The following is a 71,508-nucleotide window of genomic DNA, read 5'->3' on the forward strand; positions in this document are numbered from 1 at the left end:
TTTGAACTGCTGACCTTGCAGGTAGCAGCAGCCCAACGTGCCACCAGGACTCCTGGGGTTTCAGAAAGAACCCCTTGTTCACATTCATAATAGATGCGCAGGAAGAGGAAAATCTATGTCCTTCCTTGCCACAGTGTTGGTCTCAGGCCCCCAGTTCTCCAGCTTGTCCTAGATCCTATCATCTTCCCCAGCTCTCTGACCGAAGGTTACGCATGAAAAGGCTCCTTTAACTAGTGCTCCGTGGCTTCCTATAGAAAGGTTGATCTAGTAGCCAGACAGCCTTGTGTTCAGCCAGGCTCTCCCACTAAACATGCTGTGTGACCATCGATGAGCCGATCGCCCTCTCTGGGTTCACAATTCCCATCTCTAAACAAAGACCAGGAGCATGATGGTCCCCATGGTCCTCCCAGTCTGGGAAGCCAGATCGGTCCTGGAATATGCAAGGAGAGGACCCTGGAAGGGCAGCGAGGATGGCAGAGCCTGACATCTCCCCTCACATCAACAGGCTGCTTTGTCTCGGGTCACAAGGTTGTCACAGATGTGCCTCAGCCGTTGGGTCATGTACTCTCCAAATAGTCCAGAAAAGAGAGGAAACAAAAGGCAGGGCCCTGGGCTGGGGGGTCAGGGTGATCTCGAGAGCCTGTGGGTCAAGGAAGCTGCATGTTCTGAATCTCTTTGTCCCAGTGTCCCAAACTGGGCTGGAATAGTTTCCAGCCCCCTCCCACTCACCGACCCCTGGTTAAAAATAAAAAGATGGGATGTCCCCAGCCGTAAATCTATCATCTAATGCTATTTCTGTCCTTCTCCCTCGTCTGGGGTTCCTCCTACAACGTCCATCCTGTCCTTCAGGCCTAACTTCCCAGCCACCTTGGCACTCAGAGGTCCAGTAACTGCTCTTTGACAACAGTTCAGAAGCTTGACCACACCAAGGAGACAGTCAGCCCTGCAGGTGGATAACAGAGAGGCATGCTGGTATCTTCATCAACCTCTGTGCCTCCAGTCAGCATGGGTCAGCCCTGAGAGGCGAGTTTGCCCTCTACATTCAGTGGGCTTCCCAGACTAAGCCTGCTCTAAGCCTCCTGGAGTAGCCGTCCCTGAGAAAGCTAGGAGCCCTGGGTCTCCGGCAGTGGCTAAGCTATGAATGAAGAGGTCAGTGGTTTGAGCTCACCAGCCGCTCTAAAAGAGAAGGGCCTGGCCATTCGCTCCTGCAGCGATTTCAGCCTAACACAGCCGACAGGGGCAGTTGTCCTCCCCAGCACACAGGTCCCTCTGCCTTGCATTTCTGTCGGGCATCCCCTGCCTGCTGTCACAGGGATTAAAGAAAAAAACACACAACCTCGATAGCATTGAGCTGCTGCTAACTCAGCATCCCTATAGGATGGGTGAGAACTGCCCCTGAGGGTCTCCAAGATGGTCACTCTTTATGAGAATAGAAAGCCTCTTCTTTCTCCCCCAGAGCTGCTGATGGTTTCGATCTGCGGACCTTGCAGGGAGCCGCCCCATGGATAACCCCTATACCACGAGGGGCTCCTTGTAGGGTTTTTTTTTTAAGACTTTGGGGATGATTAAAAAAGGACCCCATAGGTAAAGCACTAGATTGGATACTCGGCTGCTAATCCTAAGGTTGTCAGTGGGAACCAATCTATCCACATCACAGAGGAAATTGCCGCGTGATACGTTTCCATGAAAATCAGTGAAGAACACCCTATGGAGCAGTTCTGCTCTATAACCAACATGGCTTCACCACAGACAGAAGCAATCTCCTGGCAACGAACGAACAAGTCATCTATACTCAGAAAGCCAAAATTGTCTTCCACTGCCAGCCTTTGATCTAGAGAGAAGTCCCCCAAGGCTGACCCAGATCTTCCCAGAGCTACTTTAAGGAGATTTTTGTGTCTAAACTCTTAAATCAGCTGTGAATCCAGGTCCAGGAACGATCTCAGAAGGTAACTTGGTCACTTGATGCAGCATAAGATCGGAAAACGGCACTCAAATAGCAAACCATAGAAAGGTCTCAGGTTCAATCCTCTGCTGCCCTCTGCAGGAAGCAGTGTCACACTGCGGGCAGTTTTGAGCCCCCTTTTGGAACTTGCCTTTGTAAACTGGAGAAAGCTTGTAGAATTAAGACACCAGGGACAAGGGACGGTGTCTGAAGGGCAGAGCACCCCATTGCGAATCATTCTTGAAGCATTCTCTCATTTCATTTCTGTGACCCTGGCCCTCTCACCAAAATCGCTTACACAGAGAGAACCCGAGTCCTTGCTCCGCCCTTGGGGCCGCACTATAGCAAAGGACAAGTCTCAGAGCATGTCCAAGGGCACTACAGAGAATCCCCGAGAGGGCCTGGGTGGATCTCACTGCACATACAATACATTTAGTGTCTAATGCACTTCAGTTTTAACCCCGCGGTAAAATAAATCATCAGTAGGTCTAGAATATTTCAAAGGGAGTTTTGTAAGAAAGGATAGAGAGAAAGGGCGGGGGAGGTCTGATGAGCATTTCTAGAAATGAACTCTGACCCAGAGGTGGGAAGATATCCGGTGTGAGTATGATGACTAATAACCACTCGTAGAGAGCCGACCAGGTGACAGTTTCATTTATTAGGGACGTCAAACACCAAGTTCAATCACATGGTTCCCCAGGATCTGCTCTCCTCCTCCTCCCCCCCCCCCCCAGAGCCTTGGACCGTCGGCAGAGGTGGAGTGTTTTATATGCGGAAGATACCGGACAACGTCGTCCACTCTCCGTCAGGCCTGAGAGTGAAGTGACCAGCTCTTAAACCACGACGGGGACTGCTTGCTGCTTCTGTTCTCATTCCCAACCCCTGACACTTGAGAGGATCGAAGCAAAGTTCCTCGTGCCCAGTTATCGGGTAATAGTAAAGGTGAAAAATCTTCAATAGCTGTAGTTATATAACTGGGTTGTTTCCGGTCACTTATTTATAGACTTTCAGAGCTAGAGAGGACCTGAGAGATTCTCCGGCCGACTCTTTCCATTTCCAGGACAAGGCGGCATAAAAAGGGGCAGCAGCCCCATGGCCACAGCCATGCTAGCAGCAGACTTGGGATGGGAACGGGGCTCTCTATGGGTTTCCTGGGGGTGGATCCTGATGTTGATGGCATCTGGGTGGAGATGCTTCTGTCTTCAAAGGAGGGTGTTTAAGCCTGATCTTTTCGTTTCTTTCAAAGACAGCAAGGAAAAGCGAGAAGAAGGTTAGCACACACCATAGGTATCTGATGATGGGGGAGGTCGGGGGTTTTCTTTATTAAACAATCGGACTTTGTGCCACTTTAACAAAATGGGGTCAGATTCACTTTGTATGTGTCTCATTCTGGGGAGCCGAAGATGGTGAGAGGCTTTAATCTCACCGCGCTGCCCCGTCGCGCAAGTGAGTATGGATCTGAGGTCACGAGAAGGCGTTCATTGGCTTGAAGGCAACGCTTCCTGCGGAGGCATACTTGGTCTGCGGGGAGCCTTGCTGAAGGACAGACACTGTCCGTGATTGAAGTTAGGCCGCCCAGAGAATTGGATCACAGCGATGGCCTTTGTAAGTTAACACGATAAATTTATAGCATTGGCATTTTCTCAATCAATTTTAAATACATGATTAAAGCAGACATGAAGGAACCTTAATCTCCTATCCGCCACCTGGGCCTAACTGTTCTGAATCTGTGCATCATGATGTTTCCAAATCATTTTTTGATCACAAGTTTCTGAGGTGTTTCGTGTTCTCCCAAACGCCATCCTGGGGGACCCTAGCGTGGTCAGCCAGCAACTTGGACCGAGTCGTGCTCTTCAGTCTGCGCCGCCAGCTCCAAGGAGGCCCCCACGGTGGCACACGGCTCTTCTGGGCCTTCCTCCTCACACTCTCAGGGACCACAGAGGGCAGTTTTCTGGGATACCGGTGACACACTAGGGAAGAAGCAAGAATGCTCACTGCCAGGGTCTTCCAAAAGCATAGGGCACAGTGCCCCCCATCCACCCATCTTGCACATGCACCACCTCCCGCCACTGCCAACACCATCCAACAACCACATTGCATTCTGCAGCACCCAGTCTTTGGCAACGTCCCCACAGCAGGACTCCTGCCATCCTAGTCTTCCCCTAGGCATTGAACGATGTCCACGTGGCCGGCACAATATTAGGCTTTGGAGATATTGCCATGAGCAGCGGCAACCCGGCTGCTTCTTACGTAGTTCCCACAGCACCAATAGTATTGTTGGTTCCCAGAATGCACTGCTTCCGTGGCTCCATCACCAGGATTCTAAGCCATGAGAGGGCTGCAACATGGGACCGAGGCTGGGGCTGGACGGGGCTGGGTCTCAGGTGTTCTGATGGAGCAGCTGACAAGAAGTTAACCTTGCACAGTGTGAGCTTACGGGGGTCCAGGCAGGACCTCTCCTCTCAGGAAAGGGGGTTTGGGTAACAGCCAGCATGGAGACTACGGTGGGAAGGTTCTGGGCTCTGGGAAGGTGGCTGCACTGTCCCCTCTGTCTGGAAGCTCAATGCATGGTCTCTGCGCCTCCTTCTCTCTGATTGCATCTCCAGGTCACCCTGAAGAGTGGCCTTGCTGGCCCCTCTGTCTGTCTTACACCCTGAGCTGAGGTCTGGATGGGGGGGAGGCAGTCCTGCTGGCTCAGGGGCTCCCATTCACTCCCCAACTCTGAAACACTTTGGATCCATGAGTACCTGCTTGACCTCTAAATCCAAAGACTAATCATATGGCAACAGCTATCACAGTATCGGGAACACCTCAGTCCAAGTAGTTGACAGAGGTTGCAGTTGAAAAGGCAGTTGGAAAGTTCAGGATACGCAGCCCTGGTGGGGCTGTGAGATACACATTGGTCTGCTAACTGCAAGGTTGCTGGTTCAAACCCACCCCTCACTGTGAGGAAGAATCATGAGGCTGTCTGACCCAGTAATGAGTCACAATCCTGGGGACCTCATATAGGGTCGCTATGGCTAGGTGTTGGATTGATGGGAGTGGGTATGCACAGCGCCTTCTTCAGCACACCTCAAAAACTGGGCTGGCTCTACTTCTACCATGGCTTTCTGTCACCAGGAATCATCCACGGAATTCCTCCATGCTCCGTGTTCCCATCTCCTACACAGACCAGGCCGCTGTCAGTCACAACGTAATGCCACCATCTGTTTTCCTAGACAGCTGCAAAATCCTCAAGGGCACCTCTGTGTTCTCAGGATCAGCATGCGACACGGTGTTCTCAGAAAAAATGTAGTTGACGTCATTCATTCATTCACTTCCTCCCCCCCTCGCCCCACCCCCTCCATCTCCAAAGCACTTGACACTGTGTCTTTAACAAAGAAGCATCTCACATCGGCTAACTGCTGAAATGGAAAAGTGTGGAATCTAGTGGCTAAAATGGAAGATTCGACTCCTCTGACCTTTTATCTATCACCCTCCTCTTGATGGAAAAGTCTGGAATCTGTGAGGTGTGGTTATCAACTACATGCTCCACCCACCCGGGGCCCCCAAGCTACGAGCTGCAGCTTTAGAGAACATTCTCATTCTTCTCCTGCAAGTCCACGTGAGCCTCTCACACTGCACGGGGGAGGGTGACCATTAATGCATCGCTGCCAGTGGAGGCGAACCCATCACCTCACCCTCTCCCTTCAGAGCCTACCCCTGAGTGCACAGGCCACCCTTTGCCCGGGCCTCCATAGCCACAGCGGGCCCCTGAGAGGTAGCATACCAGGGTGGTGAACTGGTCCACACAGGCATTGCGGATCTTCTCCGGGGTGGCAGGGCTGTCAAGCTGGAAGAGCTTCTTTGCGCTGTATTCTGCATGCTGAGCTCGAGCTGCGTGGACGGCGTCTTTGATGGCAAAGAAGATGGAGGCAGCCAGGAAGAGGGGTGGCTCACCAACCGCCTGGACAGACAGAGAGCAGGGCAGAGGCTCAGACAGGGTGGCCCCAGCCTCCATATCCCTGTAGCGGATGGAGCAGGAGGCAGGGGTGGGGAGGAGACCTGCACAGGGAAGGCTGGCGGGGCTATTAAAACCCTGCCCTGCGTGAATGCGCAACACACCGATGCAGGCAGGTAGGCAGGTGATGGTCGTCAAACTCCGCGGAACTGAGAACTCTTGTGTTAGGGTGAGGTGACACCTCGCCGCCTGTTTCTTTTAACGCTCGCTGTGACATCTTTTCGGATGACACCACGTGTCCATACCATGCGTCACTCAAAGTTAGATTGGACGGTTGCCAGGTATAGAGAAGAACATCACTCTGACGTGAGCTTTAATCTTTCTCTACCGTTTTCTTAGCCCTAGAAGAATACTCGGATTATCTGTGACTTTGATAAGGAGTCCTGGTCATGGGGTTGGGTAAGCGTTGGACTGCTAACCCCCAGGTCAGCAGTTCAAACCTACCAGGCACTCTATAGGAGAAAGAGGTGGCTCTTTGCTCCAGTAAAGATATACAACATCAGCAGACCCCTACGTGGTCCTGATCGGTTGGAATAAAACTGATGGCAGTGGGAAGGAAGTCGGGTAGCCACTCTGATGGAAACATGTATAGGCGCCGTAGCTGTACCTGCGGCTGTAGCTGCTGGAATCACAGGATAAGGACCTGTTGGAAATGAAGTGCCTTCTCCCCACCCACTGCCAGCCAGTCTGCTCCGGCTCCTAGAGAACCTATGGGACAGAGGAGAACTGCCCCGGGGGCTTCCAGACCAAAGTTGTGTAGAAAGTCTCATCTCGCTCCCTGAGAGTTGCTGGGAGCTTTCAACGGCTGACCTTGTATTTCAACGGCTGACCTTTCAACGGCTGACCACTTGTAACCCCCTCCACTGGCAGGGCTCCTGGGTCCCTTCTAGAAGAGATGACCTGGGACCCGCCCTCACAGAAGGGGTCAAACCACCTGAATCTGAATACTCGCTTAAGATGCAGGTTCTGGGCTCCCGCCCCCCTCCAGATCTCCGGACTCACCCTCTAGGGGCGGGCCCAGGGAGCTGCATTTTCATCATGAATCCTAGCCTTTCCGCGTGGGATCACAGCGTGCCTCAGACCCCCCTCCAGAAAAGCAAAGCAAGCTATGAGCATGTGAATGTGTCTGGTCGGTTACAATGGCCACTGCCCTTTCTTAGACCTCGACATGTCAATTAACTGAATTGATCTTCAACCGTGGTTTCACAAGCCTTCAGGCACGCTGCTCTGCATCCCGGTCACCGAAGGGGGTGAGTGGGTGTGAGCTAGGGGACCTCCCCAGTCACCGTGAAGCAGATGCACTGGCTATGAAGGGATGATGGGGGAAACTGGACCTGTGGAATCATCTCTCAGGGTCAAGTATCACGGAGGCATGCCTGGCACAGGATTAGAAGCCAGAATTTGACCTTCCTGATGTGATTTAGGAATGTAAGTCTGCCCATCAGAGCCTGCTTCGGACGACGCTGGGTTGGTGTCCTCGGCCCAGTTCAACTGGTTCTCGGACAGAACTGTCCATTCCGCCACCACCTACACCAAAGTCAACGTAGGCCCTCTCATGTCTTCAAGAAGATCCGAGCAGTGGGTGACAGGGCCCCCGGTCCCCACCCGGGGCCTCCCCCAGTGCAGCTCATGAGGCAGCCCAGACCCAGAGGGACAGGACCTTGGAGGCGTAGATGGCCTTCTTGTTAGGGCAGTCACGGAGCAGGGTCACCTGGAACTCGATGGGGATGCTGCCAAAGGCAGGGATCTTGTAGGTGCTGGGGCCTCTGGTGTGCAGACTCCCCTCAGGGGAGTAGTGCAGCTCCTCCAGGGTGAAGAGGCCGAGGCCCTGCACAAATGCCCCTTCCACCTGCAGACAGACAGAGACCATGTTCACCCCGTCACCTGACCCCCAAAGGAGAGAGGCTACTCCACACACAGGCGCAAAGCTCCCATCCCCCAGGGGGAGGGGTCGAGGACGAAGCTAAAAGGAGCCCCCCAATATGAGCCTGCCCATCACCAGACATGGACATTAGCACTGAAGGCCAGTTCAGAACTGGTCAGCTATGCTAGGGCAGTCCCCAGTGATGGGCACAATGTCACCCCACAACCTAAATCAGGGAAGATGGAGCCATGTTCTCCACATTTGCCACTAGAGAAATGGTGGCCTCCCACTGAGAAGTGAGCTCACCATTGGCAGACCTGTCCCTTGGGGGCCCACATTCCCTGCTGTGCACTGGGGGAGGGCTCAGATCCCCAGGAAGCCCCAAGAGAGGAGTCAGGTCGTGGGTAGTCGAGTCGATTCTTAGAGACTTCCTTGAGGCCATTTTTAATTCCCACTCCCACCTGAGTTCCAGGAGAAAGACGGCCCATGGTACCTTCCAATCCTCTCCCAGGACACCTGCCACCATCTACTGCTCAGCACCCAGCCCCCTTCTCAGTGCAGGGCACTGTGGTACCTCAGCGGCAGAAGGAGGTGTTAGGGGCGGGAGGTGGTGGCCATGAGTTAATTCTCTCTAAACCCCCACCTGCCCTTTGGGGACAGAACGGTGTTTAAAGAATGGATGAGCAGATTAATGATTAATGATTAGACTTCTGGGTCTTCATGAAATGAAAAAAAAAATACACTGAGAGAACTAATCATCATCGTCTTCCAAAGGCTCAGCATTTCCATTCTTTCTTCCCACTACCTTCTCCTCTTCTACCACATCTGCTCTATCGGCCAAATGTGACCTTCCTGCCTGCTCAGGTCTTTTGCCCCGTGTCCTCCTCTGGCCCCACACGGGCTTCCTGGAGTCCCAAAGAGGCCCGGGATAGGAAAGGAAGGAAAGGGGGGATTCCTCTGACCCCAGACTTAGCTGACAGGGCATCAATCCCAAACTCAATCTCCATTCCACATGCTGCTCCCGTGTGTGTGTGTGTGTGTGTGTGTGTGTGTGTGTGTGTACACACGCGCAATGGTTTCACCATTCATCATGCTGTCTTCAGAGGTGTGAGTGCCCTTTCCAGGTTAATCCATATTCATCTGTCGTCTGCCCTGGGAGCTGGGTGGGCTCATCGATCTAAATCACACTCCATAGGAGCCTCGTGTGGTATTGTTTTTCAGGCCTGTTTCAAACTGCTCTAGACAACAGGCTGGGCCCTATGGTCGTCGGAGGAAGATGAGCGCATAAGTTGCCAAGCCCATCACCGCCCTGGTTCCTGGGAGCCTTACCTGCCCAATATCGATGGCAGGGTTCAGGCTGTTGCCAACGTCCATGACGATGTTCGTGTGGAGGTTCTAAAGTTCCAGAAGAAAGACATGTTGGAGATGCTGAATGAGTCTTGGGGACCCTTCGGCTGTCAGTCAAAAGCTCAATAGCACTTTGACAGGGTGCTCTGGGCACCACTGCCATCAGCAGACCTGAACCGTTAGATCTGAGCAGCCAGCCCAGGGGGTCAGGAGGTGGGGGTGGGGATGGGAGTGGCAGCACCGTCTTGGCAACATAAAACAGCTGCACACACTTGTGACTGAGCAGTTCGTGGTTGGTCCATAGGACATGAGGCCTCAGACCCAAGTCAGGGTCTGTCTATCGCGTAAGGAAGGCCCTCAAACTCTGGCCGGCCTGTGGCCTGCTTCTCAGAAGTCGTGAGCTAATCAAAGAACACTCAAAGCACAACAGTTAAGGGCTGGCTGCCAACCCCAAGATCAGTCGTTCAAACGGCTCCCTGGGAGCTAGAAAGAGCCGTCTGTGTCTGTAGCGATGTCCAGCCTCGGAAATCCTACTGGACAGTAGGGTTTCCTACTCTGTCCGGTAGGGTTGGTGGGTGTCCAAATCAACTTTATAGAAATGGCTGGAGTGAAACACATGATGGTGTTTATATGGAAAAAAATAATAAATGACCAGAAAACAATAATAAGACTGCTTTGTGATATGTGCAAATTTCACAAAATTCAAATTTCACTGTCTGGAAATCACCTTGCCTGATAGCACAGCTGGGCTTAACTGCGTACACACCATCTGTGGCTGCTCTCCTGCCACAGTGGTAGAGGTGAGGATTGAGGCAAGGGGGGGACCACCTGGTCCACCAGGCCTGAGAGAGTGACACAGTTGTCCCCTTTACTGACAACAGATGCCAACACCTCTCCTTGTTTTCCCAATCCCCCATCTTCACATGACACCTTAGTAATTTCTACACAGTCCCCACCCACCCTGACTAGTAAAGCTGCCACTTCATACCTTATGGTCCCCTGTTAGGCAGTCAATCTCCACTTCAGAGCAAGCCACCCCATAGGTGAAGTAGTGGAAGGGGTTCCCTGAGTTTGTCTCAAAGCTATAGCCAAGGTTGGGTGTTCTGGGGGAGAAGAGAGAAAACACTGCCATCACATACACAGCCTGTCCCCCAAGGTCTTGAGATTTAATGGATTTTTTTCCCTACTCAGCTATTTTTCAGTGTAGTCAACGTTTCTGGAATCTTTTGATCCTGTTTATGAAACCTAGGTATTCCAGAACTCCCCCCCCCCCCTTGTCTTTGCTCTATTTTTGCCAATGGCCCTCACATAAATTATTCTGAGTAGCCAAAGACCATTTAGAACAGCATGCTGGTCTCCACTGGAAACCAATGGAGGCGACAGATGTGCCTGAACCCATGGAGGACCTAATGTCAAACTTCAAAGAATCTGCTGAATGAGAACCCAGAAGTTCAGAACCTGAAGCCTTGCTTGTGACCATGGGCTAGGCCCCTAAATCTGCCTGCTCACATGGCTGCCCATATTTAAGGGGAAATTTAAAAGATCAGGAGCTTACACTGGCCTGGGTGCATGCTCCAGCAGGCACCCACCGGCCCATGTCACTTTGCACCTCCTCGCCCCTTGGAAAAATCAACACATTATCCCAGGGAGATGTTCTTCCTAGAAACAGGCTCACGTTTTCAATCCTGAGTGCCCTATACAATTCTGGGTTGTTGTTGTTGTTGTTGTAGTAAACAGTGTGTGTGTGTGTGTGTGTGTGAGTGTGTGCATGTGTGCATGCACACATGCCTGTACATGTTCATATACACAGAGTTCCTAACACACTGTAGGTTGGATTTCTTTTGGGGTGTGAACCCCTCATGTGCTCTGGACTCACTGAAGGGTTGGAAGTTTGAGTCCACCCAGAGGCACCTTGAAAGAAAGACGTGGCTGTGTACTTCCCAAAACTCAACCACCAAAAACCCCAAGCAGCAGAGTTCAGCTTTGACACACGTGGGCCCCCACACGTGAGAAGTGACTTCGTGGGAAACTAGCTGCTGTGCCACACATGGGACTGCCAAGCGCCGATCTGCCATCAAGTCAGTGCCAGCTCACGGCGATCCTAGAGGACAAGTGCAACCGTCTCTGTGGGTTTCCCAAGACTGCAACTTGGAATAGAAAGCCTCCTCTTTCTCCCTCAGAGTGGCTGGTGGTTTCGAACTGCTGACCTTGGAGTTAGCAGTTCAACACGTAACCCCTACACCACACAAAAATAAAGTCAGCCCATGTGCTCAGAACCTCCACGAGGGCTGAAAGGAACGTCTTCTCTTAGGAGGAGTCACCTCCTTTGTTCATCCAGGGCCTGCTGGGCAGTATGCTCGTCCTATCAACTCCAGATGTGGGAGATGAACTGATCAACATCTGTCTGGGTAGGGCAAATGCTGTATAACCCACTGAGCACGGGCAAGGCATGCCTTCACCTAAAACATACGTGCCCATTTGTACATTCACACAGAACCGTTCTTAGCACACGTTAAGGTGTTTTTCTTCATTTAAAGTGTTTTTCTAATCTAGCGGTCTATGAAAGAAGAGAGACCCTAGTTAAATTTCTCCAAGTTACACCCTTAAGTTACAACTGACAAGTCAATGTGATCCGATCTCTTCACAGGCTCTAGGTCAGAGGGGCGGGGTCTCTATCTATGCATGCTGTGACTAGGATTTAAAGTCGCCCAAAAGACGGCATCAACACTTAAGACCCCAGTGGGAAGGCAGGTCTCCTGATAGGGCGCCTCAGGCTTTTCGCCTCTGCCACGTCATGGCGTGGTCTCACACGTGTGAGAGCTTCTTTAAACTGAAACCAGAGGATGCCCAGGAAGAGAGGAGCTGTGATGGGTCTGCTCCCCCTGCGTCAGAGGTAGGATGACAACATGGACTCACCTGTAAAATCCAGTAGCCGACAAGCTCACAGTACCCATGTAGGCTGCTGAGACCTGAAGAAGAGGAAGCGGTCGTCAGGCAGGGGTAGGGGTCTGAGAGAGCATGGTGTGCTGAAACCAGGGCCTGCCAGAAGGCTTGGTGGGCTCACCCTCCTTACCTGGAAAGGAGTCAACTTTCACAAGTAAGTGACTCTTCCTTGTGTCCATTGCCCCAGCACCTGTGCCCTGTCCTCATCTTCTGGAGCCTGGATCCCTGCTCTTCCTACCTCTGATCCAGTGGCCGGATGCAGCCCCCTCTCACCGGTTCAACAGAACTAATACCTGATTTGTGTTGTTGTTGAGTTCAGTGACCACGTTGTTAAAATGGCACTTGTAATCTGGGTTCTCTCTGAGGGATGCCCCATGTGGAATCACCAATTTACATTCTTTACTCTCCTTTTTATAAATAATGTATTTATAATGACATCCCATCTATAACCAAGGTACTGCCATCCCAGTTACTCGGGTCCTATTTTACATTCCTTAATAGTAGCTCACATTTGATCCACAGTGGTCTTATTCATTCTTTGCTAGAATAATTCCTGTGGATGCACTTTCTGTTCAAAGCTCTTTGTATTTATCTTCTGTAATTAGCTAGTTGATTATTGGTGATGTGAGGTTCATTTGAGCAAGAGACTATTCTAAGCACCTATCGTAAGGTCCATTAAGTACACAGACACAAAAAATGAGATGGGACTAGGCTTATAATATTTACTTATTTCACAAAACTCATTATGTCGATGACACACTGCATTTCTGTTCCCTTTCCTCTGTTTAGCCAATAGGCGAATGTAGAACAGAAAGGGACTGAGTGCCAAATGACCACAATGTCATTCGTTTCAGCTCAGGGTGATGTCCCAACTTCCCACGAGATATGATGAAGGAAGGAATGATGCAACTCATGGAGACATTCAGAGAGCTGAACATATTATCAGAACAATTGCTGTCGGTTCAGCAGAAGCGGAAAGGGGTTTTTCAAAGATGAACGTAACACGATCAGAGAAGAGAGGTCGCCTGTTTCTAATAGATCAGATACATTGACTGTTGTCGGATTGGCCCACCTCTAAGGGAATGGGCTCCTGGGTTCCTACCATGGAAAGATGGTTAAGGACAAATCGCACAGTCGATGATGCTCAGATGAAAGCGAAGAATATTGCAAATGAAGATGCCAATCAAGAAGGAACACGGAAATGTCTTAAACAACCGTTTCATTGTTTCTGTCGGGTATTATTTAATATTCTTTCATTAACATTTCAAAACTCCTATAATCTAGTTGTGTCTACCTCTTTCATTGTTCTTAGTTACTGACTATATGAAATAAAAAACTGCCTTTTGTCATATCATTTTTTAGTACTAAAATGATCACTGGAACAATGAACCAGGTGTGACATGATCTGAATCCCACCACTGCTCCAATCATCCCAAGCGCACCGTGTAACCCAGCCGACATCCTGCAGCCAGAGGGACTGTCTTAGCACAGCATGCTGTCCCTGCCATTCCCGTGCTCCTAAGGACTCTGTCCCCTCTCCGGCCTGTAAAACCAGCCAGCCCAACTGAACCTACAGGCTGGGGAGAGGGGCCATGCATGCCCCACCCACACAGAAGCAGACCGGGAGAGAGGAAGAGAAAGAAAGAACCGGCTGGGCTCCGCACTGGCACACCAGGCCCAGAGGATGGCCTCCCTGTGGGGAGCTAATGGAACTGGGCAACCGACAATAGCTCATATCACATTGTCCCCTTACTGGAGCACACGGCGACAGAGGACATTTCTGGAGTCACATGGTGGGGAGGTAGTGCGGTCTGCACCCCCTACAGCAGAGCAAACCAAGAAGGGAGAAGACCAGAGCAGCACCTGGAGCAAGGCAGAGCTAAGAAGCTCCTGAGGAGCCCGCAAGGGTGGGGGTGGGTCTCCAGGCCAGGAGGGGCAGCTCCTGGACAGTCAGGAAGGTCAATGAACAGATCCGGGATTTTCGTATAGTTCTTCCATTTTTTTTTGTTCTTTTCTTTTCTCCCTTTTCTTTTTATTCTTGTTTCTTCTCCTTTTCAATCTTTCTTTTTATCAGTTGGGGTTATGTTATGGTCCATAGGTAGGTGTGCCTATCTATATAGGATAGGTACGGAGGCATGTCCGAGGAGAGAGCAGCAGGACCAACGATCCTGGGGAGACCCGGAGGGTGAAGGTGGTGGGGGAAGGGGGAGGTGAGCAGGCAGCACCATGGACAGGGGAACTGGGGTGTTGGAGTCAATAACAAAAAAGAGATAGGGATCAGGGTGTGGGGGTGGGGGTGTCAGAGCAACAGTAAAAAAGCTAAGAGGAGGTGCCAAAAGGCGGAAATAAGGGGAAAGTGACAGTGGGCAGGAGGAAGGTAAAAGGAAACAGAGAAAGGACCTAGGAAGCAAAGCAATGAATCGAGGCATAAACATAGTGGTGTACATATGTAAATGCATTAATCCACAAAAATAGATGTATCAGCCCATGTACATATATTTATGTGGCAATACACTAAGGTAGCGGATGAACTTCGGGCCTATGCTCATACCCTCCCTCAATACAAGAAGATTTTGTTCTAACAAACCGACAGTCTGAGATGTCCATCTTCCTGCCACAATCGCTGAAGACAAAACGGGTGCATAGGCAAATGTGGTGAAGAAGGCGGATGGGTGCCCGGCTATTAAAAGATATAGCGTCTGGGATCTTAAAGGCTTGAAGTTTAGCAAGCCACCATTCAGCAGAGAAGCAATAAGTCCACATGGAAGAAGCACACCACTGATGAGATCATGAGGAGTCATAGGGACCGGGTCATAGGCATCAGCAGACACATAACAAACAAATAAAAAGCATATTTTTGAGAATGAGTAGGGATGGAGCAGAAATCCAAAGCCCATCTGTAGACAAGGGAGCAATCTCCCCACAGAGGGGCCACAGGGAAGGGATGAGTCAACCAGGGTGCAGTAAAGCATCAATTAAGCACACTATATTCGTCTGGTTCCTTGAGGCTTCCTCAACCCCCTACTACCATGACCCCAGTGCTACTTCCCAATTCAGACTAGACCGGAACATGTGCACAGGTATAGCTAAGAGGTGGGAGTTCACGACACACAGATTCCAGGAACAGGAGTGGAAATAGTGGTACCAGAAGGGTAGGGGGAAGAGGAAGAGAGTAAGGGAGAAAGGGGTAACCGATCACCATGATCGACACATAACCATATACCCCTCTCCAGGGGGGAGAGCAACAGAAGACATGGGGGAAGGGAGACAGCGGTTGGTGTGAGATATGAAAATAAAAACAATGTACAATCTATCAAAGGGTTATGAGGGTGGGAGGGGAGGGGGGAAAGAAGAGCTGATACCAAGGGCTCAATCGAAAGCAAATGTCTAGAAAAGAATGAAGGCAACATGTGTACAAACTCGCCTGATGCAAGCGATGTATGGATTGTGACAAGAGTTGCCAACATGGCCAAATTGACCGCAAGAGCTCTCGGCGTCTCACCGTCTATGTACCTGGGTGGGTAGGCTCCGAGGCTTTGCAGTCAAACCCCCTCTCGTTGGAAAGGGTGACTTGGAACAGCTCAGACTTACCCAGTCTTCCCAGGATCCGTTGGGATTCTGCTTCTTGAAGGGCTCCAGCCTTTTCAGGATGGTCTGACAAGCCTCCTACAGAGAATGCCCAACACACGAGGCACATCAGTCCTCCGCACTCCATGGCCAGGGCAAGATCACAATGGACTTAGTAAAGCCCCAGTGGGACTTCGACCTCCTTGCTGCCACCCTCCCAGAGTTGAGGTGCCTATAGGGGAATCCACCCGTCTCTTCCAAAGGGGTTACCACTGGCTTTGCTTGGAGAACACTTCCTGAATTGATTCTCCAGAATCTTCCAGAATCAGGTTGATAACATGCAAGATGGTACAGGGACCATACATAGAAGCTCTTGCTATCAATCTCCTTTGTTGGATTACATTCCCACATGTATAAGGAGGAGCAGCAAGAGGGTCTGACCTCATGGACCCCACAATCAGATTTCAATTTCAGCTCAGTTTCTTGTGATCACCCCAACCTTCTCTTCCCTCCTCCTGCACTTATCCTTCTGGATTTGATGGAAGTGTTCAGTATTCTTGAGTCTCTCCTCTAGCCTGTAGTTTAGAGGGAAGTGCCCTCTTGGATATGAGAGTCAAAGCCATGGTCATAGCCAGAGGTCCAACCACTGCTTAGGGGATTCTCCCAACCCAAACCTCTGCTGGCCCTCAGCTCCCACGAGCCCCTTACGTAGACAGCCTGTCCATTGATGTCAGTGCTGACGGAGGCAGCTGTCGGAGAGGTATTGGGCACAGTACTCGTGCTTGTCTCACTGATGTAAATCTTAGAGGTGGGGATTTTCAGAGCTCTGCTGGCCACCTGCAAAAAGAGAATATATCACCCACCAGGGAAGCGGTCACCGCAGGGTTGGGCTGTGTTCTACCCAAGAGAGCATTCAGGTTCACTGTTGCAGGCAAAAAAGAAAGGACTAGGAAGTCCTTATGACTGGCTGAATTGGAAGCAGCATTTTGTAATGTGGTTTAGTTGAGTCACAAATGCATAAACCTAATGGTGACCGATAGAAGAGCACAGCTGGTGTTGTGGGTTATGCATTGAGCGGTGAATCCCAAGGTCAGCAGTTTGAAACCACCAACCTCTCTGTGGGAGAAAGAAGAGGGTTTCTGGACCTATAGAGGTTTACAATCTTAGAAACCCACAAGGGAAGTTCTACTGTGCCCCCCACAGCACCCCTATGAGCCATGGTTGACTCGATGATAGTGGGTTTCTTGAGTGATGACCAACAATACCTCTTTGAGCTAAGCCTAGCTTTTAAGAATCCATTTGGGCCAATCCTCCTGAGTCAAGTGCATGTGTGCCAAATTGAATTCTGCTCCATCCACCAGGCTCCCATGCGAGAAGTCTCAGATTGAGTGATGCACTAGCTACCTTCGCACAGACTTTGATCTACGTGACACAGAACCATTGAGCCCTGGGATGTTGGGAATAGAAGTAACTTCTGTGATCACCTGGCCCATCCCTAGGTATAGATGAGAAAGCCAAAGGTGAAGGGGAGACTTGCTCAGGGCCATTACCAAATGAAGGCCAAAGCCCAAGAAGCTTCTGCTATCAGGATACCCTGCTTAAGTTGTCATAGAAGATGCCACAGTGACAGATACGATTCTCATCATCCCATGTCCCCTCCTTGAGCTCTGTCTGCTCACCTGGACCATCTTGGTGTGTAGGCCTTGGCCCATCTCTGTTCCTCCATGGGTCAGCAGCACAGAGCCGTCTGTGTACACATGTATCAGAGCCCCTGCCTGAACGAAGAGAAGGGTGTCAGGCAAGGCTCAACAAGCTCTTAGCTTAACACAGTCTCAGTCCCTAAACTCAACTCTGCACAGCTTGGAACCAAAGGTACGAGGACCCAGAAAAAAAGAAAACAGCGGCAACATTTTTAATATATACATCTGTAAAAAATATTATAGCAATCTAAATACTGTGGTTTAATTGACATCTTGTGGTTTTAAATTACACTTAAAAGAAGTAGGTCAAGCATCATCTTCATCCTAAAGATGAAAACAAAGAGGATCAGAAAACAGAGAAGCTGTGGAGAGCCCTACAATTAGGTGGAGTAAGAGCTAAAGGCTAAGCCAGATTTCCAAGCTTCCTGCTGCTCTGCCTGTCCTGTGATACATTAGAGATACAGAGAGATGTCTTAACATAACAGCAAGGAGAGTCTGGGTAATTGTTGCTACCAGTGACGATGGGATTTCCCTCACAAGACTATAAAAGAAATCTGGGGTACCAAGCCTGTAGAGGTCAACAAGATTTGCTATAAATAACAATTTGGAAGCTATTACCTGATTCAGAAAAGGCAATGTGAAGCTTATTCCAAATTTGGTAGGGATGATGCACAATCCTCTCTTTTTCCAACAATTCTCTCTGGAGAGAAAAGGACATTCGCATAAGACTTTCTCTAATGTACTACTGGCAGGTTGGACATAGTCTCAGTTAACATCTTTTCACCAAATCAGAATGATGGGTCCTTGGCACCATCCAGATCGTCGTTGTCAGCAAATGGGCTGGGCCCAAAATATGCAGGCAAATATGAGAAAGATGAGGGGTTATGTTCTGGATCCTTCAATACACTGGAGCAGAGACCACACCTTGACGTCCTGCTTTAAAGAGTGGGATTGGGATTAGGTCAGAGTAGCCTGGTGATCTTGGAATGCTGTCATCCCAGGCGTGAGTTGTGACTTGCTTCTGTGCTTTAAATTGGGGAGTCAGTAACTTATGAGGAAGCTGAGACAGCACCATTCTCCCTACTCCACTGATGAGGCAATTGAGTCCCAAGGAGATGACACAGCTGCCAAGGTCGCAGCTCTAGATGCATGGTAGAGCCAGGTGCATAACGGTGGTATTCTTAGCCCTCAGTCAAATTCTCTTTATAATGCGGCATCCCCAGAAGGCATGCAAAGCGGTACAAATGAACAACTGCGGGGCTGTAACTCTAAGTATAGACCCTGAGAACACCTGCCCCAAACTGAAAATCAGCAGCAGCAGCATTACTCTATGAAATTATTACTTTCCTATTTTAGGCTCAGTAAAAAGGCTGTAGAATAGGAAACCCAAGAAAGCCCCAGAACATAACACTCTTCCCATCCCTGGCGCTTACTTGTTGAACTTCTCAACGTTTCTCTTCCGTTCCTGGTACTGAGAATTTGCCAGGCATTCATCCCAACACCTGGACAGAGTGAATCCCTCAAGTTTCTGGTTGAAGTGCGTCAGGTCTCCCTCTTTGTACATGTTCTTCCTCCGCACCTTCCCAAGGAGAAAGAGACTAAGAGCCTGTTGGGGGCAAGGGGCTAGACCTAAAGATAAGCTCCCAACATGTTCAAGAATGCTTGCTCTCGTGGGAGATGCCCAAGTTACACCACCACTACCACCAATGTGGGTTAACCCTGGTCCCACAGAACGCCCAGCTTACTTCTTCTGCAGGTAGGCCACATGTCACTGCGACTTCGCTCATCCAGTTCTCAGCAATGAGCATCCCCTGGGGCCCCCCAAAGCCCCGGAAAGCTGTGTTGGAGGGCAGGTTGGTCTTGCATAGTCGCCCAGTGCCCCGGATATTGGGGATTTTATAGCAGTTGTCCATGTGAAAGAGAGCTCGCTCCATTATCTGAAGAGTAAGAAAAACAAAATAAGAGAAAACAGTACATTCGCTTCATGGCCCCTTCAAAAATGAACTTCAAGGGCTACACCTATCCTATCCTGCTCTTCCCAGCCCCACGGTTGTTGCACTACTTCAGGCCCAAAGTCCTGCTTCCCTGGGACTCTTCAACAGCATCCTTACGGCATGCTTGGTCCTTCCTTTCCCTTCTTCCTCGTACGATCATTGCCAAGGGGCGTGGCCAGGGGTGATGGGGACTTAAAATGAGCACAAGAAGATGTCCTGGAATTGATTGTGCTGAGGATTGCACAAGTCTTCTTCATACAATTGAATGGTTAAATGGTTTGATATGTGAAGTATATCCCAATAAATATATAATGTCATTAACTAAATGTAAGGCAAAAAAGAGAACCTAAAGAATATCAATGAATAAAATTAGAACCAGACAAAATCAAGGCAATAAAATGAAAATGGGTTCTCTAAGAACACAAATAAAATGGATAGACCTGTGAAAAATCCAATCAGAAAAGGTGTGTGGCAGGGTTGTATCCTCTCCCCATGCATATTCCATGTGTATGCTGAGCAAAGCACCAGAGAAGCTGGATTACATGAAGAGGAATGCAGCATCGGATTTGGAGGAAGGATTATTAACAACCTGAGCTATGCAGATGACACACCTTGCTTACTGTAAGCGAGGAGCAATTGAAGCGCTTCCTGATGGAGCTCAAGGATTGCAGCCTTCAGTGGGGATTACAACGCAATGTCAAGAAAACACAAATCCTCACAACTGAACCGATGAACAACAACATAATAATGGAGAAAAGATGGAGGCTATCAGGATTTTTCTTGCTTGGATCTAGAAGCAGTGCTCATGCAAGCAGCAGTCAAGAGATCAGATGATGCTTTGCATTCGGGAAATGTGCTGCACAGACCTCTGTAGAGTGTTGAAAAGCGCGGCTGTATTCTGTGGACTAAGATGAACGTGGCACAAGCCAAGGTATTCTCCGTGGCCTAATATGCAGGTGAAAGTTGACACTGAATAAGGAAAACCAGAGAAGAATTGATGTGTTTGAATAGAGGTGCTGGTGAAGAATATTAACAACACCAGGGCCTGCCGAAGGACAAACCAATCTGTCTTGATAAAAGTCCATCCAGAATGCTCCTTGGAGGTAAGGAGGAGGAGACTTCAGCTCAAATACTGTGGTCTTTCTTGATAACGAGAGGGACGGTGGCAAAGAGGAAGGCCGTAGACCAGAGGCATCGACACGAGGGCTGCAGCAATGAGCTCAAGCATAGGAACAATTGTGAGGGTGACACTGGAGAGGGCGGGGTTTGGTTCTGGTGTGCACAGGGTCCTACGGGTCAACTATGACTGGAGGTACCTAACAGCAACAAGCTATTCCATTTAAGTGGAATAATACGGTATTTGTCCTTTGTAGCTGGCTTATTTCACTTAATGGAATGTTTTCAACACTCCTTCATGTTGTGCACATATGAGGATTGAACTTTGATTTATGCCTGAGTAATATTCCACTGTGGGTACGAGGGGGTACCTCCCAAAAATCTAGATGTGATGTGAGGGAGATAGTGCATTTGGTGTTCGTTCCAGCAGGTCAGACTGTTAATCAAGTTTTCTATTAGAGGTTCTGAAAAGATTGCGTAACACTGTGTGACAAAGAAGGCCTGATTTGTGGTAGACAGGGGACTGGTTTTGTCACCATGACAGTTCACCTGCTCATGTAGCCATCTCTGCACACTGTTTTTGGAAAGAAAAAAAAAACAAAACCAAAAAACAGCAGGACTCTCTTGACCCAGTACCTGACCTTGCTCCATGTGACTTCTTTTTGTTTTTGTGAATGAAGAGGGACATTAAAGGACAGCGATTTGACAATGTAGAAGAGATGAAGAAAAAATTAGGGAGGTGCTGTCCGCCATCCAAATAGATGAGTTTGAAAAATGTTTCCAAGAATGGAATCGTAGATTTTACAAATGCATTAAGTGTAATGGAGACTACTTTGAAGGCGATAAGATTGTTTTGTAAAAAAGTTTAAATAGATAGCTTTGAAAAAAAAGAAAATTCTGGTTTATTTCGGGTACTCCTTTGTACTATTCAGTCATCAAAAGAATGATGTACTGACACCTGCTACAACGTGAGACTTAAGACTATTATGCTAAGTAAAAGAAGCCAGACACAGAAGATTACATGGTAGATTCCTTCTAGCTATACAAATCACCCACAAAATAAAAGTCTCAAGCAGACCAGGGGTTGCCTGTGGCTAGGAGATGGGAGTGGAACTGACCACAAAGGGCACAAAAGAGCTTTTGCAGGTGATAAAAATGTGCAACGATTGGGATGTGATCGTGGTTCCACCATTGTTTAAATTTGCTAAAAATCATTAAGCTACGTACTTCAAACAGATAACGTTCATGGTGAGTAATTATACTTCGGCGAAACGATTCTTTTTTAAATTAAAAACATAAGTCAATTTAGTTCATCATTTAAAATGCAAACATTACAGAAATGTGCAATATAGAAAATGATAATGGGCACCCCTTCTCATTCTACTCCACAGCGGTCGCATTTTGGGGTTTGGTATCTATGTACCAACAGACTTGAGATAGCAGTACATACTTTACCTATAAGGAGCCCCCCACAGAGTTCATGGAAACATTGAAAGATAATGGCATTTCCCCACAAACTTAGCCTGCCTGGCAAAGACCTTGAACAAGAAGGGTGAGAAGTTATGCATTACTAGCATCTCAGCTTCAGAGAGCAACCAAGGACCCCACAGGAGGCAGCAGCAAGAGGTGACTGCTGCTGACGCAAGGAAACCCTGGGGAGGCGGTGACTGTGGGGTGGTGGAGACTTTGCTCAGGTACCACAGGCTGTAGGGCATGCACTTGACCCCCCAGTCACCCTGGGATGCAGGAGACAGACTCTACTCACACTCTGGGAGAGATCCAGGGTGTTCCCTGCGTTGCTGTAGTGATCCACTTCCAAAGCCACAATCTTCCCAGTCTTCATGAAGCCAACCTGGCAGAAAGGAAAGTCATTTCTCAACACCCCCCTCTATGGTCTGCCTCTCATCCTCCACACCCACTTCGGCTAAATGCAGGAGACAAAAAGAGGCAAAAAAGGCCCTGTGGATTTCATTGTTCAAGAACGTAAGCAGTCACCAGAGCCAAACAGGTGAAGCAGAAAAAGACCAGCCACCTTCTCCACTGACGCACTGATGACCCCCCGGCTCTTCAGCTCAGGACACACCTCCCCTTTTGTCTACCTCCTGGTTCTGGTCCAAAGAGAGGGAATTTAGACACAGAAATGAGAAGGTAAGGGAAGACAGAGCAGGAAGGGAGGAAGTTGAAAAACAAGGCAGAAGAGAGCCTCCCCTTGCAGCACGTTGTTAGCAGAAGACAGAAGTTCCACTCTGACGAGCCTCTATGTGCTTTCACCTCCCGGCCTTAGGAAACCATCACCAGTCTTCCATCAGAGTTACAAACGAGGAAATTGTGACCCCGAAGGATTGGTGTGCTTTCCTTGGATACACAGAATTGGGGAATAAGAGGAACATCATGTCTTTCAGGGAGTTAAATCATGAAACAAATTCTGTGTAGGTCCAAGGGAAAAGGTTCAAAGCCAGCTCATGAAGAGACAAGGTTCTCAGGTCACAGGACTGGGCCTGCAAGGCCAGACTGCTGTGCAGAGAGAGGGCCAGGGCAGCACAGACACTGGTCAGTCATCCAAGCCTTAAAAAAAAGGCCCCAGTGGGCAACTTGAGCCATGCCTAGAATACACGATATCTGGCACCTTAACACCTTATGCCCATCCAAGCCCTGGGGAAGTGGAATTCCTATTGTAAACAGCTGTGGGGTCATTCTGATCAAGACACCCGGCTGTGCACCTGTCACCATTGAGACATCCTAAGGGATGGACTTACTCTCGATCTGCTGACAGTCATGTTTTGGGGCCTGACTCGACCACAGGAAATGCACAAAAGGAGTGAACCCAGCCTTGTGACATCCCTTGGAAAGGGGTACGCTGCGCCCTGTGTTGTACTCTGGTCATACTTAAACTTCTCTCGCTGCTATTTCTGCCCTGGATTTCTGCAGCTAGATAGCCAGGAAAAGTGTAAGGATGCAGCTCTGGATGCCTGGGCCTTTGTCCCCAGGTCCTGCCCACCCTGGCACAGCCCCCCAATGTCTAGAACCTTGTATCGGGCCAAGAAGGGGTGTCTGCCACCAGTTATCAGCATGTCTTCATCACGGTCCAGCATGCAGCGAACGGGACGGCCAGTCCTAAGGGAAGTTCCCAGAGATTAAACACCCTTGAACCTTCCAGCAAAGCCCAGCCCTGTGCTCTGAGGATATAAATGAAGAAGGAAGCCTTCTTTGTCCCCCTGGTGCAAGGCCTCTGTGTGTGCTCACTGTGCCGAACCCAGATGCCGCCAAGTCAGTCTGACGCACAGCGCCCCCGTGTGGGTGTCTGCATAGAACTGTGCTCCATAGAGTCAACGGCTCAGGCTTCAGAAGTAGATCACCCGACAGACCAGTCTTCCGAGGAGCCTGTAGGTGGACTAGAACTCCCAACTTTTCCATTAGCAGTGAGATGCTATCTGTTGGCACCAGAGATTTCCCCTAAGAAGGAGAGCTTTAAAAGCAGTAGGTGGGGAGTATTCAAAGAAGGAACAATCTACTTCCCAAGGGAGGAAACCTAGAGATGTTCCTGGTACCGCTAGTCTTCTGGGACTCGAGGGCCAAGTGGGCCTTGGGACTCACTTGTGTGCAGCCAGGGCCACGGCAGTGGACACCACGGTGCTCCGAGTCTCCTTCCCACCGAAGCCTCCTCCCATCCTCTTCACTCGGACCACAATGCGGTTCTCCGAAACCCCCAACATTTTTGCCACAAAACTCTGTGGACAAAAGAAAGATACTTTCATCGAATGCACCATTCAAGTTTACTTCAGGCCAGCGTGCCCAGGCCTGTGGCCTGTGAGAATTGTGAAATCCCTTTGATTCTGAAGTGAATCCCCTTCCCCTCCCTTTCGATTCGTGGTACTGGGGTCCTCATCGGTCACTGTCGAGTGAACTCATGGTTTGTAACCAGAGGTCCCAGCCACTCGGCACAGCACACTTTCAGAGCCAGAATTTGTTCCAACTGGCTGGGCCACTGGATCAGGAGGAGAGGATCCATTACCAGAAACTCTGGCAGTGACTATCATCTTATACTTGGAACAGAAAGGGGGGCTATTGGAACTGCAGCAGACCACTAGGTGGTCCCTGTGGTGATCAACTCTGATATGACTGGATCATGCCTCTAGAATGAATACAATTGACATGGTCCAGGCTCCAGTCCGAGTGTGGGAAACCATCTACTTATTAGAACAACCCTATCAAGCCCCGTTTTAAGAAACTGAGTGGCAAGGTGCAGTAACAAGCTCAGTGGCACCACCTTTTGGTGACAGAGGTCTATGCCACCATCCACGATGTTACCCCTTCTGGAACCAAGCCCTCGCCCACACTGCCACTCCTGGCCTCAGGGAGCACCCAGGTTTCCTCCCAGGACCTCCCTGACCCACAGGCCCTCTACCTGGGTCTTCATGGTGTTTTGTGTAGACACAAAGAGCTCCATCTCGCCTTCCTCGCCTTTTGGGACGGCGATGGTGCAGTGAGTCTCCAGGTAGAAATGCTCCTGGCCACCGATGTAAAACTCACCTGGGGGCAGGGGGGTAAAGAGACACCCACCATGAGCCACAAGCCTGCTGAGGGAAAGAGCAGAGTCTGCCAGTTGGGCAGGCGCCACCTGCTCTCAGGTGACTTCTTGGTTCCATGACTGGGGTGGAATTGTGTGGGGAGGCTTGATCACCTGAAAGCTTAGGATTGTCCCCAAGTGACAATGACAACAACCCCAAGAGCCATCATTAAAACGCACCAAGGCATTTCTTCTCACTATAATCCAAGAAGAGAGACACCTTTTCAAATTGCCACTGTGGAATTCTGAAAAAGGTCAAGAAGCAAGGCACAGATATGAATAGCAAGCTGTCGATGAAAGCGACCTCCACACCTGACGAGAGCAGGGTTGTGGGAGGGGGAGTCACTAGTGCAAGGCTAGTGCGGTGCACGAGCTGAGCCTGGTGCAAAACACAACAGAGAAGACCAAACTCGCCAGGCAGCAATCTCGTCCCGGGGTGAGCGCTGTGGACCATGTCGGAGAAGAAGGGGGCAGGAGGGAAGCTTGCGGGTGGGGCAGCATGAACTGAAAATGAGTAAGGACTGCCTTCAGGAAGAAGGTAAGAGTCTAGGCGTCTGTGTAATAGGAGGCCGGCAGCCCCAGCGCTGGTCAGGCATCAGCGGCCGTACCTGCTCTTTGGCTTTCTTCCTGATCAGAATGCATCTAGCACTCTCTCTCTAGCCTCAGGTCGGGATAGCCAACTGGGCGGCAGAAGAATGGAGAGAAGAAAGTCTTCCCCAGCCCGCCCGCTGTCCAGTAGTGTCATCCACAGTCGTGGGACTGTGTGTGGGCTCAATTGCCTTCCTCCAAAACCATGTGCTTGTCAATCCTGCCCCTGTGCTAGAATCCCATCTGCAAACAGGCCTTTCTTTGTTATGTTCGGAAGGCTCTGCCAGCACCAGGTGTGTTTTAAGCACTCACTTCAGAGAGATAAGAGGAGCAGATTACTGCAGCACAAAAGCAGGTAGGTAGGACAGGTTGGGGAAGACAGACGCCATGCCACCTGAAGATCGCCAAGGACCAAGGGATTGGAAGCCGAAAAGAGACCAGGACTTTCCCCAGGAGCCAAAGAGAGAGAGAGAAAAAAACTTCCCCTAGACCCAGTGCCCCAAATTCACATTTGGAGTCTCCTAACCTGTGAGAACAAAAATAAATCTCGTTGTTAAAGCCATGACCCTGTGGTACGTTAAGAAATCGCTTCTCTTCTCCGGGGCTCAACGTCAATCTTTGGAATTGAATTCGAAACTCAAGGCTGTCCACCCCCACTTTCCTCCGCCCCCAACCCAGGGCTGGCACACCCTCCTGGCTCCATGGGGCAGCTATACCTGAAACAACATTATCGGCTTCTGCGAAACCCTTCTTGAGGTCTCCTTTCTCAATCTTCAGCTCAGCTCCATAAAAAGAGTTGTTCTTGATTGCATCCTGAGAATCAAAAGATGGTTCAGTGATTTTTCTCTTGGTCCTGATTTGGGAAAGGAAGGTCTCTAAAAGGTTGCCTCTCTCCCCACACATCAGAGTATCTAAGGACGTCATTAAAGAACAAACCCAATGCCATCCTGTCAGTTCCGACTCGGTGCGGCTCTAGACGCAGTCCGAGGCTGCGCATCTATATGGAGCAGATAGTCTCATCTTTCCTCTATGGGGCGGTTGGTGGGATTGAACTACCAACTTCTGGTTAGCCATCCAACACCTATCCAGCCATACCACTGGGCTCCATTAGCCTCAGATATAGGATGAAAGTAAATCCTCTTGTATCCCAGGAAATCATATTCTTCTATTTCCTCAAAAATAGACACACTTGGATCTTTGAGGAAAAGCAAAGAATTCTATAGGGAGTCAATTGAAGCTGAAATTTAGGGAGCAAGGACCCACTTTGGCCATCAGTAGGACACAGAACATTCAGCAGAACCACAGAATCCCAGTGCCAGAATGAACTTGAAAGCTGATCTATCAAGTCCCCAGTTGCTGCCCAAATCTTCTTTAGAAAACAGCCAACCAGCTGCGATTGAGTTAATTCTGATTCATGACAACCCGTATATGTCAAAGTAAAGCTACAGGCTTTGCAATTGCTGATTTTTCAGAAGTAGATCATCCAGGTTGTTCCAAGGAATCTGCAGGTGGACTAGAACCTCTAACCTTTTGAGTAGCAGGCACAAGGTTATAGATCCCTGGAGTATCCTGATGAATGTGCAGCCATATACAGGGAGCCCACTACTCCGCACAGACAGCCCACTCTGCATCCATGTACAGGGAGCCCACTACTCCACACAGACAGCCCATTCTGTGCATCCATGTACAGGGAGCCCACTACTCCGCACAGACAGCCCACTCTGCATCCATGTATAGGGAGCCCACTACTCCCCACAGACAGCCCACTCTGCATCCATGTACAGGGAGCCCACTACTCCGCACAGACAGCCCACTCTGCTTCCATGTACAGGGAGCCCACTACCCCACACAGACAGCCCACTCTGCATCCATGTACAGGGAGTCCACTACCCCACACAGACAGCCCACTCTGTGCATCCATGTACAGGGAGCCCACTACTCCACACAGACAGCCCACTCTGTGCATCCATGTACAGGGAGCCCACTACTCCCCACAGACAGACCACTCTGCATCCATGTGCAGGGAGCCCACTACTCCCCATAGACAGCCCACTCGCAGTTACCTTGATGGTAATAATGGCTGGAAGTTCTTCATATGTGATTTTCACTCCTTGAGCAGCTCTCCGTGCATGCTCTGGGGTGTCGGTGACCACAGCACCAATGACGTGTCCAATACAAGTGACCTATTTACAGAACCAGATGATTGAAAACATAACCAAGTTCCTTTTTTTTTAACAATTTATTGGGGCTCATACAATTCTTATCACAGTTCATACATATACATACATCAATTGTATAAAGCACATCTGTACAGTCTTTGCCCTAATCATTTTTGAATGATTGGGGCAGGGAATGTATGGATGTGCTTTATACAATTGATGTATGTATATGTATGGATGGTGATAAGAGTTGTATGAGTCGCTAATAAAATGTAAAAAAAGAAAAGAGGAGAAAAAAAAAACCGAGTTCCTTTTAAAGCAAATTGTTTTTGAATTGCTCTGAAAGACAACAAAAGTCCCTGCCCCACAATCTCCTATTAAGGTGCAGTCTAAGAGTCCCTGGAGGTCGTTTGTCTGCCTTATGCTATCAATATCCATGGAAACTTATACTTCATCATAAATGCTTAGAATCTATAGAACTAGTATAGGATTCAGATGACAAAAAAAATTTAAGGGCCAATTCTGATTATTCAATACTGGCAGCCACTTAATAAGCTTGACTAGCTGGGATCTGGTGATTGATTAGTGATGTCTGCCATGATCAGAAAGCAAGGAATGGCAATATGAAGAGCTATTTGTCAACTTCAATCTATTCTAATCTTCTTGTTCTTCGTATGAAAAGACCCAGATATAGAAAGCAAAGCCACACTTGAGCTTACTTCTATCATTCCTTCTCTTTTATGTCGTATTCCTCAACTTTGCACTGAAAGATGCTCAAAGGCAGCGGTCATGACTGTGGTTGTTAGCTGCTATCACATCCATTCTGACCCACAGCGACCTTCTGCACAACAGAGAAAAATCACTGCCTGGTTCTGTGCCATCCTCACAATCATGCCTGTGCCTGAGCCCACTGTCACAGCCACTGTGTCAATCGATCTCATTGAGGGACTTCCTCTTTTTTGCTGTCCCTACACTTTACCAAGCATGATGTCCTTCTTTGGGGACTGGTTTCTCCTATCAAGATATCCAAAGTGTTTAGGAGAAAGCCTTGGCAGCCTTGTCTCTAAAGAGCACTCTGGCTGTACTTCTTCCAAGACAGGTTGGTTTGTCCTTCTAGCAGTCCATGGTAATTTCAATCATCTTTGCCAGCCCCACAACTCAAATGCATTGATTCTTCTAAGTCTTCCTTATTCAACATCCAACTTTCACATGTAGCTAAGGCTTGGGTCAGGCATTTGCAGCATAGTCTTCAAAGTAATAACCTTGCTTTACAATACTGTAAAGAAGTCTTGGGCAGCAGATTTTCCTAATACAACTCATCTTTTGATCTCATGACTGCTGCTTCCCTGAACATTGCTTTTGGTAGTTCTCAAATGCTGCTTCTTAAACCTAAATCTCCAAACTTTTCTCTAGATTTTACAATATTAGTTTTAACTATCAACTACCCAAAAAATCTTAATGACTCTCCTTCAGAGATAAGCTTTCTGCAACATAGCCAAATAAAAAACAAAATGATTTTTGCCCAACTCATATCTGTATAACTTGAGATTCATGACAATAAGAATGGTACCCTGCAAACAGGTGCCTGACAAATCACTCTGGAAGGTCTGATTAGGGTATCGACTAAATTGGATAGTGAAATGGTTCTTGAACCAGGATGACTCTTGCTAACTAAAGTGCAAGCAATGTACTTGGGCTTTTCAAGCTTGTGGTAACAGCTGTTCCTCTGTCGAGTGCTCTTTTTCTTGAGTCCTTGTGGCTCTTGTTGACAGCTTTTGGGCCTGTGTTTTCATTTTAATGATAAAGTCAGTTTACCCTAAACCAGTAAAACTACCCCTGTGGGTTTCCAAGACTGGTACTCTTTGCGGAAGTAGAAAGCCTCATCTTGTTCCTTTGGAGTGGCTTGTGGTTTCAAACTGGTGACCTTGTGGTTAGCAGGGCAACTCATAACCCACTACACCACTAGGGCTCCTTGTTATCAAGAGAAGCCAATTCCTGGAAAAGGACATCAATGTTGGTAAAGTGGAAGGGCAGTGAGAAAGGTCGATGGATCAACACAGCGGCTGCCAGAGGAGCTCAGACAGAACAATTGTAAGGATGGTGTGAGACTTTGGTGGCATTTTGTTCTGTTGTCCATTGGGAGGGGCTATAAGTTGCAACTGACTTGATGACAATAAGGAAACCAGAAAGAAACCCCTAGCCATCTGTGAGCTGAAATGGACGGGTATTGGCCATTTGGGACAGAATAATCATAAGGCATGATTCAAGGATGACAAATGGAACCAGAATTGGCATCACATCGTCAAAAAGAACATTTCAAGATCGATCTTGAAATACAATGCTGCCTGTGATAGGATAAGATCCATATGCTTACAAAGACCAGTTAATAGGATTATAATTCAACTTTACACACTTACCTCTGAAGACAATGATGAAGAATTTTACCAATTCCTGCAATCTCAAAATGACCAAACATACCATCAAGATGCACTGAAACTTACTGGTGATTGTTAGAAACAAAGAGGAAGGATCCGTAGCTGAAAATTATGGCCTTAGTGATAGAAACAACACTGGAGGTTGCATGATAGAATGTCCCAAGACCTTGACTTATTCATTGAAAATACCTCTTGTGAACAACATCCATGGTGACTGTACACACAGAGACATTGCCAGATGCAACACACACAAGTCAAATTGACTACATCTTGGAAAGAGATGAGAAAGAAGTTCAAGATTATCATCTAGCACGAGGCCAGGAGCCAATGGTGGGAGAGCCCATCAATTGCTCATTTACAAGTTCAAGATGAAGCTGAAGAGAATTAAAACAAGTCTGTGAGAACCAAAATAAGACCTTGAGTAGATCCCATTTGAATTAGGGACCATCGCAAGAGTAGGCTCAATGCCCTGAACTCTAACAACTGAACACCAGATGGGTTGTGGGACGATATCAAACAAGGACATCATCCATGGACAAAGACAGGAAAGAAAGAAAATACTGAAATGGATGACAGAACAGACTTAGAAACCTACTGTGGAACAGAGAGAAGCTGAAGGGGGATGGAAGACATAGTGAAAGAACGGGATTGAGAGGAAAATTTCAAAGGGCAGCTTGAGAAGGGAAAGTAAAGTATTTTAGCGAAATGTGCAAAGACTTGGAATTCGAAGAGCACAAGGGAAGAACACAGCATATTCCAAGCTGAAAAAATTCAAGAGAAATTTCAAGTCTCAAGTTGTGCTATGAATGGAACATAAAAAAATGGTTTTCAATAAAATAAAACAAAGGAACATAAAAAAATGGAAGTAATGCACAGAGTCACTATACCAAAAAGAATTGGTCAACGTTCAGCCATTTCAAGAGAGAGCACATGATCAATCAATTGTATCGATGGCAGAAGTTCAAGCTACACTGAAAACACTGGAGGAAAACAGGCCCCAGGAATTGACCGAGTACCAAATAAAATGCTTCAGTGAATGGACGCATTGCTGGAAGCACTCACTGGCCAATACTAAGAAATTTGGAAGACCTGGCAATTGACTGGAGGAGACCCACATTTATGCTAATTCAAGTAAAGGCGACCCAACAGAATGTGGGAATTATTGAACAATGTCATTAATATCATGGCATCATTAACATCATGAAAATTTGCTGACGCTAATTCAAAAGCAGTTGCAGCAGTGTATCAAAAAAGAGCTGCCAGAAATTCAAGCCAGATTCAGAAGAGGGTATAGAATGAGGACTGTCACTGCTGACACCAGATTCATCTTTGCTGCAAGTAGAAAATACCAGAAAGATGTTCACTTGTGTCTTATCGACTGTGTTATGTATGAAGTATAACTATGGATGACAATGAGAAGAATGGAAATTCCAGAACACTTCATTGTGTTCACGCAGAGCCTGCACATAGACCAAGAGGCAGTTATTCAAACAGAACAAAGGGACACTTAATAGTTTAAAGTTAGGACAGGTGTGCATTCAGGTTCCTTTTTGCATCATGCTTATTAATCTGTATGCTGAGCCAATAATCTGAGAAACTGAACTGCATCTGTAATAGAGGCAGGCTTCTTAACAACTTTTGATATATTAATGGCATGCACAACCCCCCTTGCTGAAAGCCAAGAGAACTTGAAGCAAGTGCCCATTCATATAAAGACTACAGCCCTCACTATGGATTATACCTCAATGTCAAGGCAACAAAAATCCTCATAATTTGATCAATAGACAGCATCATGATAGGCGGGGAAAAGATTGATTTGTCAAAGATTTCATTTTACTTGGATCCACAATCAACATTCATGGAAACAAGAATTCAAAGAACCTATTGGTGATTCTATAAAGACAACAAATAGAATAAGGATTCTTGGGGGGTACAGCAGGCGAGGGGCTATGGGGGAGTAAAAGCAAGGAGTTCAAGAAGGAAGAAAGTGTTTTGGAAGTGATTGTGGTAGTGATTGATATGATTGAACTGTGGAAAGGTAGAATGTCTGGATTTGCTCCTAATAAAATGGTTTGAGGGTGGAAAATAATTTCTTAAAATAACTTATTGCACTGGGAAAATCTGCTGCAAAAGACTTCTTTAAAGTGTTAAAGAGCAACTATCTCAGTTTGAGGAGTAAGGTATGCCTGACCCAAACCATTCATTTCCAATCACCACTGAAAGCTGGAGAACAAATTTAGGAAAACAATAAGAAACGGTACATTTAAACTGTAGCATTGGTGAAGAATATTAAATATACCATGGACAGTCAGAAAGACAAACAAATCTGCCTTGGAAGAAGTACAGTTGGAACATTATTTAGAAACCAGGATGGCGAGAATTTGCCCCACGTACTTTGGACGCGTGACCAGGAGATAGCAGTCCCTGGAGGAGGGCACCCTCCTGGGTAAAGGAAGACCCTCGTGGAGATAGACTGACACCGTGGCTGCAACAGTGAACCCAGACACAACTGTGAAGATGGCCCGGGACACAGCGGTGTTTCCTTCGGTTGTACGTAACATTGCTCTGAGTTGGGCCAACTTAACAGTACTTCAACAACAACAACACCCACCTCTAACTTGTAGCATTTGATCTGCGTTAGAATTAAGTGACTGACTGAGAGCTTTCCTATGAGTACAGTACATGGATTTTTGTAACAGTTTTCCTGACTGTTTAGAAACTTGGGATTGAGCAGAATTCTACAGTGTTGAGATCAGTTGATAAATGTTCATAGAAGTGAACTATCAATGCACGTAGTGATAATATGATTTCTTGTATGCTTGTTTAATGTATTCCTACCTTTTTTTCTTTTTCAGTAAAAGGGTTTCATGTATCTGTAAGGACAAGTACAATCACTAGCCTTTTAAAATGCATGTTAGGATGTTAGTAGGTAGTATTTTTAGCATGTAAAAATAGCAGTTATCACTTAAATAAATAAGCAAACATTAAGTTAAAGCTGAAAGTGTTTCTAGGCCTAGTCTATCCCTTTATTACTTGTCTTTTATATTGGCCAGTTTGATATATGAAAATGCAACATGAGCAAAATTTGAAACTGAAATACTCATTCCACTTCCTTCATATGGAGGAAATCAAACCCAGGACATACCTTATCCGTGGCAAAGACTGTTTCATCATTAAAAAGTCCAGTTATGTTACTCCCGGGAATATCATCAGCAGAGAGGAAACAAACAAATCCAGGGACCTTCTGAGCTTCTGAAGTATCTATGGACCTGCGAGAAAGAGCAATGTGAGGGACCAGGTTCTAAAATAAAGCAGAAGACTTGTTGCCTGATAGAGTGGTCTTCATTTTGATAGCCGCTCCTCCACCCTGACTTCTCTTATCCATCCTTTCTAGCTGATCCCACTGGATTCCACTCTATCCTCTGTGTACATGCTGATTAAGTAACTGTTTGCTGTGCGCTGCACACAGCGTTGAATGCGAGAAGGGATGACGTACACAGTCAGATGTCTCATATACATTAACGGTGCTCCTCCAGCACAGCAGGGCATCTCAGATATGATATGGCAGAGTGGGGATCCTGGAAGAGGTTAACAATTTAGCAGTCTGCACTATGTCTCTGTGACTAAAAGCGGTGCCAGGGACACTACTATGAAGTACCAACCACCTTCTGAACAGTTCAGTCCTCGCAAGAACCCCCAAAAGCCACTGCCATTATCCCCACTTTACAGTTAGGGACCTGAAGCACAAGGAAGTTGGCTGGATCACTGGTCCCAAGTCATTGTGCAGGAAGCAGCAGAAGCGGGATCAGTTTGGAGGTAAGTTACCGGGGGAACCCGTGGCTGTGCACACAGTTCATGCGCTCAGTTGCTAACCAAGAGTCCAAATCCACTCAGAGGCACTCAGAAGAAAGGCCTGGAGGTCCACTTCAGAAGAACCAGGCAGGGAAAATCTTAGCGAGCACAGTTCTACTGACACACAGGGGGTCGCCTCGAGTCAGAATCGACTCTGCGCAGAAAGTGCTGGAAGACGTACGAAGACCCACAGAGTGCCATTTCCGCTCAAATGCCCTTCTGGGTCATGCAGGGATTACAATGTATGCCCAGCCTCCGACATTGCTTGGATGATACAAAGGGGTTCAAGTTTGGAACCAAGTCAGCCATGGTTCTCCCAGTCGGTCAATATGGGCTGCGGTCAAAAAGCAGAGCCAAATGAGTTTCGCCACAACCTTGACCATCCTATCCACTGAAGCGTACATCTCCGCCACCGCCCCCGGAGGTCGAGGAGATTTAATCTGGATGTGAAGTTAATTGACATCGGTTCACAGGTGAGAGGTTCCGTCTTCTCAGCAGGCAGAGAAAAGATCCACGATCTGATTTCTAATGCGTGCAGTTGCAAAGACCCGAGGGAGGGATTTCCAAGATGTTCCATCCAGTGGGCTATGTGTCCCTCATGGCATGGGGGGGGGGGATTGGGGGTGCTGGGTAGCTCATTGCCCTCAGTTCTGAGTATCTGGAGGCAGCACAGCCCGGTGGCGCATTGTTTGACTTCCACACCAGCTCCGCCCCCTACAGGTGGTGTGAACTCAGGGCAAGTCATTTCTTTTCCTGCACCTCAGTTTCCCCAAGTGGAATGTGAGGGGAACAGTAAGGAGGTTGTGCAAAACAAGTGAGCCCCTCTAGACAAAATGCCTTAAATCAACCTAACACCCAAACGCACCGCCTTCAAGTTGATCTGACTCATGGGGACCTGATATGGGGCTTCCAAGGCTGTCGCTCTTCCCGGGAGCCAGCAGCCTCGTCGTTCTCCGACAGAGAGACTCGCTGCCCTTGCAGGTACCGACCCAGCACCACACGGCTATGGCGCATACCAAGTATGTGGGATTATTCTTATTTTCGAAAAGCACTGAGCTGCTACCCACCCAGCAGCTCCATGGGAGAAAGACCTGGCAGTCAGGTCCAGGGAAGAGCGACAGCCAGGAAAACCCTTTAGGATCATTCCACACTGGCACGTGACAGGTCTGTGGATTGAAATTCACTTTGGCAGCACCCAACGATAACAGAGGTCAAAATTCACGGAGCTTAGGCTCACCAAGGGCAGCAATCGCAATCCAAGCGTCTGTTGTGTTAGGTGTTCTGCGCACTCTCCCGCTAATCAGAACAGTGCCCTACTACAGGTGGGGAAATTTGAGAGATGGACCACACAGACCGAGTCTGCGGTTATTAAGCTCTGGAGCCAGGATTCGATCCTGGGTCTGTCACTATGGAAGACCATGTTCCCACCTCTAGTCCGACTCAAGTTCTCCTGAACTTTTGGCATTTCCCTATGCCCGTGATCCACACTGCAAGTCTGACTTTGTTCTGCTTGCTGTCTTTCAGGGACTCCTTGTGGCTTTGGGGGAGGGGGTGGGGCGGCAAGTACAACCCTCCTGTTTGGTGCATCAGGCCTGTCCTAATCTCACCCCTTTCCTCACTCTCCAATTCCACCCCCACCAACCTCCCTGGAGCAGGCTTCCCACTCAGCACCGCGGAGGCCCTAATTCCCCTGGCCCTCTCCCAGCTCTGATACTCAAAGATGGTTGCCCTGTCTTCTTCCCTAGACACTGGAGGAGTTTGGGGCCTTTCTACCTTGAATACCTGACTCGGAGGACAATGTCCTTACGGTGGTCCCCGCACCCCCCGCCCCTTTCTACACTCACGTGATCTTAGCGTGGGCCTTGGTGCTGGTGACCAGCCGAAGAGAGAGCTCGTTTTCATAGTGAGGGATGTCGTCACAGTACACCGCCTCCCCAGAGGCTTGCATGGTGGCAGCAAGGTGAGGCAGGGGCCGACCCACCATGTCCTCCATACTCTGACCCTTGGGCACCTCCTGGAACAACATGACAACGTGGTCAGCAGTGGATCTGAGCTGCAGAGGACCCGACTCCCCTAGTGGCCCCAAGGGGGCTGTGGAGAGCTGCCAGCCAGGTGGCAAAGCAAAGCTGAGCAGGAAGAATGGAGAAGGAAAGAGGGGCACAGAGGGGCAGCAAACGGAAAAGCACATAAGAAGTAACTGATTAAGGTGGTCCTCAGATCCTTGTATAAAAGGGACGAATGAAAGTGGGGGCGGGGGACCTAAATGTCCACCAGTTGCAGGCTGTGCGTATAAATTTTGTTATACTCATATGATGGTATCATAAAATTAAAAATTCAAGCTCCCTGCCAGTGGGTTAAATCCAATTCACAGTGACTCTGTTGGATAGGGTGGAAATTCCCCCATAGGTTTCTGAGACTGTAACTCTTTGCAGGAGTAGAAAGCCTCGTCTTTCTCCCAAGGAACTGCTGGTGGTTTCAAACTGCTGACCTGGTAGCTAGCAGCCCAACATGCAGCCACTACGCCCCAGGGCTCCAGGGAATGGTCTAAATGCCAACCATTAAAAGTCAATTTTAAAGAATTGTAATTAGAAGGAAAGAATGTTTGTGCTGTGTAAAACTGGGGTACAAAATAACATGCAAGCTTATATAAAGATTATAATGCTATAGAAAAACAATCTATATATAGGTAATATGTCTACACATGCATAGGGAAAAAATTGAAAAAAGTAAGCAAAGACACTCATGATTTTCTGTGATCTTTGTTTTCTTCTTTATACGTTCCTGTATCTTCTAAAACTTTTACAAAATGTATTAACTTTATGATAAAAAGGCTTAAAATGTCTGTTTGGGGTAGCTTTCAAAGCAACAATACTCACAGTGCTACCGTTCATTGACTCTTTCCTGTAGAGACATTGATTTGATGGTTATCTTCTTCATTGAATATTCCACTACACGATAAGGAGTGGGATGTGCCTGCGTGCTAGCCAAGTTGATCCTTCCCCCATGGGCAGCATCCCAGCTTCCAGGAAAAGGTGGCCTGTGAAGGGCCCTGGAATTAGCCAGACTGCTGGATACTCACTTGGAAGAGCTGGACGTTGGCCGGGGGGTCTTTCTGAAAGAGTAGAGTAGCGCTGGCGAAGGTGGGGTCCAGTTGGCTGCACTTCTGTGGAGGCAAAACGGCAGAGGTGGCCATGGCCACACTTCATTAACAGTTCGTTCCGTGGTCATCCCCAAGTGACAAAAGTGATAGTGGTTCTTCTCATCTCTTCACTCTATACATCTTCACAGACTAGCTAGATCTGAGAGCTAAGCATTTAATCAACACCTTCAGCTTCAACCACCCCTTCACCCTCCATAAGGAGTGACTCAGGCTCTCTTCAACAAGACAAATTCTCTCTCTCTCTCTCTCTCTCTCTCTCTCTCTCTCTCTCTCTCTCTCTCTCTCTCTCTCTCTCTCTCCAAAAGGTACAAATGCCTCCCTCTCCTTTGGGAATGTCCTTCTCCCATAGGCTCCCTAAGGAAAGTCTCCCTTGCCCTCTTCAATTCTGCAAGAAATATTAAACACCTGGGAAATATTCACAATGCAATCTCTACTGAGAAAGAGAAATAGGAGCTTCTACGTGCCCCTCTTGAACTCACACCCCTGTAGGGACCACATATCCTCCCGGCTGTAGCAGCCCGACGGCCCCATCACACTCTGCACGCCCACTTTAACCTGCATGAGCTGCACTCGTAAAAGGACTCTTAGAGAACAGCTGGCCTCCAGCTGCTTTTGTGGATGACAGAGCCGAGGCCATCCAAGTTCCCATGACACAGCCAGTCATGACAGCCAGGACAACACCTCCTGACTGCCATCCCAGCGCTGAGCCTCTCCGCTGTCCAGTAGACTCTCAACGCAAGTGACCCTCTGGCTGTGCCCTGGGTCTCTGCCCCACCTATGCTGCGGTTCTCAGGGGCCATAACCAGTCTCCCCCAGATCAGCTGCCCAGCTTCCCAAATCCCCATATGAGAGCGCTGCAGAGACTCTGGGCCTGGCTCCACCGCCTCACTCACATCTCCCAAGTCCTTTTTGCCCAGCTTCTGAAGCACTGTCAGGTAGAACTTGAAGAAGAAGCTGAGGGTAAGGGTGCGCCGGAACTCCACCATGCCCCCAGGGGCGTCAGGCGGGAGGTGCAGCTCTTCTGCCAGGCCCGCACACACGTCTTGCAGCAGCTCTTCGTTCCATAACCTGCCAGAGAGGAGGCGCTATAGACACACACATACACCCCCCCCCCCCAAAGCCGTGCTCTGTGGAGCGTGAGGCCCCACAGTCATACAAAACGCCCTCCACTCAAAGGTCTGACTCACATACGTCTCGGTCCGTGACTTTAGGCAAATTGCTGAATCTCCTTGCCGTTTACCCTGCTCCTCTTTAAAAGCAGAGGCAATGAAAAGACCACACCATAATAATAGCTACAATATGGTAGGCCATGTCTTAATGTCCCGTTTGTGAAGCTCCCCTTTTGGTTTAAATTAAAGCAAGTGGGTATGCTTCTTATATCCATTTTACCAGTGGGGAAAAAAAACTGAGGTATGTGGGATTCAGTCACTGGATTAATTCTACCCATCTGGTGTGGGATCCAGAAATTGGATGCAAGAAGCTAAGCTTCAAACTTAAGCTTTGTCTATCCTAACTCGTTCCCGTAAGAGTTGCATAGGATAATTTATAGCAGTTAGGTCGTTGGTGCGATGCCTGGCTTATAGTAATAGCAGTAACAATAAATCTCAGAGTGACGATAGCAGAGGGAGCAACATTCATCGTAGCATCAATAACAGTAGCGGGAGTAAGAATATTACTCAGGTAGCACTTGTAGCAGCGGCGACATGAATACTCATGAGTTAACGATCGGAATCCTAGTTGTCAAAGCAGCAGTCCTGGTTGTAGTGATGCCGCTGGCAGCAACACAGTCGCAGCGGTTTTGTCCTGTGATTCGCTCTTACTTTGAAAGCTGCTTCCGCGCAGTCTTGAGGGCTGAGATGGTTCTGTCGGCCATTCCACCATAGCAAATGGCCAGTTCCTTCACCTCGAAGGTCCCTGGGATAAATAGGACTCGCATGCCGCTGGTCACCTTGGCAATGTCATCCTCTCTCCGAGAGGCCTGCTTGAATGCAGACAAGAACTCCCCCTAGAACAAGAACAAAAACAGAACGCTGCCTGTGTGTCCCTGCTTGTGGAAGCACGGCCCATGTGCACCTGAGCGGCTGAGCTGCAATGGGAGGCAAGGAGAACAGCATTTCAGATCAGTGGGGAGCTGGTGTTGGAAACCAGAGAGGGAGGCAGGACTGATTCGTTTCAGGAGAACCTCTAGATAAACATTCTCAGAAGCTGGGAAAAGGACAGAATTGTTCCCTATTAGTCAAGCCAGCTCAAAGTCAGGGCCAAAGCAGACCTCAGTGATCTCAACTCAGCAAGCTGCAAAGAAGACAGAACCCCCTCTTTGGAGACCCCTGTGGCCCCTCCTCCTCCTCCTCCTGTTGCCCAGCATCAGGTCTGCACAGCTGATCTCTGCTGGTCTATCAGATGCCAAAAGGATGTTGGAAAACATGCCCTTGGCTAGTGGCCTCCGCAGGTGCCCTCCCCAAACCGGTCCCGCCTGCCAGGCTGTTGACAACTTTTAGAAATCTTGCTTCCTGAAAGAAAACATCATAGTTCAAAACAATAGCCACCTTTGTGTTCTGAGCATGCTTTATGCACTGGGGGCCAAACAGGTGTGGTGTGGTGTGGTGTGGTGTGGTGTGGTGTGGTGTGGTGTGGTGTGGTGTGTGTGTGTGTGTTGTTTTCCAGATAAGAATCACTTTCCACTTCTCGTGTCAGATCCTCTTAAGGTGAGAACACACCCTGGCAGGGCAAATGCTGGTTAAAGCCAAAGGGACAGACGTTTAAGGAAAGGAAATCTCTCAAAGATCGATCATGAGGAGGCCCAAAGGCTTGGTCTCGGAATGGCCCCGGGCACGTCTTAGAGGAAGTTCTTGAGCTCTTCCTGACCCTCCTGGTGGGACAGTAGCCAGTTCAGATTCCTCAGGGTCAGCAGCAGCCTGAGGGCGGCGAGTCCAGAATTTGGACTTGGTTTGGGAACAGATCTTTCCAGAAGTTCCCTCCGAGAGCTGTGCCAAACCATGGCAGTGTTCCCATTGGGTGCCATGAAGTGCCAATGTCAAGTTGCCAGCCGTGCTTTCTCCAGAAAGTCTTCTGACTTCTGGGTATGGACCCAGTTGGCACAACTAACTCGCACCCTGGGCTGCTAATCTAACGTCTGGAGGTCGGAGCTCCTCCTCGCCTGACCCCCCCCCCCCCCATACACAGAGGCACCTTGAGAGAATAAGCCGAGGGATCTACTTCCGAAAGATCACCCACCAAAAACATGAGGAGACCCAGTTCCATTCTGACACGCACGCGGTCACCAAGAGTCAGGATCATCATGCCTAAGAGTCGACGCAGCAACTGTCTTGGTTTCTTTGTGGATCTTTTTCTGAAATCATGGCGACACTGGAGGGGCACGTCTTGCTTGGGACTGCCCTTTCCTGGCTGAATGAAAATAGACCCCTGCTACGCCCTTTCTTGCCCCGCTCCTGTCGCTAATGTTACTGCTCTCCGACATCAGCACTCTGAGATTCCCTGCTCACAAAAGCCTCTGAGGAGAGCTAGAGAATCAGTAAGAAACCGCCTCACCTCGGGGACACAGTCACTGATTTAATTAGCATTCTCATTAAAGAGGTCAGAATTCGAAAGGGCAAAGTCCGGCTTGCCACCCTCGCTAACGCATTCGCTGTGGTTTATTCCGGAACCTTGCATTTGGCTCCTTTAGAATGGGGTCCCCACTCTCTCGCAGAACCCTCGTCTCTGAAGGCCCATCCTGGAACCGTGCCTTGAGCTGCGGAGAAAAGGGGGTACATCAGGCCACACCACCACAAAGCGGTTTTGAGTTGGCCCTCCCAGGATGCATTCGAAAATTAAGAGGCTTATGACCTGAGAAGGGTGTGAAGTGAAATTATTCTTAACTGGAAAAATAATTTGCCCTCCCTCACCACATACACTCCCACAGCCAGGTAGCCCAAGGCACACAGGCAAGGCAGTCAGAGGTGTCCAGGCCTGCCCCAACGGGCCAGAAAAATCTGCTCGTGAGGCAGAAATCCAACAGCGCCAGCCCAGAGCAAGACCCGAATAATGTCTCCTCAATAAGGGCCTGACTCACAGGGAGCCTCTCCTCTTAACACATCATCCCTGCGCTCTTGGCCACAGGAAAACCAGCTCTTCTGACATGGAGGCTCGGAGACGTGGCCACTGAAAGGCTCTCGGAATCGTGTTGTTGACTACCAGCTGGGGATCTCACTGGCTTCCAGGCATGCACCGGGAACCTTCAACTGGCTGGCTCTGTGTCACGGTGACCACGTGGCAGGTAAGTAGAGAAGTCAGGGTTCAGACAAGTGATGCGATGGCTCAGCAGCAGTCAACTACTGCCCAGTTTCTTAGTCCCTGCCCTCCGTGCCCTGCCTCACTGTTCATAGAGAAATAAGGTAGGGACACAATTCCAAGAGGGTGACATTGGTCCCCGAGGCAGACACTCCACCATGGCCAAGGTATGCGTGGTTTCAGGCCCGGTCATGACGACATCTCACCTCTCTGCTGAAGGGGATCTCGATGGAAAGCAGTATCTCCTCTGGACTGAGCAGGGTTTTCCTGTAGCCAGGGAAAAAGGTGTGGTCCATCCGAACAGTCCTCTTGGTGCCTGCACACACACAGAGAAAGGCTTGACCGTGTGGGAAACACAGGAAAACCCACTGGTGGGATTCCTCAAGCTGAACCTCTGGTGTCCACAGTCAGCAACTGACACCAGGAGGGCCAGCCAAGTCCAGCGAGCCATGGGTGCTGGTCAGCACTGTACAGCTGGTTCTTTGAAAGAAAAATAAGGACAAAAACCCTAGACTTATCACCTTGGCCATTTCCTGTGGTGTAAATCCTCCTGCCATGGTCAATTTCAAGCACCTAAGTGACCTCACCGAACGGCAAGCTACAATATGGTAACGCATGGGCCTGAATGTTATCCACTGATAGACCTGCTTGCCAGCCTGTGCCTTGACTGGCGGCTAGGAACTTGTGCTTTGAGTGCGTTCCCACTATTCCCAGAACGAACAACCGAGGCTCGCTGGTCCCCACTGTGGGGACAGTGTTGCTTATGCTGAACGACGGCGGTCCTTCTGGGAGTCTGGAGTTTCTGTCCAGGCCACGCAGCAGGTGCCGAGGTGGCAGGCCCCATAAAAACCGTGAGCCCAGTCTCTAGGGAGCTTCTCTGCTGGAAAAAAATAATGTCACACGTGCTGCCACGGCTTGTTGCTGGGAGACGGACGTGCAGCCTGAGTGCATCCATGGGGAGAGGACTTGGGAGGCTGGTGCCTGGATCATGCGCTTTCCCCCTTGGTTGGTTTTGTTCCGTGTGCTTTCTCTGTAAGGACTCACAGTCCTGTGTGGGCCTGTATGCCAAGGTTAGTGAGACCTCCTGCTGGGTCCGTTACCAAACATGGAGGTGGTTTGTGGGAGCCTCCAACCCCAGACAAGAGGTACAGCTTTTTTGGAAATACACTTAAAAACATAACGTATCTGTTGGTTCACAGACACCGTTCATTTCATTTTGAAGAATGACTGTGTTTAGCAACCAGCTCACAGAACTCCTGAAAGACCAGGGATCGAATCCCGTGAGGCAGCACGAGGCACAGCATCAGGTGGCAGAAGCCGTTGTGGGTTCTGATGCAACAGGGATGGCCCAGCTCTCCTGGCTCCACTGCATTTCCCCACGTTGGCCCCACAGATGGAAGCCTGGGGATCATTGGGCCATTGAACTTGGAGCTGTATTTCTGCAGCAAATGACCTATCACATGGGGCTTTTCTCTCCCAAGTCCCTCTCTCCTGACATCAGGCAACTCACCTAGGGACACGAGGGTCAGTCTGGCCCCACTGGCCATCAGCACAGGGTTGAGGTCGGAGATGGGGCTGGCGTTGATGATATTTCCTCCGATGGACTAGGATGAGAACCGGACGTGATGTGAGAGCCCACCCCAGGCGAGCCTCGATCACACCGCCAGCTTCTGAACTCAGACGTGTAGGTGACCCCCGCTGGGGGGAAAGCCCGAGGACCTGCAGTCTGGGGGGCACATAGCAGCATGGGAAGATCTTGGGTGCCCAGGAGATAAATGGACCACAGTTGAATTCAGAAATTTAGGAATGAAACCTCAGCTCCCAAATTTACCAGTCGGCACAGGGCAACCAGCCCCTTAAACAAATGCATTCATCTACTTATTCCATTTCTCCTGAGCTTTTTCTCAACAGACTCCAGGGGTCCCGGAGGGTTTGCAAATGGAAGATAAAGATCAAGGAAATGGGGTGGGGGGCCTTAGGGAGAACAATCTGCTGTACTGGGATCAGAACTTCCGGGGAACTTGGCAAACAGAAGTGTCACAAGAATCAGATAGAGGGTTCTCATGGTCTAAAAGCAGGAAGAAAACCAGTTTCACCACGGAAACAAAGCCATTCGTGGAAGCAGATTGTAGTAGAACTGGGGAGGTGGGTGGCACCTTCTGGGTTGACGTTTCCTCCTCTATAATCAGAAGTGGTGGGTGTTTGGGGCCGGAAGGAGGAAGTGAGAGTGGACACCATGACCCTCCCCGCCAATATTAATAAAATAATACAAGGACAGAACGGAAAGGTAGCTCTCCTCCAGACATCCAGGTGTGTGAGGCTACAAACGCCATGTGATGATCATGTGTCAGTGGGGAACTGGGGGATTACTCTGAAGCTAATTGTGAGCCGAGGGACCCAGAGGTGGAAGTGTCCCTCCTCCCAGGAGACTCCACTTGTGATTCTCACCAAATCTGAAACAGAAGCCTCCCCCTCACCCGCCCTCCCACCCGCCCCTGACTCTGATGGTCCCAAACACATCTCTCAGTCACCCTCGGCTAGCCTCAGCCAAGTTCAGGAGGAGGGAGGCAGGAGGCCTCCATGTCTCCAAAGCGAGAAAGTGGGGGGTGAAGCCAGGAGGGTTTGTCCAAGTGGTTCACAGACTGCCTTCATCAGAATGACTTCATGGCCTGCCACTGAGCCGAGCTGACCCAGAACAGGACAGGGTGGAACTGCCCCGCTGACTTCTGTGACGGTACCTCTTTTGAGGAGTAGAAAACCCCATCTTCCTCCCCCACCAGATAGTCACTACGCCACCAAAGCTCCTGTAGGACGATCCGGTTAAAAATCCAATTCCTGACTTCTACCTGGATTGAGAATCACAATCTCTGGAGGAGGGGCAGGGGCAGGCATCTGCATTTTAGTGGGCACCCTAGACAATTCTGAACACACAGACATTTGAGGACCCCTAGGCAGAAGCAAGCAGGAGTCTCCCGCAGAAGCTAGAATGGACGCCCTGCCTTCTGCTGCACTGGCCAGTCCCTGGCCAGGGAGGGACTCACCGCCACAGACTTGACCTGCTTCCCGGCAAACCAGCGCAGCTGCTCCAGGATGCCTTGGAACACCTCGGTTTTGTAGGCGGGAAGCTCAGCCACGGCACCCACCAGGGTCTTTTCCACCACACTCAGGGGGCAAGCGGCTCCAAAAGAGATGCCTAGGAAGAGCAGAAACCCAGAATGTTCTCCCTGAGAGCTTTCCGACGCAGCTCCTGTGAACCATGACCGCCACCCAAGACAGGTCGAACCACCCCTCACGTGCGTCTGTAGACAGTGGAACGAGGAGCCCACAGGTTCGAGTCGAAGGCCACACAGCTAATCAAACAGGCAAGCCTCAGCTTGGCTCCCTTTCTCCCCTCCCTCCTTTAAATCAGTGGTGAATCTTAACCCAATCACACCAGGATCTCAGAGATGAAGTCCTGGCATTGGAGCACTGCCTCTCCCCTCTCCTGCGCCCCCACCCCACCCCCGACAGATCCTAATGTGTAGACAGGATTGAGAACCAAAGTCAGAAAACTCACGGCCTTTTACCTGGTGGCCCCTACCATGGTTACTCAGTGGAGAAAAGACAGAGTCATCTTGCCCTGTGCCCCAACCTCCCTCTTCAGGGTGGGCTCAAGGAGGGTGGACGCCCGGGAGAACCCACGCGAAAGCTGCCTGGGAAGACCATCTCCCCTGGGGATGCCCCTCCACCATCAGCCCCTCTGTGGACTTGACCTCCCTTACCCTCGGGTCCATGCTGCACTAAATTCAGCTCCGGGATCCAGGCTGGGCAGACAATCACTGGAAACAGTTTATTCTTAAACTTCATCTCAATGCCTTGAGAGAAATGAGAAACCTGAAGCTGTAAGTTATGAAAACAGAAAAGACCCTGACTTCATTTTTTTCCTCCCACAACGACACATAAAATATAGGCTCTGGAGGTAAATCAAAAAGTATTGCTCATGGGGCTTCAGTTCATATGTTCATGGGTTATTCTGAACAAAAGAAGTCTAAGCATGTCTCTATAAACCACGATGGCTGCAGACAAGTTCGCTCCAATAACATGCTTGTCCTAGTATCGGTAGGTTGCCTTCAAAAATAAAAAACAAAACTCATCACGATCGAGTTGATTCCAACTCAGTGAACCTCTAGAGCTAAGTAGATTTCTGAGACTGTAACTCTTTACAGGAGTAGAAAGCCCCATCTTTTTCTCGAGGAGCTGCTGGTGGATTTGAACTGCTGACTTTGCACTTAGCATCCCAACATGGGACCACTGCACCAGGGAGAGTCCCTTTGACCAAAGACAGCCATCCCGTGGTTAAGTTGATGGTTTTGTATGGCCTGTGAATGATGTTATAAATGTCCATATGGGCTCTGGCAGAAAAAAGGTTCCCCACTTCTTCCTGCCTTACAGGGCCACTATAGGTCAGAATTGGCTTGACAGTCCTCATCAGCAGTGGGGTTCTCTGCAGTCTCTCCCTGTTCCTCACAGGCATCAGGACTGGGTATTATGCACCGTGAGTCTCCCTGAACTCTGGAAGCCAGTGAGCATGTTGTGAGCTTCCATGCCTCAGCTGACGGCACCCTAGCATAAGGGGCCACAGTGCTAGGTGACTCAAACATACTCACCCTTGAACTCCTACTCTCTTACCACAGCACCCCCAAAAGGCAGGGTACAAGCAGTGGTGTCTGTGGAACCCCTGTCAGGCACTGACCAAGACCCACATCGATCCCTTCTCCCTCGACTGGGAGAGCGCTGTAGCGAAGGAATCAAGTCGAACTTGCCTTTGCCTCCCTAAGTCCTCCCAGCATGCCTGGCTCATGTTTGGCAGAAAAGTCAGCATTATGAAAGGACCAGATTCATTCCTCAAAGCAACCCTCTGCATGCAGTGTGATTACGATCCCCCTATATCAGTGACCAACCCACAGTGACCTCATGTGTCTTGATGCGTCATGTCTCAACTGTGCTCCATGGGATTTTCAGGGGCCGAGTTTCCAGAAGTGCCCCCCTTTTTTCCACAGCACCTGGTGAGAACTCAAACCTCTAAACCTTTCCATTTGCAGCTGAGCAGGTTAACCATTGGCTCCACATTTTTAAAAAAGGGGACTCAAGGGGAAGGAGAAGGAACCTTTCTGAGGACAGAAAGGGTTTCAACCAGGTCCATGAAACTCCAAGATCAGAGGTCTTTGCAGGAATCAAAGCACCCAGGCTTCCTCAGTGGGAAAGAGCCCATCAGCACCCTGGCCCCCAACCCCAGGGCTGTCCCGGGTCCTCACCGATCTCCGTGTTCCCTACCACCAGCTTGGCATCGGGGTGCTGAGACTTGAGTTCGAGCAGTTCATTGAGGGTGGAGGCCTGGATCCACGTGACACGCTCCCCTTCAAAGCACAGCTTCTTCTGAGGAGCATCTTTCAGCCTCTGTGAAAGAAAGGGCGCTCATGACACTGCCTCCTTCTATGTCCGTGCTCCAGATACATTATTTTAAGTCCGTTACGGGATCAACTCTTCTACTGATTTATTGGATGCTGAATTAAGAATGAAAATGTATGTTGGATGGGTTGTAGAGGAATGAACAATAGGTATTGAGGCAAGAACTCTATGGAGCTTTTACATGTACATGATCTTCTTTAGTGTGTAGAAGACACAGTTTTAGAGGCAAAAGAGGAGCGTGGAGATCAATGAGGCTATGGAACCAAATGAAGGCCACCCAGCAACAAGAGACCTGAACTGACTTTGACAGGAATCCCAGGCTCCATGGTCTCCGAGTAGCCTTAGGGATTGAGGATGGGTGGGACCGGCGAACCCCAAAGTAATGAATGATTTTATTTCAAGGTTTCCCAGTTGAGAGAAAGGTGCTGTGACCGCCTGCCCCAAAGCCACTTTTCTCTGGCCCCTTGAGCCTGCAAGAGACCTCCATCTGCTCCAAACACTGGAGACACCTGTCCTTGGAAAGCCTTCTGAGACGGTCTTGATTAGTTGCCTGCCAGAATGTTGGCGTAAAAGAACGCAATCGTCAAAGTGAGAAAATGAGTTTGAGAGGCGGCCTTGTGTCTTTTGATCACAGCTGTTGTTTTGTTTGGTTTGGGTTGTTTGTTTGTTTGTTTGCTTGCTTGCTTGCTTGTTTGATGAAAGTACTGCTTCAAGTGAGAACGGGCAGCTTGGGGAGTCTTGCGTTCACCTGTCCCTGCCTTGCTGGTCCTCACGACCTGACAAGGAATATCAAGTGAGTCAAGATTGACGTGTAATTAAAGAAAGACAGTGCACTCTGTGAACACATAACACACAGGGACTAGCAGGGGTGTCGCAAGAGAGGAAGGACAATCAGGGTTGTATTCTAAATGAATGACAAGCAGGACACAGCGGCCCCCCTGTAGGAATGAAAGCAAAACAAGTCCCCAGGGGTTCCTAGTACAGAGATGGGCTTGGGCCTCTCCCTGGGGCATCACCTACCAGCAACTCTGGGGGGAAGATAGGCTCCTGGGTCGGATCCAGGGGCATGAAGTCCTCGGGGTTGAATAAAGATGACGAGAGAGTGACCTCCTACGAGAAAGAACCAATCAACGTTACAGATGTTTCTCTTTTCTAATAAGCACCCCTTCACCAGAGCCCATTGTTCCCAGCCTCCAGCAGAGAGTAGGAAGGCAAGCCACTCCTGGGAAGTGGGGGCAGGAAGCTCTTTCTTGTTGGAGGACCCAGGGCCCATGTCACCCCCTCAGAGTCCAGGGTAGAAGGGACTGTTGTGGGGCAGCATCGTCGCCACGAGGGAACACTCCACTTACCGTGAGGTTATTCTTCTGACTCATGCAGCAGTTTGGGTTGTCCACATTTCCGCCACAGCATCCGCCACCATTCTAGAGAGATGACCGACATTCACACAGGGCCACGTACAGGCTCCTTACAGACGCTAGAGATCTAGATTCCTCCCATGCAGGGAAATCCAGCTCTGACACCTCCATGCCCGTGTGCTTCTCCGGGCAGAACTGAGACCACTGCTAGTTTCTCATCCGATTGGCCTACGTCGATGAACTCTATCAGGATAACACATAGGGCCCTTCCCCAGAGGCAAGAAAGAACTGGACTCTCCTGAAACAAAATCCTTGGAAAGCTAGGCCACACTGCATCCGAACATTCTCATGGATACTTCCCTAGGAAGCGTCGATGAGAGAGATCACCATCAGTTGTCTCAGCAGTTCAAGATCCTGTACTTCTGGATCTTGCTGGCTGGCTTCCCTAGGGAGTGCCCACCAAGCATGCTTAAAGACCTGTGCTAAATCTAGAACTGTGTGAAGCCTGCCTATGGCCCCACCACAGTGGATTTAGGCACTTCTTCCTGGAAAATTAGTCACCCATGGCCCTTGCCTATGGACTTGCACTGCAGGAAGGGTGTCAGAACAATTGCCGTCCTCCGTGGGGTGGGGACTTCCCCTGAATGCCAATAACAGAGAATAGAAAAAACCCAGAGTTGCTGCTTTCCAGAACCAGGGCACTGCAAAGTAGCAAGGGGTGTATTCACCTGGGTCGGCCTGACAGATACACCCCAAGAAGGCAGGAGCCACTTCCGAACCACAGCCTCGCGCTGAGGGTCAACAGTGGGGCCACTTGGAGGCACAGCCCTGGCACATTCCCAGGGCAGGCAGGGCAGTCCTGGAGGAGCTGCTGCTGGAGGAGGGCAGCTCTTCCGCTGCAGAGCCAGGGGGCTCCCCATGTAGCACTGGTATGTCCCTGGGGCTGTGTCCCATCCACTAGCCTTCTGAGAAACGAAAGCTTTCCCAGGTCTGTGACGGTGGCCTTTGAGTCCCTGTGAGCACTAGGAGGTGACGGCATGAGAAGACCCCTCTCTTGCCTTGTCCCTCTGGCTGCAGAGACCCCTCCTGCATCCACAGCATCTGTTGGGTACCCAGTGCTGCTCTAGTTCGGCCATCTCTCCTTGCCCCTCCCATCTGTGTTGACAAAGGAAGGGGTTCCACTTGAGCAGGGCACCTCTTCTCAGCAGCATGCATGGAAGCTGCCTCTCTGGGAGAGGGAATGACGCAGGGAATTGCCAGGCCATCTGGGAAGGCTGCTGCCCTCAAGGTCTGCTGTGGTTAGAGAACGCCCATGACTTCCCTCCCGACATCTCTCCTGGGCTCAGAGGACGAACCCTACTGGGCTTTTTCAGATCCTGTGCCTGTTCCTATGGAAATGTCATAGTGTCGTGGTTTCTCATCAGGCTGTGATCCACCTGATCGGCAGTTCAAAACCACGAGCAGCTCCCAGGGAGAAACACTGAGCTTCCTACTGCCGGGGAATCGCTGTGAGTTAGCATTGACTCGGTGGCAGTGGGTTTTGTGTTTTTGTCCTTAGTGCCTGTTTTCAGAGCTGCTCTGTCCCCTTCCTTGCTGCTGGAGGGATCTTGGGGTTTCCAGCTGTGGACACCGTGTCTGCCTCAGCAGAGGCACCTCACATGTTTTCTTGTGTGTGCTTTGAACAGAACTAGACAGCCTCGCTTGTTAGTGCGGGGTTCAAACATGAGTGAACGAACAGAGGCTCTGTACAAAGGCCTGGGAGTCTCCTGTGCGCAGCAGGCTCCAGCTGCAGAATGCACTGTGTTGGTGTCCTGGTTGCTCGGGGCTCCTCGGGGGCTGTGGACAGTCAGAGGGAGAGAGGGGCTGACATGCAGTGAAAGCAGGAGCCTCTTTAATGAGAGAAACCCTCAAACCAGGGAAGGAGCATACTGTCAGGAAGGCAGGCTAGATTCTGTCTCTTGGAGCAGCCTCCTGAAGTAAGCAGGTGGGAAAGATGAACCGCCGTTTGTTTTCAGTGAACGAGTGAAGCTCAGAGAGGGGCTAATGGCGGAAACGTACCAGCAGCAGCATTCACAGTGGCCACGTATTCAATACTTACAACGTGTCGGGCATGGTTCGGAGGGCTTTCCAAGAAGGGATTTTTAGCCCACACAGCAAGGCAGGTATCAGCATCATTCCCACTTTAGAAACAAGGGAGTTTTCCCAAATCCAGGAACCCATTAAGTGATGGAAGGTGCCCTTGAACCCCGGTGTACAGGCTCCAACTATGTTTTTTATCCTTGTGTTGTCCTTTATATATGCGCCTGCTGCTCCTTCGTCAATCACTGCCTCCCCGGGGCATGCTGCCGTACCAGCTGCAGCCTCCTTGGCTGAGATGTGCCCATCCTAACCCAAACCAGCACACACATACATGCACACGGCCCGGGAAACCCAAACCCAAGCAGCCCGGTCGATTCTGACTGATGGTGACACCCTCTACCCCCACCCCCACGCCCCGTTGTCACAGAGTTGAACAGCTCCCCGGGGTTTTCCTGACTGGAACCTTTTCGGAACCAGGTTGACTGGTCTGTCATCTGCAGCGCCAATCCTAGGGGGTCAGTGGAAATAGTAATTCCCATAATCCTGCCCTTCATCCAGAGTCAAGTGGAAACGAGATTATTTGATGGCAGTGAGGAGTGACTTGACTCAGTTGGAAAAGATTAGGAGGTTCTGCCAAGAGAGGAGAGTATAGCTCTCTGTGTTCTTTGACACATGGCGGTGGTCTGTCTGGGTTCATATCAGCAAAGCCTGGCTGTAGTTTCCTAAACTCAATTGCCTGGACTCTGCAGGAGTTCCCAAGTGCTCGAAGTCCAGTAGAGTACCAATGGCAGAGGGCCACCAGGAAGCGGTGCAAGTGCGGACTCAGGAGTGTGCTCATTAAAAGTCATTGCAGCACTTGGACCTGGACTCAGCGCTCCAGAACCCAAGGAAAAGTTACCAAGCCCCAAGGCATTGGAGGACGTCAACGATTGGGCACCACGCCTCTTCCACAAATGGTTCTGCAGACCTTCGGTGGCAGGAATGCCCCCCATGACATCAACAAGGACCCCTGCCCATGCCCAGCCCAATACCAAAGGCAGAGCCCACTCCCAGTGGCCAAGGCCCCCAACAAAGGGACTCATTAACTGGTCATCTTCTCTGTTTCCTTTCATGAAGTGCAGCAGGCCCTTGGCCTCCCTCCAAGCTGAGGAGCCTATGTGTCGCTGCTTGGGGAGCAGGGCTTACCTTGGCAAAGGTCCGGAAGCCCTGTATGATGGGTCTGTAGCCTGTGCAGCGGCACAGGTTTCCTGGGGACCAAGAAAAATGCCACAGTGTGAGTGCAGGCCCCAGAGCAGGTTGGGAGCTGTGACGTGCCTAATCCCTCTGCCGGGGGGAATATTTTACCACTGTGTCTTGGCACCTTGTTTCCTTTGCCAGGATGGTCCCCATTCCCCCACCCCCTTCCTGCTGCCCCTTCTATTCCATCCATGTATTTAATACACTCTCACTGCTTCCTCCAGAAAGCCTCCCTAGAATGCCCAGACTGAGCCAGGCGTCCCTCCTAAGTGCTCCTGAATGCGTATTATAAGCTCTCAGCCCATCCCCTGAGAGGGGGGGATGTGGGGAGGCCAGTGCGTCTCTCATTCCTGTGCCTTTGGTGCCTCACAGACCGTAGGAGTTAGTAAAACAGGCTGAATAAATGAGCTGTCACAATGGTGAAAGAAGAAGGAGATTTCCATACTCGATCCAGAGAAACAGACGCAAGGTCTGCACTCTCAGCCTATCGCAAGAGGTCAAGTGGGCAAGCCAGTCTCTTCCCACGGCTCGGGGTCCTGGCTGTCTTTCTCAGAGGCAGCCTCTGCCCAGCGGAATCCTGTCCTTCTAAGTGCTTCGACGAAGTGGAGTCCTAGCACTGGCCTCTCTCTCCTCCTGTGCCAGCCACCCAGGGCTGACTCCGCTCTGTCGCTGGGAGAGGACAGGAAGGCAGCTCAGGAAAATGAACACAGAGGCAGGCAATCCAGCTGGTGTCTACACTTCCTAGGCGTTCTCCCAAAGAAAGGACAGCTGCCGCTCAAGCAGCCCACAGCCACCGGGTTGGGTGACCAGAGTCTATACCAGCACTAGACACTCATAGCCAATTCCTGACTCTCTGCCTGGCCCTGCCCTGTCCTGCAGGGCTATTGCATCTCCCAGGCTGCGCCCAAAGACCCCTACCTTGGAAGGCATCCTCAATCTCCTCTATGGTGGGCTCAGGCTGATTCCGGAGCAGCGTGTACATGCTCATGACAATGCCAGGCGTGCAGAATCCACACTGGGAGCCATGGCTTTTGGCAATTCTCTCCTGTAAGGAACAGATGTGATCATGCTGGCTGCTGGGTGGGGAGTGGCTTGTGTTGGGTGAGAGTAAAGGCAGGGGTAACAGGATACTAGAGTAGTCTAGGCAAGAGAGGTGGGGCCCCAGTGGAGTAGTGGTTATGAGTTGGGCTGCGATCCCTATGATCAGCAGTTCAAAACCACCACCTTCTCCGTGGGAAAAAGACTGGGCTTTCTACTCCCGTGAACAGTTACAGTCTTGGAAACCCACAGGGGATCGCTGTGAGTCCACACTGACTCGCTGGCAGGGAGAGGCGAGGGAGCAGGATGGTTGAGGCTGAGACAAAAGGAAGGCTTTGTAGTGGGTTTTGTAGGACTATATTTGTTCATGGGCTGGGAGAGGTGGATACAAGAATGAATCATGGACAACATTCAGATTTTGATCTTTAGGGAGCTACCTAGAGACAGTCCTGCCATTGGTGCAGATGGAGGAAGACCAGGGAGGAGAGAAGTTTGTGGAAAAAATAAGACCCAGTCAAGTTTGGAAATCAGAGAGTCATTGAGTGATGCCAAGCGCCCAGGTGGAAACATGAATACAATTTCTGCAGTTGAAGGTACACAGGGCAGTGCCATTGGCACACAGGTGGTGTTAGGTTCCCCAGGAAAGAGTGTGAAGGTTCAGCACCCAGGGGACATGGGGGCGGGGCCATGCCACCTGTCTCCTTGGCTCAGACCACAAAACAGCCAGCCCAAGACCCAAGCAAATCCGCAGCCTTGACGGGAACTGCGTGGCTCTGCACCCCAGCCGCCCAGCCCGCGTGCCTCGGTTACCTGCACAGGGTGCAGCCTTGACGGGAACTGCGTGGCTCTGCACCCCAGCCGCCCAGCCCGCGTGCCTCGGGTTACCTGCACAGGGTGCAGCCTTGGCTTGGTGCTCCCTATCCCTTCCACGGTCGTCACGGCCACGTGGTGCAGGGAGCAGATGGGGGCCAGACAGGCATTGGCAGAGAAGTGTCTAGGAGCCCACATTAAGGTCATTCCATTGTCCACTCAGGTCACCCACGTAGCGCTGGGTGCAAGGTGGCTGAGACTTTGTGAGGGTTTCTTTCCCATCACTGTAGAGTACGCTCAACTCCCACACACAGGTGTCCTTACCGCGACACCTGACTCCGGCTTCGAAAGCTAGGAAGCGGTTTCCCAGGGGAAGCCTGAGTCCCTGCAGAGTCTTGGCATGTTGGATATCAGTACACTCAAGTTCTCTGAGCTGGAGGCAAGCCAGCCAGCCAGGGTCACCTGAGCTGCCTCGTACTCAGCCCTGGTCTAGATGCAAAATCAAGAGGAAGTTCGTGGTGGGTCCCAGCACGGAAATTCGCCCCTCCCTCTGCAAGATCCTTTCAACCCTCCAGAACCTGCAGTGGCTTGTCTCTGCCTTCACCTGCCTGTACTCTTCCCTTCTTTTACAGGTAGAAGAGAGGTGGGAAATCCCCAGCAACACAAGACACTAGTCCCTGACACAGCACGTCTTCACATTCGTCGCTGCATTCACCACCCAGTCATCGACGTGATCCACATCCGTGATTAAGCGCCCACTCTATGCCAGGCACTATGCTGAGGGCTGGGAAGATAAAGGTGAAGAAAATGAGATCTTTGACCTTCAAAAGCCTCCCAGGAGGGTTAGCCTGGTGGAGAACAGAGACTTAGAAGAAAAGACCTTCCAGTCTCAAGAAAGCCTGGCCTGATACAAAGGCCACAACCTTAACAGGGACGGAGCTTTGGTAAGTTGACAACAGGCTCAGTGAACGGAGTGCTGGACCCATCGGTGAAAAAGCAAACTGGAGAGGAATCCTGGGGCACACGGTGCACTGAGCAAGGCGATTGGCCCTTAGCTGGGGAGCAATGGAGAACTATGAAAGGGTTTTGCAGGGAATGAGATGAACCTGAATGTAAGAAGAGTCATCTTATCAGCAGTTCACAGCCTTGCCGATACTTACAAGCCCAGAAGATACTTCCTAAGTCATCATTCTCCAACTTTTCTGCCCACAATCAGAACCTACCAGGGAGTATCGCAGGAGTGTCATGTCGTTGGGAGTCGCCCTCTTAAAGTTGCGGTACATGTTTGTTTGCTTGTTTGTTTTTCATTGGGGGGGATGAAAACCAGGACTGACGAACCTATAGAGTCAACAAGTGGAATAGGGTTTGGGGGCAGGGGACAAAAAGTGGGTGGTAGGGTGAAGGGGGTAATGCTGACCAGGGGTCCCTAGAGGGAAAAACATGTTTGGAAATTGATGGTGGTAGCAAATGTCCGATTCTGCTGGACGTGATTGAACTATGGAATGATTTGATATATGAATTTATCCCAGCTAACAATAACAAAAAAAAGAACCTACCAAACCCGGCAGAGATTCACGTGCACTTGAGCACACACACTCCCACACACACTCACAGCCGGACTCATGCTGACTCCCCCCCGCCCCCCGCATTCAGCTGTCATCCGGGAGGGACATCAGCCAGCAGGCAAAGGATACATGATCTTGTTCTGGAGACGATCATACTTGGAAAGCATGACAGTGCAGGCCCCGCAGCCCCCTTCTCCGCAGCCAAGCTTGGTGCCGCTCAGTCCCACTGGGTGGTCCAGGGTTAAGGAACACGGATGTAGGGAAAGGTGCCCTGGCAGGCAAGGACTGGGCAGAGCTGCCTTGACACGGTCGTCTATTGCCCACCCAGGCTCAGGCCCTTCGCCAACTCACACCTTCTTACCCAGAGAGGCTGCCCATGGCTCTGGGAGAAGAGAGTGAGCCAACTCCACTGGACAGAAAAGGAAAGGCAACAGAGTCCATTGGACAGCACCTAAGTATCCTCCCCTGGGACTCAAGTGCTAAGGCTTTCCAGTTCTGGAAACTTCCCTTGGGAACAGAGTCTTCAAGACATGGTCTTGTGTGTCCTCAGCCCTTGGTCTCACTGAGCAAGTCATTCACGTGACTCAGGCAGCCCATCACGGGCAGCCCTCCTCTCTATACAATGAGAGCACTCGGGTCACAATGGGAGATTGACCTGTCCTGGGACATTCTGAGACCCAGCTTTTCACTGGGAACCATTTGGGTTGATGAAGTCCCAGGAACCAAAATTAGGGCTGGAACCAGGATCACTTGAACACCCGGCCCATAGCCTAGGAAGATGGATATGGAAGAGCCCTTTGCAATCCTAGTTCAGGATTGCAGCCACCACTTAGGTCTCCTGGGAGAAAGAGGTCACCTGATCCTTCACAGTTTGGAAAGTGCCTCCCAGGCCATTCTAGAGAAAAGCGATGATGGTGACGGGTATTTTTCTGAGACACAGAGACTAGATTACTGGCATTTGCTGAGGGCTTCAGGCCTCCAAGCCACCTGGCTCGCACTGATGTCAGAGGGAGCTGAGATTATAATTGCCTGGTCACTTATAATGTCCAAGCTACAAATAAGTCACGAGATAGCTAGCATCTTATAATGGAAAAGCACTTACGCCCCTGTGCCTGTTTAACCGTCACCATAATGTGGTTAGCAGATGGGGCTGGACCAATTTCTTGTCATATTAAAAACAAACAGACACAGCTTAGCAGTAGCATCTTGTATGGTACTGGCACCATGGTACCATACAAGATAACCCAGGGATTCGTGCTGTCTTGAGTGTTAGGAGCCCAACACTGTCATCTGACCGGATCTGGTGTACACCCTGCTCACACTGCCTCTTGACAATCACATCTGGGGAGCAATTTCAATGTCCTAAGATATTATTTTCCCTAATCTGGCTAGATGAATGTCAGTTAAAAAAGGTGTTGTTATAAAATCAGACACTTTTCTTAATCCAAAATATGAAGCTACTGTTTCTTGACATATGCGCCATCTAGGTCTGTACCCTATCAGAGGTGGCATTTCTGGTGGCACCACATCAATAGAACAGTGAAGGCATTCAAACGGTGTTCTTCTAGGTTCTCAGACTATTTCCATACCCTGAAATCCCAACAGGTATAGAGGATCTTACAGAAGCCCTCGCCACTCGAGTGAAGAATATTGTAACCTCTCTAAAGAGTCACCTGCCTCCAATGCCTCCGTGTACCTGTCACATCCACAACGGATCACACCTTGCAATGTAGTGAATTATGGATATCACTTCTATCCATAGCCTCTGTGACTCCCACAAACAACCTTCATTTTCCTGATCGGGCTGGGGGAGCATTGTGGTTGGATTGTGACGCAGCTGTGAGCGACTGCTAACAGGAGTGATTGGGATGGCCACCCTGCTGGGTATAAAATAAGCTGTCTCAGAAACAAGAAGAGAGGTCACTACTATAAGCAAGAGAGAAGATCCAGGAATGCAGCACATTCTTTGGACCCTGAAATTCCTGCTCATTGAATGTCCTTGGTCTAGGAGATGACAGCCTTGACCCCAGAGGAGCAGCAACAGCAGAAGAAGGGTCTGGGGCTTGGGGCAGAACATGAGGCAGAGTGGTGGACTTCCGGGCCCACAGAGCAAGTGCATGGAGTCCTTTGGGGCAATGGGGTGGCTCTGGTACTTAATTGGAGAGTTGGTTCTGCTGACCCATGGAGCTGGAGCCGGTGGCTTTGAGTTGAGTGGCATGCCCCTTGGGCATTCATTAGCAGTCTGAAAAGAGTTTTGTAACATTGCCCAAGCATAGTAGAGGCCAGACCGAGAGGTTGAGCATTTCTTGCCTGAATTGTAACCTGTTAACTCCATTAATGAACTTCATAATCATGAGTAAGGTCTGAGAGTTCTGAATTATAGACCCAGCTGGAAAGTAGACAGTGCTGTGGGAGATAGGGTTTGTATCAGAAGACTAGGGATGCCTGCCTGACTTTAGCCTCATAGGACTCAGCCAGAGGCAGCTCATCCTGTAGATGGTGAGTGTCCTTGTTGCTTATAAAGTCAGAGGGCAGATTCTACCCCATGCCGCTTCCTCATTAAGCAGACTTCTCCACAACTCTCCACCAGAGACATCCCTTTCCCAACAAAGACAATCCCCCTGCTTTTTCCTCTCCACCCAGGCAGAAACCTGGAAACCTTTATTTCTCTTGTTGCTCAACAGAGTTCACCTAAGGAAGCCCCACCCTTCTCCTTCCTGGAGGGCCTTCCTGAATAGTTCACTTTAGAACCCGGGATGTACTAGTCTTACCTGGAAGAAACCTTAGTCAGCATCCTGATCCGCCCTCTCGTTGGACAGCTGAGAATTTCCGAACCAAAGAACTCAAATGTCTGCCCGAGGGCACACAGCTAGTGAGGACCAGACGACAACTAGAACACAGGCCCAGACTCCTCCTCATTCAGCGTTCCCTCCTCTGCAGCCATCACCTCCTTCCTGGTCATTGTGAAATGATGGAGGAGCCCCAGAATGGGTCTCTGCTGTCCCCTCTCCCTCATCCCCACCTGCTACTCCAAAGTCAGGATACACTTTCTTCTTAGGTAAACCAGCAGCGTTGTCTCCGGGTCGGCAAGTTTCTCCACCACCTTCAAAAAAAGAAGAAAATGCAGATCACCTTGAACAATTGTTCTGCAATGTTTTCCCTCTTCCTGCAGTGTGTCATTCATGAATTTGAAGGCAGCATGGACAAATACTAAATAAGTACTAAAACGAAGGCTTTTTCCTTTCTTTTTCTTTCTTTCTTTCTTTTTTTTGTTGTTGTTGCCTTGATGCCTTCTCAGGAATGACCCTCTTAACTATAAGTCAGAGTATGTGCATGCTGACAGGCTTAAATTCTCAAATTCCCCACGACAGTTTAGCTCTGAATTCGCCATCGAAAACTCAGGTGCTGAACCTACCATGTAGGCGGACGAAGACCAACCAAAGCCCATTGTCATTGAGTCCCTTCCAACCGATCCCCACCTCCGCCCCACCCTGGTGTTTCAGAGTAGAACTGAGTCACAGAGTTTTCTTTACAACGCAGATCACTACTGTCTTCTTCCTCAGTGCCATCGAATCTGAATGGCTAACTTCTAGTTCGTTGTTCAGCTGGAAACTTTTAACCAAGGCAAGCCCCCTTCCAGTCAAATATGCCTTTTCCTTTCCAGCTGCTAGAGCACACCAATGACACCGCCAGCCCTGGGATCTCAGCTTGGCCTCCTGAAGGGTTTGTACCCAGACTCACACTGAGAATGTCGAGAGCCAATCTCTTGGGTAGAGAAGTACTGTGTCCTACAAGCTTTGGCAGGCAACAAAATTAAGACGTGTCATAAACGGAGCGGGGAGATCTCAAACCTGAAGGTCGTGAACAGTATGTTCTATAAACTGGGGAAGGGTGTCAATAAAGTGAGTTGCCGATAAATCTGAAGCCCTTCGTCCATTATCCAGGGTAAAAGATTTGGGGTCCGTAGAATGAGAGCCACAAACATATTTGTGGTAAGGGTTTCCTGAGAGAGAACTGTATGGTAAGTGGACATCTTGATAAGGCAAAAGAACAGCAGGTTCTGCCCCCACCCCCTTCAGAGCTAGAAGCTTTCTATAGCTCTATGCAGTGTTGGGAATACGGTCTGTACTGTGTAAGCATGAGCGATAAGCTTGACAGACCAGGTGGAAGAAATGGTAATGTTGGGCTTGTTAGAACAAAGGCATATGAATGATTGCTATATGTGTAGGCAGGTACAGATCAGAGCTGAAAGCACAGGGAATCCAGGACAGATCAACCCCTCAGGGCCAATAATGAGAGTAGCAATACCAGGAAAGGAAGGCAAAGATGGGAGGAGAAAAGGGGAACCAATCACAATGATCTACATATAACCCCCTCCCAGGGGGACAGACAATAGAAAAGTGGGTAAAAGGAAACAGCAGTCGGTGTAAGACATGAAAAAATATAACACTAATTTATAAATGATCAAGGATTCATGAGGGAGTGGGGGTGAGGGAAGGAGGTGAAATAATGAGGAGCCGACACCAAGGGTTCAAGTAGAAAGAAAAGGTTTTGAGAATGAGGATGGCAACAAATGTATAAGTGTGCTTGACACGATGGATGGATGGATGGATGGATGGATGGATGGATGGATGGATGGATGGATGGATGGATGAATTGTGATAAGGGTTGTACGGGTCCCCAATAAAATGATTTTAAGAAAAAATGAACGATGGCTATGAACCTAGCAGAGGCTGTGCATGGGAGCAAGTGCAAAAGAGAAAGAGCTTGCTGAGAGGTGTTTAAAACATTCCCCAAGCGACTGGCAGATAGGAATGGTGGGACCCCCAATAACAGCCACAAGAAATGGATCTCCCTAAGCTGAAGTCTGGGGAGAGCAACTGAGCGAGAGAAAGAAGGAAGGAAAGAAAAGAAAGACATCACTCGGGTCCCGAGACGTGAAATTGAATGTTCCTACTTAAGGGCCCTAAACCATTCTGGAAAGTGATCACAAGAAAAAAAGTCAGATTCAAACATCTGCGGGGCCAGAAAAGAGCCAACCGTCTTACACCACGGCCAATTCCATGGCCATTTCCTCGCCACTCTCACTTTAGACTTTTGGCAACTAGATGGACCACAGGAATTTTTATTGATGAAGAGTCATTAAAAAAAACGTTATAAAACTGCCAGCTTGTACCTTTGGAATAAAGTCTAAAGACAGAGCGAAGATAAAATTAATTTTTATGATTACACCCCTTGTATTCAGCTTAATCCTGCGCGCAATGATCGTTCAGGCAGACATTTCTTGTCCCCTGAGGAATACACTCATCGATGGACAAAATAAAGATCTTTATCACTCTTTTCTTAGACTGCACCTGCCCCCAAGCTCTTCCTTCCTCCAGCCCTGCAGCTTGGCTCCTGTCATGTCACCCCACATCACATGCCGTCGTTTTCCTGCTCCCCGTTGTCCATGACCTCCATGTATTCAAGACCACAGCCAAGCGCTGTGGGCTGTCTTTCAAGGGCCTGTATGATATACGAGGGGGCTGGATCTCCACATTCTCCTTTTCTGTGAAGTTTTGAAGCTCTTTCGTATTCCCAATATTCTTGTCCAGGCTTTGCCCTCTCCTACTTCCCTACCGAGGTGGGCTTCTCATATCTCTAAAAAAACAAAACCAATGTCCTACTTTTGCAACTCCTGTGCCTTCGAGCACAGCATCCCTCTTTCACCTGCACCTTGACGTATCAAAAGACCCAAGCACTTCCTCGCAGAACCTTTCCAGACCACTGTAGACACACGTGGTTTGTCGTCCACTTGAATCCTAGGCCAGTCTCCTGGCAGGACTGCAGCATTGGGGTCAGTGAGCTCCTTGGAGCTCTGGCTGAGCAGGTGATGTGGGCTTGGGCGATGCAAGCTGAATAGATTTCTTCTGGGGAATTTTGAGCACCGGAACAGTGACAATAATGGATGGTATGCTTTTAAATAGAATTAAAATGATGCATAAATGAACGAAGAGACCCACAACTGAGAAATAGAGGAACATTTTTGGTTCCTTACAGAAGAAGGCCAAATCATAAACAGTTGACCATCTTACAATCAGCATAGTAACTGACGAACCGCAGGATCATCAATGGGAGCTAAAATCAGTGGGTGAAAGTTTGATGAGAAACGAGTCACCAAGAGTCTCACATCTTACTTATGAATCACTAATAGGAACAGCTTCATCTCACAGTGCAGTACCCCTGGAGGACCCCTCCTTCACGGAGAAATCAAAGCTCATATTATTAACCATGGGAAAAAATATCTTGCGCTGCTTCCTGTTAAGATGTACTGAGAAGGACACTTCCATTTCTGTGGCATTCCTCCCAAAATGCAGGCTCCGGATCTCATAATAAGAAGGCATGAGACTGCCCTGCCCCTTCACAGGAGGACAAGAAAATAGCTGGCTGGTCCTCCTCAAACCATCAAGGACACGCTGAGGACCAGTTTCAGGTTATTGGAGGCTAACGAGATGAACAGCTCCATGCAAGGCAGATCCAGGACCCCGGATTGAGGGCATCAAAGTATTACCAATAAAATCATAAAGGAAATGAAAGACATTTACATAATGTCTATGAATTGGATATATCAACGTTGTGTCCTAATTTTATTTTTTTCTGGAACGATGCTTTTATTTTTTTAATCATTTTTGAATTATTAAAAGATCCTTTTATTGGGGACTCTTACAGCTCTTATAACATTCCATACATCAATCGTATCAGGCATATTTGTACATATGCTGCCATCATCATTTTCTAAACATTTACTTTCTATTTGAGCCCTTGGTATCAGCTCCTCTATTTTCCCTCCCTCTCACCTTCATGGACCCTTGATAAATTGTAAATCATTATTATTCTCATATCTTACATTGACTGCTATCTCCCTTCACCCACATTTCTGTTGTTGCTCCCTGTCCTAATTTTATTAAAGGGGCTGCAGATGATATTCACAGGGTCAGGAAGTACACTTTGAAACATTCAGGAGTAAATCAGTGGTTCTCCACCTTCCTAATGCCATGACCCCTTAATACAGTCCCTCATGTTGTGGTGACCCCTCCCCCCCAACCATAAAATTATTTTTGTTGCTACTTCATCACTGTCATTTTGCTGCTATTATTTGCTACGAAAGGCTCATTCAACCCCAAAAGAGGTCACGGCCCACAGGTTGAGAATTGCTGGAGTAAAGAAACATGATATCTGCAACCTACCCTCAATTGGTTGAGAAGGAATTTTTTAATCCATATACATACCTAGATATATAAATAAATACATAGGTGTCTTTATATACTCAAATAGATACAAGTTGGTGTGTGTGTGTGTGTGTGTGTGTGTGTGTACACACAGAGGGGTAAAAGAGGAGCGATAAAGCAAACGTAAGAAAATGTCAACAGCTGAGGAATGTGGGTAAATCACATTTATGATATTCTATATACTTCCTGGAAATTTTCTGCCAGTTTGAAATCATTTTGAAATACAAGGTTTTAAAGAGATAGAGATGTAGTACAAGACCTTTCCTATTCATCCATTCATTCCATCGACATTAACTGAACACCTCCGTGGGTCAAGCACTATGCTAAATAGTTTAAGGAGATCCTAAAAGAGTATTCCATGGGGCTAGTTTTCAGTGAAATATATTTTGAAATATATTACTTTGTCTAAACTTTCGCTACCTCTCCAACTAGTTCAAACACGTTGTCTTAGATCTCACTTCTCCATACCTGTTAGATAGCCTTCGGTTTCAGAAGGAGCTGAGTCTATGAGTGAGTGAGTGAGTGAGTGAGTGAGTGAGTGAGTGAGTGAGTGAGCGTGTGTGTCTGAGCTTTCTGTAGCTGACAGCTACGGCTGGCAAGCACTCTTAAGCATCCTCAACTGGGCCCTACTTGCCAAAATCTTCCCAGACTTTTCCAAATCACTGCCACTGAGTCACTGCTGACTCATAGTGATCCCATGGTGGGTTCTACTGCTTACAGGAGTAGAAAGCCCAGTCTTTCTCCCTTGGAGCTGCCGTTGGTTTGGAACAGTCAGCCATGAGGATCACAGCCCAACATATAACCACTACACCACCCAGACACTCCAGACTCCTCCCAGCACCAGTCTTCATTAACAGAGTGACTGCTGAGAAAAGCAAGACTCCTGCCCTCCTCCATGACCACGAGAATGGTAATAAAATCCCTAAGATCTCCCCCTCGTTCCTTTTGACTCTTACACTAGAGTTGTTGAAGAAACGGAGAAGGCCGTCGCCATCAAGGTCTCCTTCACCTCAGAAGACCCCAGAGATATTTGATACAACATTGCTTAACAGGATCACTGAAGACAAAATGGGTGCCTAAGCAAATGTGGTGAAGAAAGTGGATGGTGCCTGGCTATCAAAAGATATAGCATCTGGGATCTTAAAGACTTGAAGTTAAACAAGCATCCACCTAGTAGGGAAGCAACAAAGCCCACGTGGAAGAAACACACCAGCTTGTGTGATCATAAGTTGTCGACAGGATCAGGTATCAAAAGATTCAAAACAAACAATTATATTGATGTGAATGATACGGTTGGAGTGGAGACCAAAGTCTATCTTTAAACAATTGGGCATCCCCCCACCGAAGAGTTACAAGGAAGGGACAATTCAACCAGGGTGCAGTATAGCATTGACGAAACACACATTATCTCTCTAGTTCCTGAATGCTTCCTCCCTGCCACTACCATGACTCAGTCCTAGCTTACAAATCCAGTTAGACCAGAGTACACACATTGGTACAGATAAGAGCTCTCCACATATGGAATTCAGGACAGATGAAGCCCTCGGGAACAGTAGCAATATCATGAGGGTAGGGAGATGATTGTGAGGAGGGGGAGAACGGGGGAACCCATCACACGGTTGGATGTATAGCCCACCTCCAGGGAGACAGATAACAGAAATGTGGATGAAGGTAGACAACGGACAGTGTAAGACACCAAATAACAATAACATATCATTGATCAAGGATTCACAAGGGCGGGAAGGTAGGAGAGAGAAGGGAAAAAGAGGAGCTGATTCTGAGGATTCGAGTAGAAAGAAAATGTTTCGGAAAGAAGGATGACAACATGTGTACGCCTGTGCTTGATACCATTGAATGGTGCACTGTCATTTGTAAGAGCCCCCAGTAAAAATGATTAATTTTTTTAAAAAAGAAACAATTGTTTAGTTGTTGTTGTTTTTAATTTTTTAGAAATTCTCTTATTTTGTTACTGTTATTATTATCTAGAATATACACAGCAGAATGTCCATGCATTCAACCATGCTGCATGCACAATTCAATGGTGTTGATACCCTTCTTGGAGTTAGGATTGGTTCTTTCTATCTTCCTCATCTCCGGGGCCCCAACCGGTGGAGCGAGAGCCCAGAGGGTCCTATGAAACAAGGACAGTAGACGGCCCACGTGTAACAGTAAGTCATCGAGTTGAGGTAACTTCTTTGGCAACATCTTTACACAATAACCGGTAACAAAAGGTCTACAACGTCTTGGGAGTAGATGTGGGAACAAGCTTACTCACAGCTGCTTCTGTTTCGCCAAGACTTCCTCGCTCCCTTCTTGCTTTTCAGCTCCTCTATGCCCCTCATGTCGCTACCTTTGGAGCACTTTCTTGAGAAACCATGTCATTATAAATGACCGATGTGGATATTCGCGGGAACTGGCAGGTGCAGAAGCCAGCTGGCAGAGATGGCACTACCTCTATGAATTAAAAACTTGCTTTCCCAAAGTCGAAATAAAATTCAAGGGAAACCCTTTTCATCAACCCAGGTAGGTTCACCTCAAAGGCCCTTTCCTGAATGAAGTGCCTCATAGTAAACCCTCCCTGGACTAGAGCAGGGCCTCAGACTGTCACTCACGAATGGAGGGCTTAATAAATCATAAAAAACCTTAACGTGAGACATTGACTCCAGACTCTCGTCCAATACGAGTAAGAAATTTCACAGACGAATGTCTTTGTAGAACGCTTTCAAGAAGTCGATTTAATACTGATTTATTAAGTCAGTACGAGGTGATTGCTGAATGCAATGCAGTTGCTCCAGATGGCAGATGTGCCAGCCTGATGACCATTAACCTGGACACTCGCCCTACCTCTTGGTTGACTGTCAGATGCCACCAACCCTGAAAAGGACACAAGACAGAAAGACCACGACTCTGAACGCCAGGGCCCAGCGCTGACTTCATTCTGGCCCCTCCTGTTGACACCACTCCAATGGAATGAGAGCGTCTGTGGGGCACCGACACGGAAATTACTTGGTTAGTCACCAAGCCCTCCCGGATCACCTAAATCCAAGAAGCTGTGTGGCTGTTAGGAGCCTTTGTGGGGACTCTGACTCAGTGACCGGATGTAGAGTAGAACAAAACACTGCCCCGTCCCCACCATCCTCACAACGGCTGCTGTGGGAGACTGTTGCTACCGCCACTGTGTCCGTCTGTTTACTGACGGCCTTTGTCTTTCTCCTGGCAGTCTTACCAAGCGCATCTTAGGTTCTTGGACATGACCTACAAAGTCATGCCCAGTGTCTTATTCTCCAGAAAGCACGGACGTAGCAAGACCAGTGAAATGGCCTTTGAGACACACTGGGTATAGTCACCACTCGCAGTGTTCGTGTGGCCCGTTTGGGACCCAAGGTTAAGGTGCTGCCACTCCTTGTCCACACCCCTGAAACTGCGTGTTCATATCCCTTTGATTTCCAAGAATGGAGCTGATGCAGAAGCCCGCACCTCAGCAGGGGTCTAGGGAGGGCTCCTGAGGGCTGGAGATGAGGGAGATAGTCGGTGTGTGCCCTTTCTCCCTGCACTGGAATTCACATCTGCAAAGATGCTCCTCCTGGCAGTGTCTCCAGGACTGGGACCCATACCATCTGCCCCCCTGTCCCTCCTCCACTTTCCCAGGTCCCAACAAAATTAACTCAAGGGTTGTTGTTAAGGGTGCTGAGGAGGCAAGACCATCAAGTTCTTCACCACTGAAGGCTCCCGAGGCAGGTGGGAGGGGATGAAGAGGACCTCCTTTTCTTCCCCCCTTTATGGAGATAAAGAAAGTGTCTTGCCACAAAGTGACAGTCTATACCCTCTCATCGTAAATCTGGCACTCACCGTGACATTCAGATACATACCACAGCACAGCCAAAGGCAGGGTACATTTTTTAATATCTTGATAGTAGCCAGAGCATGTCTAGTTCCTTCTTTTTGCCAAGAGAGCAGCCAACGATTAGGAAATGTTTGAGGAATAAACACAGAAATTGAGGTGCCCTTGATGAAGCCCACTGTCACCTAGAACTCTGTCCCCGTTATTCAATGGCAGCATCAGCCTCTCGGCAGTTTCAGAGAGCTGGCAGTGAGTTCACTGACACCTAGTTCTTGCTTCCCTTCCCGAGACGCCTTTACCCCACAAGTCTATTGTGAGTGTTCGAACCCTGGGAGGGCCTTCTGTGGCCCACCCTGTTGCTCAAAGTGCAGACACACCTTTGAAGGGAGAACATGAGAGAGAGAACCAGACCAGTGTTCGCTTCCAGAGGAAATGCCCAGCCAGAGGGGAAGCCAAAGCAAAGACGGGCTTCTGCTTACCTTCTTGCCATTCACAAAGAAGACCAACTCGTCTGCAGGCATTGCTCCCGGCTGGGGTTCCTGAAGGCCAGACAGCTCCCTCCAGAGACACTGACAATTATCACTGCTCTGGGACTGAACGCCAACGAAACAGCCGGCCAATGGGAGGCAACCAGCTTGGAGCTTCAGGGCATGGAGAGTTCTTGGCAAAAGCCACCTTTTACATAATCAAGGAAAACACAGCCAGCAGATCACACCCCCCACACCTGTGTCAAAGAGCACAGAGGAAAGTGCAGTTGGCTCTCAGCAAGGCCAGCGCCAGGTGACCATAGTCCTCTAATACTCTCCTCACCCAACCAGCTTCATTCAGCCTCCCACCTGTTGCAAGACACAAGAGGGGAAGGGCCACGAGCAGAGGCACTCCCAATTGCGCTGCCTCACACCCTCCACCGGCTTTGTGTGTCATGTGACAGTTCAGGTTTACAGCCTCCCAGACTCACGCTTACTGACATCCAAGACTTGTCCCCTCCTGGCCCAGTGAAGCACAAAGAACACAGGGTGTGGCCGCCAAGGATCCAGGCTCAAAACCTGGCATTCTGCCTCCGGCAAATTATCACCTTCAGCGCTTGCTCATTTTCATCCTGAGATGAGAGTAAGAATGACATCCAAATCAGAAGACAGATGGAGCGAATGATAGATTTTAGAAGTGCTTTGTGAATTTGTGAGGAGTCTACGTAGATATCATTCCAAAGACGCCGTCAACAAACACAGCAAAATCATCCCGATAGCTGACCATTGCTGGAGACACTGAGTAATCTCAGGAAAATGTCCACTGCGAGTGTCTTACTAGTAGTCAGATTATTTCGTAATAAAATTATCTTTTAAACCAACTGAATTAAAACAAGCATCTCACATAGACCATGCGAACAGAAAGTTGAAACTCTGCCCTACCCAGGGGATTCGTGGTATGAATACGCGTGCAAGTTGTCCAAAGGTCTCTCTGTATCTAGCATCTGACTGCCCCACCCAGTCCTTAAGCCCAACACATATGCACGCATGGACACGCGCACACACACACACACACACACAGCAGCAGCAGCACCAGCACTCTGGTTTTCCCAGTGTTGCAATGGCCTACACTGTTAATCAGCCAGCCCCTCTGAGGTCGGTCACTTCCCTATACCTCTAATTAGCCATGGAGAGGGAAGAAATGGTAGTGGGCAGATGCCCTCGGTGTCATGATTCTCACACACAATCGCTGAAGACAAAGCGGGTGCATAAGCAAATGGGTGAAGAGAGCTGATGGTGTGAGACATGAAAAAATAATAATTTATAAATTATCAAGGCTTCATGAGGGAGTGCGAGGGAAGGAGGAGAATAAATGAGGAGCTGATACCAAGGGCTCAAGTAGAAAAAAAAATGTATTGAGAATGACGATGGCAACAAATGTACAAATGTGCTTGACACAATGGATGGATGGATGGATGGATGGATGGATTGTGATAAGAGTTGTATGAGCCTCTAATAAAATGATTTTTACAAAAACAGAATAAAAGTCCACAATCTCAGAAAAAAATAATAGTAATCGTCACAGCCTTAGCTTCGAAAAACTGAAGATTGTCAGGACATGCCAACCACAGTCAAATGCCCTTCTGCCATCATACCCTTTCTTCACCCAAGAAAAGAAACTTCATGGAGAGGGGTGACCAATCCCCCCTGTTGGCTCTGGCCTATCCTGGTCGTAGCACTGAAAACTCCACATCGAAGATAATTATTCAGTTCAGGACAAACTGGTCCCCATAAAACAGGGGTTCTTAACTGGAAGGAAACTGCACCCCTCTCCTTGGGTTATTTGGCCAAATCTGGGGATATTTCCATGTCTCCGTTTGGGGGAGGAGTGCTGCTGCTGTCTATCGAGCAGGTACAGGCCAAGGTTGCTAGTAAATACTGTACACTGCCTAGGACCTCCCCCACCCCCACCACAAAGAATGATTCAGCCCAAACGCCCAAAATGTCAATGGTGCCAAAGTTGAGAAAGCGCAGCAGGAAGAAGAAAAGGAAGTTGGTGGGAGAGGGGCTGATCCTAGGTGTGATATTTTGTAACTTGAACAAGTTCTCTCTGACTCTCACCGCTCTGTGATTGAGACTTCTCTGTCCACCGATCTACCCAGCCCACAAGGCTCGCCCCTTCTTCCTGGCTGGTGCCTGGCCAATGTCTAAGAAAACTCTCAGAGCTAAGAAACGAGCTTAGCCTTAAAGGAGTTAAGGCGAGTTCTACTTTGCCCCATTAGGTCCCTGTGGGTGGGAATGCACTTGATGCTACTAACAAGAAGCCAGGCTTGCATAGGATCTCAAGCCCTTAGGGAACTTTGGGGCAAATAACGCTCCCGCAGTGTCAATGTCCTCTTCTACAAAACGGGCATGACTGCATCTCCTTTATAAGAATCAGCACTTATGAGAATTAAATAATACACAGGGAAGAAGCACGACCCATAAACCAAAACCAAACGCACTGCCATCGAGTGGAATCCCACTCATTGTGACTGGAGGACAGGGCAGAAATGCTTCTTGGGGTTTCTGAGACTGAATCCTCACAGGAGCAGGAAGCCTCCGCTTTCTCTCGGGAGCAGCTGGTGGATGTGAACTGCTGCCCAGTGCGTAGGTAGCCCACCACTCCTCCGGGATGCCTGCATATCCCACAGTAGGTGGGATTTCAGTATTGGTTTGCTCCTCGTCGCTCCGCCAGTACCCACCCCTTCTCCTACCTGGGGGTCAATATTCCTTTTTCATTCAAAGATGAAAGCGGGATCCGTGTTCATTCAGTGCTTATGCTCCATTCAGAAATTTTATTTCTGTAACAATTACTTGGGACTCCAAATACTGAGATTTGACAGAATTCTTGACTTCTTATGATCCGTTCTTATTCCGTAAAATATTTGTGACCATTACTTTCTCAGGGATTTTTCAAGATATTATAAAATACAAAAACAGCCTAATAGGAATTTTTTTTAAAAAAACCAAACTGAAGATTTCTCATATATGTCTTCAACTTTGGGGTGAATTTGCAAACTTCAGATCAATCAATGAGGTTTCGTAGCATAGGATCAGACCAACTCTGACTTCTGCTACCTTGCGTGAACACACCCAATTTACCAAGGGAAGTCCTGGTTTAGAAAGTATGCTGTGTTGGTGCGTTGGGTCCAAAAGTCCATGGGAAACCAAAGAAGCCCGGAGGCCTCCCAGAAACAATTGTCTTCCCTCTTGGAAGAGCACTTTGAGGAAATAACCAGAGATACAGGCAATCACACATGCTTCCAGGAGCCACGTCATGATTTCTAGAATTGTGAGCTTCCTGAGGGTCAGGCACTCCCTAGAGGAAGAGCGATTCTGGAAATATGTGGAACATTCCCTGAAGACTGACCAGGGCTGGCTCAGCAGCTCCCACGCTCTGAAGCCTTTATTGCTTGGGAGCTGGTGCTGGGCCATGTCCCTGCGCACCCCACAGTCGCTCTGCCTTGCCTGCTGGAGCCTGCTGCTTCTGCAGCCCAGGGGGCCTGCTCACCCCTTCTCTTGGCATGCATGTGTGTATTCTTGTCCCTCACTTACAAGACTCCCCTGTTCATTTTCTTGTCTTATAACAGACTCAAAAAGGGAGGAAATCACTTTTATTTCAAGATAGTCCACTGCTTATAGTTTTTCCTTTTATTCTTTTTTTTTTTTTACCAAGACCGGTTTTCTGTCAACACATGCTCCCCACTCCAGATAAAAGATGCTTCTCTATCACAGAATCTCACGGCCCAGTACCAGAGTTCGCCCTTGTTCTCCTAGACACCCACATCTTGAACTTGTCCTAGCAACAGTTCTTGACCTAAAAAACATTTCCTCCCCATGACATGATGTTATTGGACCTCCTCTCAACTCCACCAGCTGGGTGGGATGCCAGTCATCAGTCAGACCACCCTTTTCCAGACTTGCTGTCACAAAGCGAGTGAGTGATAGGACAAAGGAGAGCAGAAACTGAAATAGCTTTATTAGGTGGGGGGAGCTCCCAATTGTGAGCATAAGGGCATGATAACAGCATTCTTCATACATATCATTCTAGCATCAGAGTCCCAACCAGCATTGCCTTCATCAGTGTGCTCACCCCAGGTAGAGTTGGAGGTTCCGTGACCTAGGCCGACAGGTCAGGGAAGTCTTCGTGCTCAGCAGCTGGGGGGGGGGGGAGGGTTTTTAAAGGGGTGGTGAGAAACGTAGGGCAATTATTATATGGGGTCTGGAAATTGCTTGTCCACTCCTTGCGGCTTTCTCTGAGCCAGGAACATCTGGTTTCACTGGTTATCTTATCTGGTGCTGGCTGTTGCTGACCTTTGGGATGTGCAGGGAAGTACATGAAGGGCCTGGACCTGCTTCATCTTAGTCCAAACGGGGGCTGCCTAGTTCAGACCCGAGCCAAATAGCGGTTTGATGATGTCCTTTGCTCTCAGAGCTAAATGCTGACCCCTGAGATCAGCAGGGGGCCTGGTGATGCAGTGGTGATTCAGGAAGCTAACTGCAAGGCCAGCAGTTTGAAACCACCAACCACTCCGCAGGAGAAAGACGGAGTTTTCTGCTCCAGTAAACAGTTACAGCTTCAGCAGTCCACGATTGCATGATATATAAATTATGTACCAATAAAACTGCTGGGGCAAAAAAGCTTATAAATATATTTTTAAAAAACTGCAAGCAAATTAAAATGTAATTTGATCTGTCTATATCTTCCCTATGTTTTCTTTTCCCCTGTGTTTTTTGATAACACCCTTGCAATCAACTCTAACCAAAGGTCACTTGTGGCAGTGACAGCAACGGCTTGCTCTCTCTTTCGGTTCTGAGTGGCTCCAGCACAGGCC

At 49.0% G+C, this 71,508-nt stretch overlaps 1 protein-coding gene across 1 annotated transcript; it reads right to left on the reverse strand.

Moving 5' to 3' along the window:
• Positions 1 to 3,861: 3,861 nt before the first annotated feature.
• Positions 3,862 to 58,503, reverse strand: XDH (xanthine dehydrogenase). Its single transcript, XM_075536072.1, has 36 exons — positions 58,471 to 58,503; positions 58,101 to 58,158; positions 55,185 to 55,281; positions 53,566 to 53,674; positions 52,561 to 52,687; positions 51,592 to 51,653; positions 48,322 to 48,393; positions 47,993 to 48,082; positions 46,819 to 46,960; positions 45,286 to 45,378; positions 44,566 to 44,717; positions 43,035 to 43,128; positions 41,731 to 41,840; positions 39,055 to 39,239; positions 38,128 to 38,302; positions 37,154 to 37,237; positions 35,919 to 36,088; positions 33,368 to 33,491; positions 27,692 to 27,811; positions 26,345 to 26,441; positions 24,879 to 25,003; positions 24,068 to 24,201; positions 23,500 to 23,587; positions 22,239 to 22,325; positions 19,109 to 19,300; positions 18,797 to 18,942; positions 17,982 to 18,063; positions 17,343 to 17,438; positions 16,372 to 16,500; positions 15,688 to 15,762; positions 12,070 to 12,122; positions 10,142 to 10,256; positions 9,136 to 9,201; positions 7,603 to 7,791; positions 5,712 to 5,888; positions 3,862 to 3,912 (listed from the first exon to the last, which is right to left on the reverse strand). The coding sequence occupies exons 1-36, from the start codon at positions 58,501 to 58,503 to the stop codon at positions 3,862 to 3,864; spliced, it is 3,999 nt and encodes a 1,332-aa protein (XP_075392187.1).
• Between the last annotated feature and the right edge of the window lie 13,005 nt (positions 58,504 to 71,508).

This window comes from Tenrec ecaudatus, chromosome 17 (genome assembly GCF_050624435.1).
Source record: "Tenrec ecaudatus isolate mTenEca1 chromosome 17, mTenEca1.hap1, whole genome shotgun sequence".
NCBI classification, from domain to species: domain Eukaryota; kingdom Metazoa; phylum Chordata; class Mammalia; order Afrosoricida; family Tenrecidae; genus Tenrec; species Tenrec ecaudatus.

What these genes read in the sequence shown, in the direction of transcription:
- XDH (XM_075536072.1), bottom strand. Translation starts at nt 58,503, where the DNA reads ATGGGCTTTGGTTGGTCTTCGTCCGCCTACATG. An exon ending in ACTGACCCTCGTGTCCCTAG is followed by an intron (nt 41,841 to 43,034) that starts GTGAGTTGCCTG and finishes GTGTGTGTGCAG; the next exon opens with GCACCAAGAGGACTGTTCGG. An exon ending in AAAACACCATGAAGACCCAG is followed by an intron (nt 24,202 to 24,878) that starts GTAGAGGGCCTG and finishes TTTTGTCCACAG; the next exon opens with AGTTTTGTGGCAAAAATGTT.